Here is a 72,089-nt window from a genome sequence, read left to right on the forward strand (position 1 = left end):
TTTCACCAATTTTTTCAACAGAGTCCTTGATACTCTAGCCAGAGCAATCAGATAGATGAATGAAATTAAAGGAATACAAATAGGAGAAGAACTCAAACTATAAAATCAATACCCATAAATCAACTGTATTTCCATACATAAACACTGGATCCACTGAGGAGAAATTAGAAAAGTACCCCATTCACAGTAGCCCCCCTCTCTCTTTCCCTTTCTCTCTCTCTCTCTCTCTCTCTCTCTCTCTCTCTCTCTCTATATATATATATATATATATATATATGTATATATATATATATATATATATATATATATACATATATATATATATATAATACTTTGGAATCAATCTAGCAAAAAAGGTAAAAGGCCTCTACCATGAAAACTAGAGTAGTTATTCTAAATTCTAAAACTACTAAAGGAAGTAATTGAGGAAGATATTAGAAGGTAAAAAGGTCTCCTATACTGTTGGATAGGCAGAATTAATATAGAAAAAAATGGTCACACTACCAAAAGCGTTATACAGATTTAATGCAATTCCTCTTAAAATCCCAATTACATTCTTCATAGAAATAAAAAAGCAATCATGAAATTCATTTTGAAAAATAAGAGACCCAGAATAGCCAAAAAATCCTTAGCAAGAAGAGTGAAGCAAGAAGCATCACAATACCAGGGTTTAAGTTATCCTTCAGAGAAAGAGTAACAAAAATGACATGGTATTGGCACCAAAATAGATATGCAGACCAATGGTACAAAATAGAAGACACAGAGACAAACCCATATACATAGTCATTTCATACTAGACAAAGGTGCCAAAAACATACATTGGAGAAAAGATAGCCTCTTTAACAAATGGATCTGGGAAAACTGGAAATCCATATGTAGCAAAATGAAACTAAACCTCTATCTCTCACCCTGCACAAAAATCATCTCATACTAGATCAAAGACATAGGCTATAGAACAGAAACCCTACACCTAAAAGAAGAAAAAGTAAAGAGAAAAAGAGAGAGAAATGTGTCACAGTAGATTGGGTAGAGAGAGGTGATGGGAGCGGAGGGGAGGGGGGTATAGGAAGGGCAGCAGAATACAACACACACTACTAGTATTGCTGTACATATAAATGTGGCTGTATAACTAGTGTGATCCTGCAATCAGTACATGTGGAAAAATAAGAATTCATACCCCATTTGAATCAAATGTATGATATGTCAAGATCATTGTATTGTCTTGAGCAACTAATAAAAAAATTACATTTAAAATATATAAAAAAAAGAAAAAGTAAAAAAGAAAAAGCTGACAAGCTTAGGACCTGAATTCTTTAACAAGACGCCTAAAGTACAAGAAGTAAAATTAAAAATCAATAAATGGGATGGATTCAAACTCAGAAGTTTCTTATCAGCAAAGGAAATAGTAACATTGAGAGCCTACAGAATGGGAAAAATCTCTTTACCACATGCACCTCAGATACACTATCAATCTCTAGATTATATAAAGAACTCAAAAAAATTAACACAGAAAAATCAAATAACTCAGTCAAAAAATGGGTCAAGGTACTGAACAGCCACTTCACAAAAGAAGAAATACAATTGATCTACAAACATATGGAAAAATGTTTATCATCTCTAGCAATTGGAGAATTTCAAATCAAAATTATTCTAAGATTTCATCTCACTCCAGTCAGAATGGTAACTATCAGGAACAAGACGCCTAAAGTACAAGCAATAATAAGTGTTGGTGAGGATGTGGGGAAAAAGTATATTAATATATTGTTGGTGGGACTTCAAATTGGTGTAAACACTTTGGAAAGCTGTATGGAGTTTCCTCAGAAAACTGGTAATGAAACCACCATTTGATCTAGGTATCCCACTCTTTGGTTTATACCCAAAGTACTTAAACTTAGCATACTACAGTGATGCAGCCACATCAATGGTCATAGCAGCTCAATTCACAATAGCTAAGCTATGACCAACCTAAATGTCCTTTAACAGCTGAATGGATAAAGAAAATGTGGTTCATATACACAATGGAATATTAGTCATACTTAAAGAAGAAAGAAATCATAGCATATGCAAATAAATAGATGTAGAATTAGAGAATATTATGCCAAATGAAATAAGCCAATCCCCAAAAAGCCAAGGCTGAATGTTTACTTTGATAAGCAGATGCTGATCCATAGTGGAGGATAGGGAAGAATGAAGGAACTTTGGATTGTGCAGAGGGGAGTGAGATGAGTGAGGGTGAAGGGTAGGGCAGTGCTGATGGGAAGGAGAGTACAATATGATAGACATTATTACCATACATGCATGTATGATTACACTCCTGGTGAGACTGTGCACCATGTTCAGCCAGAGGAATGAGAAATTGTGCTCCATTTGTGTACAATGTGTCAAAATGTATTCTATTTTCATGTATAACTAATTAGAACCCCCACACACAAAAAAAAAGAAGAAGAAGAAAGAGGAGGAGAAGGAGGAGGAGGAGGAGCAGGAGGAGGAGAGAGACCAGTAGAAGAGAAGAAGGGGATCAAGGGGAGAAAGGGGAAGGAAAGGAGAGGTATTGGACAATGAAATTATTCAAATTATACAATTTTCTTATATGCAAATATGAATATATTAGAACAAATCCCACTGTTATTTATACTTATAGTGCACCAATAAACAAACAAACAAACAAACAAAAAAGAGCAAGCTGCAATAATGAATGAATTAATGAATAAATGGGGGTTATGGGAAGAATGGCAGAACTTTGAACTGGTTGAGGGGAATGAGAGAAGGGGATGGGGCACAGGGGTAGGAACGATGGTGGAAAGAGATACAGGCATCATTACCTTAGGTGCATGTATGATGGCATGAATGGTGTGACTGGAATGGTACCTGTGTGAATTATGACCCATCACATTTTTTTTTAATTATTGATGTCAGAAATAAGGACAATCTAAGAACTTTAGAATATTTGCAGGAAAATATATGTGGGTTGCCATGGTTTGGTATTTTTAGGAATTTATAAAACAATGTGATGTTAATTATGGATTAGGTTTTGTAGGTTGTTTATTTTGTAACATTTTAGTCATTTCGTTTTAGGCCATAAATGGATGTTTGTTTTTCTAAACAAATTTTTATATAACTTAAAATATTTATTTCTATAATGAGAAACAATAGGTTTAAAATTCAATATTCTGTTGAAGCTTATTTTTGTTCTCAGATTTTCTGATAGGATATGTTTTCGGCTGTCACAAAATGTGTTCCATCTTTTTCATCTTCTGAATGAAAATTGTTAAATTATTTCAAGCTGCTCAGTAATTAAAAATAATCTGTTTACCAATTTGGGCACAGTTGATTCAGCTCAGAGCTTTCTTGAAATCAAATAATATAAACCACCTAACAAGTTTTCAGCCAAAGGAGGAGAAAGGAAAATCAGACTTAAACTGTTGAAATATTCAGAAATTCTGGTTTAACTTCTGGATGCTATGAGAGTTGCTTAATAAAACAATGCCAGAATTATTTAAAAATTAAAATTAGTATTTGAGACATTAATATTTATGTGAAATATTAATATTCTGCATTAAAATATGAAAGAACATCTTCCAAGGAAATATTTGGTCCCAGACCTGCTCTCTTGAGGAAGTCTCTAAGACATTACAACATTCTGGCTTATAAGAGTGTCTTTACCTGGGGACCTTTGGCCACATAGATAGTTCATTCTAATAGTATGAATTAATTTGGGTGTGTTGGCCTGGCAGTATCAATTTAATTTTGGGCTGGAGACTGAGTAAATTAGGTTAGTTATGTAAGAAGCTATCCTTAAGTAACCAACCTCTCTCCAATAAAACCCTGGACACCAGGACTTGAGTGAGCTCTCCTGATTGTAAATACCTCATACATATTGTCATCCATCACTGCTGGTAAAAGTAAGTGCTATCTGCTTGAGTCCACTGGGAAAGAAAAGTTGAAAGCTTGCACTTGCTATCTCTTGGATTCTCTCTACATGAATCTTTTCTGCTCACAGTATATCCTTCTGCTATAATAAAACATTTTTATTGCTTCTTTTTAATTATTCATAGCAATTAAATCCTTTTTGACATAATTACAAAATCATGAAACATATCTTGTTTAACATGTTTTTGAAAACTGAATTCTTCTAGAGAATTACCAAAACTTAAGATAATATTGGGAACATCCCCAAACTGAAGATTTGAATATGTATTCTCTAGTAGTCAGCAGTCACTCTGGCTTTTACAAAGTCTGTTTTCATTTATTTTTTTTTCAAGGATCTTTTTTGTAAACAAAGATGTTCTCTGAGGATTCCATTTTGTAACCTTGGCAGATGACATAAACTGAATATTCTACAGGTATTTATTGGGAGGCTGAGGATGTAGGTATGTGTTGGAGCATCTGCTTATCAAGGTCAAGGTCATTGGTTTGATCCTCTTCACCATGAAAAAATAAAGTTTTTATGAATGAGTTGATGACAAGCTTACTCATCTTCATTCTATTGTTTCCTTTCTGTGTTAAGGAAGTAACAAATCTTCAGATGTTCAGATGTTGTCATCTTTATCATTGCTCCATGTCAGATACCTACCCACTTTTCTCCTTCCCTACAGATCAAAATTCTTCAGGAGAATTATTCTTGCATATTCTCCTAAACCAAGTTCAATCAATCTTCTTTTGTCTTTATCAATAGCCTGATTATCAGTGATCTTCACATCATTAAATCATAGTAAATTCCCAGGTAGCATATTACTTGACGTGTCAGTGGTGCCTACCAGAATTAATCATTCCCTCCTTCTTCAAAGACTTTCTTCTACTTTGCTTATTGGAAACTTGAAATCCTGGTTTTCTACCTATCTTTGGCTGATGCTTCTTACAATCTTTTGTTATTTCTTTCCCTATCTTCTTATTCTCTAAACATTGGAGTACATCAGCCTTAGTTCTTGGAACTCTTGTTCATTTAAAAATATATACATATCTACAGTGATCTCATTCTTTCTTAAAATTCTTCAGTACTAGCTGGGCACAGTGACACAGGCCTGTGATCCCAGTAGCTGGGGAGCCTGAGGCAGGAGGACTGTAAGTTCAAAGCCAGCTTCAGCAAAGGCAAGGTGCTAAGCAACTCAGTGAGACCCTGTCTCTAAATAAAATACAAAATAGGGCTGGGGATGTGGCTCAGCGGCCAAGTGTCCCTGATTTTAATCCCTAGTACAAAAAAAAAAAAAAAAAAAAAGAAAAAGAAAATCCTTTAATACTGTTCTATGCTGATTATTTAAACTTTGTATCTCCTCATATCTCTACTCTAAACTATGGACTAATATATCTAACCACTTACTTAAAAACTGCACTTGGTTATCTGATGGGAAAGTCAAGCTTAAAAGATAATTTAAATATTCAAATGTTTAGTGTATGAAACTGAGATCCTTATATATTTCCCCACTCTTCTTCTTCCAGTGACTCCTCCATCTCAATAGTAACTACAAGCTTTCTCAGGTTCAAAACCATGAAGATTCCTTCAGTCCTTTTATTCATCCTTTCCCCTTATCCAAACCATCAGGAAACCCTGTGAACTTCAGCTTCAAATATCTAGAGATGTAGCACTTCTTCCCATCCCCAAAGTCACTCTTGTAGACCTAGACTAACCAACATCTACGTGCATCATTACTATTAACCCCTCATTGCCTTCCCTTCTTCCTCTGTCCCTTCTGTATATTTCCTTGTTAACACACAATCAGAATTATATTGAGGTAAGGTAAATGGGTAATTTTTTTTCTCCTCAGAACCCTCCAAGGGGTTAATGCCTCACTCAGAATTAAAGACAAGGGATTTCCAAAGGTCTGCAAGGCCCCATGCAACCTGTCCTGTACCATCCTGCATTAGCTATTTGGTATTGCCTTCTGCTTTTTTGTCTCTCTTTTCCTTATTCTAGTCACACAGTATTTATTGTTAAACAATCCAGGGACACTTCCTCAAATCTTTTTATTTACTTCCCCCGCCCCATATTGTGGTTCCTCAAGTTATCTGAATGGCATATTCTTTTATGTCCATAGGACTTTACTCATATGTCCCCTTAGCGTGTCTCCTTGCCACTCCAACCAAACAGCTCCCTCTGTGCTTCATCAATACCTCAGTGCTCAACTGTGACATTTATCACTATCTAACACATGATGAATAATATTAACTTATAATTTCTAGTATATCCTTTCCCTCCACACTAGGATATAAGGTCTATGTGGCAGAATCTATATCTTCATTACCTAGAACAAAGTCTGGTTCATGGAGGTCATTTTGTAAGTTATTACTAAGTAATTTGTGTGTAATTTGTTTAAAAAATAAGAGTACAGTTTTTACTAATGAGTGAACTGAATAAATGTAAAGTGAAAAACACCTTAAAAATGTGAAATACACATGACTTTACAGTTCCCAATTACATTTACCAGCAGAATTAGTCACTCGAGCTTTTTAGTCTGTCAAATTATACTTCTTTACCTGAATGACTGATATAATAATACAATTTAAAAAATTTCTGTGGTGATCAAGTGACATAATTTATTTAAATAATTCTTGGTATTATGGTAGACATTCAATAATGTTGGTTCTCACTATCCTTGACTTGGAAGTATATGTGTCAGAATAGTTCACAAGGTAATGTCAACTAATGCAATGATGGCTTACACCTCAAGTTAACTTGGAATGAATATAATAGGTTTATAAAAATCAGAAAAACAACAAGACCTCTTCTGGAAACTTCATTTTCAAGGTAGAGAAAATTGAGAAGGCAAAAATTTGTGACAAATTGGATATACAATCCAAGCTTCCTAAGTCCCATGTAGGGTTCCTTGTAATCACAATAAAAATAAAAGAACAGAAACATGCATTTTGTCACCAATGTCTACATGAAAGAATGCTGTTTCCCAGAAGTCTTTAAGGTATGGAGTTGAGTCATTACTGATACCAAGGCTACTAGTGGCCATAGAGGATCTTTCAAAAACCTGAGGGAAGAAATAGTCTGAGACACAGACACTTCTGTTTTTCTCCAATTTTAAAATAAATTTGGACAGGCTGATGTGACCGTAAGGGAGAAATTCACTTGACATTCAGTCTTTGGTACTCCAGGAAGAAACTCTAGCTGAGCATTAACTCAACAGTTTTGTAGCTGAGATAATCATAAGCCCGGGAACACGCTAAGCCAGGAAGCTGAGAGCAAACCATTTCCAATTTCTGAGAGCTACATTTGTCTTATAATGACCACAGTTGTCTCAGTGTCATTTCACTTAAAATACGGTACCTTTCCTGAATGGGGAAAGGTAGAACCAGCTGTGCGGACATGCCATCATCACTGCCTTGAATTGTGCAGTCAGGTTAACTGGTCAGGCTGTTCCTTTGGATTTGGCTATTTTAAAATGGAAAGAAATAGAAGGTAACTATAGCCCTATTGCCAGCTGTCTTGGAAAAGGTACAGTCAATCTTCTCTTTTATATTTAGCAGAAACACTAACAGTGTCACCTCAAGGGTGGGAATACCTTATTGCTTAGATGTAATCAATATATTCTGAGGGTTGTGTGAAATGTAATACTTTTCTTAAGAAAATAAAAATATTCTAAAAATCTCATTTGCTTCTCCTCAATGGAAAGATTATTTCTTTTCTGTAACAGTCATATCTACCTATCACTGATGTAAATATGCATAACAATATTCCTAAGGTCCTAAACTCTTCATTCATTTAAAATACAAGTTAGAAAGATAAAAAATTATCTCCAACAAAGTGCATAGTCCAGACCTCCTCCAATACCTATCCTGTGCTGTCAAGTCCTAAATAGTACTATTATGGAAAAATTACATAAAACTGTACATAACCAGGTGAATTATTAATTTTCCAATGTGGATTCTTAGAAATTTCTTCCAATATCTATTATGAAAGAATTATACTGTTCTAAAATTTTGCATAAGGAACGGCCTTGGCCCTATGCTTTCAATTAATTAAGAGAAACCATTCACATTTATGTAGAGAATCTGAAAGTGGAAGAATATTTGCATTGCCTTCTAAACTGCAGTTTGACTTATCTCTTTTTTATTTCTTAGAATATTTTTTATCCTTTATTGCAAAGAAGAGAATGAAAGGAGATGATAATATATTGAAATGATTGTTACTTCAGCTCTTGAAATATGTTTTTCAAAAGTTTGATATGATGTCCTTGTTTTTAGTTATACCTATTCCAATGAGAAGCTTTTTCAGGTATTTAATTCCACTAGTATTTGGCAGAAACTAGTATTCATCATAAATGAGGGTATTGGATTAAAAATCATAGCAGTTTAGACAAGCGTTATTAAAAGTATATTACCATTGTATCCAGCCTGCCTCTGTTCTGCTCTCTGTGGTCATTTGATAATTCCCATGATTGTTTTGTTTTTTTTTTTTTTTTTTTTTTTAAAGTCCGTGATCATTTTTTTTTTTTAATTTTTTTTTTTATTGGTTGTTCAAAACATTACACAGCTCATGACATATCATCTTCCATACATTTGATTCAAGTGGGTTATGAACTCCCATTTTTTACCCCAAATACAAGTTGCAGAATCACATCGGTTACACATCCACATTTTTACATAATACCATATTAGTGACTGTTGTATTCTGCTACCTTTCCTATCCCCTACTATCCCCCCTCCCCTTCCCTCTCATCTTCCCTCTCTACCCCATCTGCTGTTGTTTAATTCTCTCCCTTGTTTTTTTTTTCCCCCTTTCCCCTCACAAACTCTTATATGTAATTTTGTGTAACAATGAGGGTCTCCTTCCATTTCCATAGTTTCCCTTCTCTCTCCCTTTCTCTCCCCCCACTCGTCTCTGTTTAATGTTAATCTTTTCCTCATGCTCTTCTTCCCTGTTCTGATCTTAGTTGCTCTCTTTATATCAAGGAAGACATTTGGCATTTGTTTTTTAAGGATTGGCTAGCTTCACTTAGCATAATCTGCTCTAATGCCATCCATTTCCCTGCAAAATCCATGATTTTGTCATTTTTTAGTGCTGCGTAATACTCCATTGTGTATAAATGCCACAGTTTTTTAATCCATTCATCTATTGAAGGGCATCTGGGTTGATTCCAAAGTCTAGTTATTGTGAATTGTGCTGCCATGATCACTGATGTGGCAGTATCCCTATAGTATGCTCTTTTAAGGTCCTCAGGGAATAGACCGAGAAGGGCGATAGCTGGGTCAAATGGTGGTTCCATTCCCAGCTTTCCTAGGAATCTCCATACTGCTTTCCATATTGGCAGCACCAGTTTGCAGTTCCACCAGCAACGTACAAGCGTACCCTTTTCCCCACATCCTCGCCAGCACTTATTGTTGCTTGACTTCATAATGGCTGCCAATCTTACTGGAGTGAGATGGTATCTTAGGGTGGTTTTGATTTGCATTTCTCTGACTGCTAGAGATGGTGAGCATTTTTTCATGTACTTATTGATAGATTGTATGTCCTCCTCTGAGAAGTGTCTGTTCAGGTCCTTCGCCCATTTGTTGATAGGGTTGTTTGTTATCTTGTTGTTTAATTTTTTGAGTTCTTTGTATATTCTGGATATTAGGGCTCTATCTGAAGTGTGAGGAGTAAAGATTTGTTCCCAGGATGTAGGTTCCCTATTTACCTCTCTTATTGTTTCTCTTGCTGAGAGAAAACTTTTTAGTTTGAGTAAGTCCCATTTGTTGATTCTAGTTATTAACTTTTGTGCTATGGGCGTCCTATTAAGGAATTTGGAGCCCGACCCCACAATGTGTAGATTGAAGCCAACTTTTTCTTCTATCAGGTGCAGAGTCTCTGATTTGATATCTAGGTCCTTGATCCATTTTGAATTTACTTTTGTGCATGGCGAGAGAAAGGGGTTCAGCTTCATTTTGTTGCATATGGATTTCCAGTTTTCCCAGCACCATTTGTTGAAGATGCTATCCTTTCTCCATTGCATGTTTTTAGCGCCTTTATCAAATATAAGAAAGTTGTAATTTTGTGGATTGGTCTCTGTGTCCTCTATTCTGTACCATTGATCCACCTTCCTGTTTTGGTACCAGTACCATGCTGTTTTTGTTACTATTGCTCTGTAGTACAGTTTGAAATCTGGTATCGCTATACCTCCCGATTCACACTTCCTGCTTAGAATTGCTTTTGCTATTCTGGGTCTTTTGTTTTTCCATATGAATTTCATGATAGCTTTATCTATTTCTACCAGAAATGCTGTTGGGATTTTGATTGGCATTGCATTGAACCTGTAGAGAACTTTGGGTAATATCGCCATTTTGATGATGTTGGTTCTGCCTATCCATGAACAGGGTACATTTTTCCATCTTCTAAGATCTTCTTCTATCTCTCTCTTTAGGGTTCTGTAGTTTTCATTGTATAAATCTTTCACCTCTTTTGTTAGGTTGATTCCCAAGTATTTTATTTTTTTTGAGGATATTGTGAATGGGGTGGTTTTCCTCATTTCCATTTCAGAAGTTTTGTTACTGATATACAGGAATGCCTTTGATTTATGCGTGTTGATTTTATATCCTGCCACTTTGCTGAATTCATTTATCAGTTCTAGTAGTTTCTTTGTAGACCCTTTTGGGTCTTCTAAGTATAGGATCATATCGTCCGCAAATAGTGATATTTTAAGTTCTTCTTTTCCTATTTTTATGCCTTTAATTTCTCTTGTCTGTCTAATTGCTCTGGCTAGTATTTCAAGGACTAAATTAAATAGAAGAGGTGAGAGAGGGCATCCCTGTCTTGTTCCAGATTTTAGCGGGAATGCCTTCAGTTTTTCTCCATTTAGAATGATGCTAGCCTGAGGCTTAGCATATATAGCTTTTACAATGTTGAGGTAAGTTCCTGTTATCCCCAGTTTTTCTAGTGTTTTGAACATAAAAGGATGCTGTACTTTGTCGAATGCTTTTTCTGCATCTATCGAGACGATCATATGGTTCTTATCTTTAAGTCTATTGATGTGGTGAATAATATTTATTGATTTCCGTATATTGAACCAACCTTGCATCCCAGGGATGAATCCTACTTGATCATGGTGCACAATTTTTTTGATATGCTTTTGTATTCGATTCGCCAGGATTTTATTGAGAATTTTTGCATCTATGTTCATTAGAGATATTGGTCTGTAGTTTTCTTTCTTTGAAGTGTCTTTGTCTGGTTTCGGGATCAGGGTGATGTTGGCCTCATAGAATGAATTTGGAAGAGCTCCTTCTTTTTCTATTTCTTGAAATAGCTTGAAAAGTATTGGTATTAATTCTTCTTTGAAGGTTTTGTAAAACTCCGCTGTATACCCATCTGGTCCAGGGCTTTTTTTGGTTGGTAGTCTTTTGATGGCTTCTTCTATTTCTTCCTTTGTTATTGGTCTGTTTAAATTGTGTGTGTCTTCCTGACTCAATCTGGGCAGCTCATATGACTTAAGAAATTTATCGATGTCTTCACTGTCTTCTATTTTATTAGAATATAGGGTTTCAAAATACTTTCTAATTATCTTCTGTATTTCTGTAGTGTCTGTTGTGATATTGCCTTTTTCATCCCGTATGTTAGTGATTTGAGTTTTCTCTCTTCTTCTCTTCGTTAGCATGGCTAAGGGTCTGTCGATCTTATTTATTTTTTCAAAGAACCAACTTTTAGTTTTATCAATTTTTTCAATGGTTTTTTTTGTTTCAATTTCGTTGATTTCCGCTCTGATTTTAATTATTTCTTGTCTTCTGCTATATTTGCTGTTGTTTTGCTCTTCCTTTTCTAGGGTTTTGAGATGTAGTGTGAGTTCGTTTATTTGTTGGTTTTTTCTTTTTTTGAGGAATGAACTCCAGGAAATGAATTTCCCTCTTAAAACTGCTTTCATTGTGTCCCATAGATTCCGGTATGTTGTGTCTGAATTGTCGTTTATCTCTAAGAATTTTTTGATTTCCTCCTTTATGTCTTCTGTAACCCATTGATCATTCAGTAACATATTGTTTATTTTCCATGTGATGCAGGATTTTTCCTTCCTTCTTTTTTCATTGATTTCCAGTTTCATTCCATTATGATCAGATATGGTGCATGGTATTATCTCCACTCCTTTATATTTACTAAGAGTTGCCCTATGGCATAATATATGATCTATCTTTGAGTACGATCCATGTGCTGCTGAGAAGAACGTGTATCCACTTGATGATGGTTGATATATTCTATATATGTCGGTTAAGTCTAGGTTATTGATTGTGTCATTGAGTTCTATAGTTTCTTTATTCAGCTTTTGTCTGGAGGATCTGTCTAATGGCGAGAGCGGTGTGTTGAAGTCACCCATAATTATTGTGTTGTGGTCAATTTGACTCTTGAACTTGAGGAGAGTTTGTTTTATGAATGTTGCTGCACCATTATTTGGTGCATATAAATTGATAATTGTTATGTCTTGTTGGTGAATAGTTCCTTTTAACAGGATATAGTGTCCTTCTTTATCCCTTTTGATTAACTTAGGTTTGAAGTTGAGTTTATTCGATATGAGTATGGCCACTCCTGCTTGCTTCCGAGGGCCATGTGAGTGGTATGATTTTTCCCAACCTTTCACCTTCAGCCTGTGTATGTCTTTTCCTATCATATGAGTCTCCTGAAGGCAGCATATTGTTGGATTTGTTTTTTTGATCCAGGTTACCAGCCTGTGTCTCTTGATTGGTGAGTTTAGTCCATTAACATTTAAGGTTACAATTGAAATATGATTTGTACTTCCAGTCATGTTTATTTATTTATTTATTTTAGTTTGGCTAGTTTTTACTTTTTGGTTGTTTTCCTCCGCCTTTACTGAGATACCTCCCGCTGTTGGTTTTGGGCACTGTTTTTCCATTCCTCTTCTTGTAGAATTTTGCCCAAAATGCTTTGCAGTGCTGGTTTTCTGGCTGCGAAATCTTTTAGCTTTTGTTTATCGTGAAAGATTTTAATTTCATTGTCAAATCTGAAGCTTAATTTTGCTGGATACAGTATTCTTGGTTGGAATCCATTATTTTTCAGCGTTTGAAATACATTGTTCCAGGATCTTCTCGCTTTCAAAGTCTGTGATGAAAAATCAGCCGTTAACCTAATTGGTTTACCCCTGAATGTAATCTGCCTCCTTTCCCTCGTAGCTTTTAATATTCTCTCCTTGTTCTGTATGTTGGCTATCTTCATAATTATATGTCTTGGAGTTGGCCTATTACAGTTTTGGATGTTTGGGGTCCTGTAGGCTTCCAGGATTTGGCAATCCATTCCATCTTTCATCTCTGGGAAGTTTTCTAGGATTATTTCATTCAATAGGTTGTCCATTCCTTTGGCTTGAATCTCTGTGCCTTCTTCTATCCCAATGACTCTCAAATTTGGTTTTTTGATGAAATCCCATATCTCTTGGATAGATTGCTCGTGAGATTTAAGCATCTTTTCAGTATTGACTATATTCTTTTCAAGTTGATAAACTTTGTCTTCATTATCTGATGTTCTGACTTCTACTTGATCTAGTCTATTTGTAATATTCTCGTTAGCATTTTTAATCTGGTTTATGGTTTCTTGCATTTCTAAAATCACTGTTTGGTTTTTTTTTAAGATCTCTATCTCCTGGTAAAGCTCGTTCTTTGCAGTTTGTATTTGTTTGTTTAGTTGGTTTTCAAAATATACTTTCAATTCTTGGATTTGCTGTCTCATGTCTTCTCTAAAATTCCGTTCCATCTGAGTTAGGTATGCCTTGATTTCTTTCCCTGTCCATGTTTCTGATGCTTCTAGGTCCTCCTGTAGATTTAAGTTGTCCTGCATTATCTGTACTCCTTTTTTCCCTGTTTTTTTCATGTTGTTCACGTTACTTTCCAGCTCTATTTGACTGCTTTGTAACTGCCTTCTCCTATACATTTGTTTTGGCTTTGTTTATATCTGTTGTTTCTCCTTTGTGGTGGGAGATTATGCCTATAGATGTTGGGCTTTATTGTACTTTAGAGCTGATTCATTCAATTTATAAAGGGCTTCCGGATTTTGTATGCATATAGTGATTTGTTTTTTGTTCTTAGGACTTTATGTTGGGTGCTATGAAGGTATACGGGTTAGTATGTCTTGGCTACTTTAGAAGATTGCTCTACTGAAGGGGGATGCTAACCGTCAATTGGATCAGGGTGTTGGTAGTAGCTAGGTATTTAGGAGCACTATAGACGGCCTCGAAACATTCACCTGTTTGCATTTAGACAGTTACACGAAATGGAGAACGTAATGCTTGGGATGAAAGTTGGGGGGAAGGGAAAGGAAGGTGCTCTTGAAAAGTAAGAAGGAGGGGGAGTTAGATAGCATAGAGGAGAATGGAAAGAACAATAAAACTTGGAAGGGGAGAGAAAGAGGGAAAAAGGGAGAGAAAAGATAAAATAAAATAAGAAATAAAATTAGGTCTTAGAGATCCATTTTCTTCTCTTCCCGTAGGCAAAGCTGTGCCCTCCAGGCTGAGATTTGCCCTCAATGTGTCAACAGCAATCCCTGTAAGGCGGCTCCTGGGAGTCTCTCAATCCTGTTGGTCCAGAGCCGTTTCACTTCTACGGCCCCTCCTCCCCTTCCTCCTGCCAGCCAGCCAGGTCCTGTGCACCGGAGGAGGTTCTCCAAGGATTTGGTTACACTTTCAGCACCTCTGGGTGCTCTATTTCCCTAATGACTGAGCACTCTCTCTGTCATTCATCTAAGCCCCAGTGCTGTGGAGCTGTGTTCTGGGAGTCAATAGTTTAATTTTTCCTGACCCCTTTGGTGGGCACACCTTCGGAGTCTGGCGGCTAAGACCATTGGTGTCGCCACTGGTGGTAATGGGAGTTGGGGGTCGAGGATCCCATCTGCTTCCCTCAGCCCCTACAATCACGACCACTCCGCTAGCAGTAGGAGGAGTTGGGGGTCTGGAGTGTCCTCTGTTTCCCTCCGCCCCTACTGTCACGCCCTCTCAGTTGGCGGTTGGGGGAGTTGGGGGTGGGGAGTCTTCTCTGCTTCCCTCCGCCCCTACAGTCACGCCCACGTCACTGGCAGTATTGGGAGTTGGGGGTCGGGAGTCCCTTGGCCCTTACAGTCACGCCCACGGAGAGATTTTGAAGTTTCCCGGTTGTTTGTATCTGATGCGGGTGGGAGTCACACACCTGCCAAAGTAGATTCCGCTGGGAAGGAATCTCTTTGGCCGAACTTTGGTGACTTCCCCTCTCTGCAATGGCGGGCCCCTGCCTCCTTGCTGGAGTGTCCGAAGGGAGGGGTGGAACTGGCTTGTCTCTGGTCTGACCCAATCTCTGGTTTTAGTTCCCAGTTCGCTATTTCATAAAGGCTTGGTTAGATTTCCTTCACGCCGTCTCAGGGGGGGAGCCGTTTGCCGGGTGGGTGGGGCCATTCGCAGTGGGGGCGGGGCCGTTAGCAGAGCTTGGAGGGCACAGGCCGTCTGCCGGGCAGGGACCCTTCTCGAAGCGCAGGGCCGCTGGGGGCCGACTGCAGAGCCTGGGGTGGTGGCCGCGGGCGGGGTGCCAGCAGAGCCCGGAGGGCGGGGGCCCCGTTTGCCGGGTGGGCGGGGCGTTAGCAGCGCCGGGAGGGCACAGGCCGTTTGCCAGGCCAAGCAGGGATCCTTCTCGCTGCGCGGGCCGCCAGGGCCGCCTGCAGAGCCGAGCCTGCGCTGGCCGGGGGCGGGGCCGCCAACGGAGCCGGGAGGGCTGGTGGGGGGGGGACGTTTGCCGGGTGGGCGGGGCCGTTTGCCCGGCCAGGCGGGGACACTTCTCGGCGCGCCGGCCGACGGGGGCCGCTTGTAGAACCCGGTAGGCAGTGGCCTCGTGGCTAAGAGCCGGGCGGGCGGGGTGGCCGATCACCGATCGAGCGGGGCCGCCAGGAGAGCCAGGATGGCGGGAGCCATCTCCTGGGCCAGGCGTGGACCCTTCTCACTGCCCCGGGCCGCCGGTGGCCGCTTGCAGAGCCGGTTGGGCGGTGGCTGCAGGATTGGACCTCTGCGCCCGCGGCCGGCCAAGATTCACTTGTCTGGGGCCAACTGTCACCTCTAATATAACTTACTACTTCCTGGCAGGTCTCCTTTCAGCGGAATTTTGCTAGAAGTTCCTCAGTAGGTAGAATGTAGCTGTTTTAATGGGTGTTTCTGATCCGGTTAATGTGGAGATACTGAAAGTGCTGCTTCCTTGCCGGCTGCCATGTTGGATCCCCCCATGATTGTTTTTAAGAGATACATTGAGTCTTCAGGGATTCCAGAGCTCAAAGTTTAAATTAGCATTTCTGTAAATATGCCAGGTAGTACTTTTACAAGATTTCTGAATGCTGAATGTTACAACTTTCACTCTACTCAGAATTGCCACTGGGTGGCAGAAAGCAGGCTGGGAAAGTAGAGAGATGGCTAAGTGAAATCAGAAAAAATAATGACTTGGGACTTATTTGCACAACCACTCACTGATTGCTTTCTATGTACTTCTGTGTGCAATAAAAACACCATTTTTGTTCTCTTTTCAAGGAAAATTTCAACCCAATAACCTGTCAAGCTGTCCAAGGAAAGACTCAGAGTGTATGTAAATGCCAATTCTGAACTACACTAGCCACATGACCTATTTATAGCCTGTAATTATCTGATTTCATTAAACCCGTTTCGCAACCTGAAAATGGGGATAATTAAACCCTGCAGAGAAGGTAAATAATTAGTTTAAAATATATGTAAAAGTACTTGAAATTTTTGTTTGCTTCACCTCCAACAGAGTGCAGATTATATATTTCAAAGCTCTTACCTGAAGTACCCAGAAATAGGGCCAACTGGGTAGGGAGGAAAAGAAACAGACATCATTCCATTCACTCTCATAGATTTCTTTAAGTGGAGAAAAGAACTTGGGGAATAATTTTTCTCTCTGGAACTTGAAAGGGTCTCATATGAATGATAAACAATCAAGGTAATATGCAAAAATTTTAAATCAGTTATATGACTGCGAGGCTTGGGTAAAGGAATTTACTTTGATTTGAATTAGTAACTGAAAGAAAAATCTATTTCAATTCTTCAGGTTTCTCTGGCATGGCAAGTTCTCTCATGCAGCTGCTGTTAGATTATGCTTTAGAAATCTATTCCTCTTTTAAATTGATTTGAATCAACAAATGATTTGTTAAATTATTTGAAATAACTCAAGCAAGTGCTTCCATAAAGGAGAATAGAATCTGCACTCATAAGAGGGCTGTTACTGTAATTAAGAAAGAGGCTTCATTCCACTGGAAAAATACTGGTGTTTTGTTTTGATTTTGGCTCAGTGAGAAAGAAGGAAGTGAAGGAGGCCTCTCACTTCATCTGTGGTACCTTCTCAAAAAACAAAACAACAACAACAAAAAACCCAACTCCACCTACAAGACCATCCCTACCTCTTTCTACAGCTAATTGAACTTCTTAGGCATATAAGGTACAATAAAACCCCAAACTATTTACTTTCTTTCATGTTTTTTTTTTTGTCTTTATTATTATTTAAAAGTTTAGTTTCTAGCTCATACAATAGGGTAGGAGCTTTACTCAAATGACATTCTCTGTTTTGATTTAGTTTTTAGTAAGAAACCCTACTGATTTTTCTCATGTTTCTCCAGAGCTGGAAAATAATGGATGCTAAAAGAGAATAAGGAAGAACTAAAAGAGAACAAAGAAAAGGCAAAGTTGGAAGACTTGAGTTTAGCCTAAGAATGGCTGACTCTTCTAGCCTGTTCCTTCTTAGGAAATTCTGAATGAAGGGTGCTCCGAAATACTTGCTATGAACCTCAATGATTTATGATAAATACTGTTATCTTTTTAGAAGGGGTCAATCTCTGGGCAAGGCTAATCCTGTCCTGAATTTTTAGTTTGTAAATGTGTGGTAAACAAAATTTGTAGAGTTCTATTACATGATTAATGGGTAGATATCTGAATAGAAGACAAAGGGAAAGAGGCATAAATAACACAGAGAAGAGATTCTCTTGAAACAGGAAAAATGATGTTTTTATTCCAGTTCTTCAATAGGGGAAGGAAGTAAAGGGGAAGGGATTTAAGAGGGATTTGCTAACAATAATATGTGAAGTCACAGATGACAGTGAAATTGAGGCAGTAGGCATAACTAAGAGTTACCTAGAGAAGGAATCCAAGCCAATTGTCACACCAAGGGCGGAGTCATGGACAGAAACACAGGGAACAGAGCTTTGAGCAGAACATCCCATACAACCTTTCAAGACAGGTATCTGACCACAGTAAATTTCATAAGCTATTGACAGAGGTTTATAAAAGTCCAGGACAAGATTAGGAATATTGCAGCGTGAGTCTGTACAAATTATTCTCTCTGATGTACTAGGTAAATTTTCTTACCACTTGCAGGAAGAGAGGTCTAGTGTAAGTTCTTCACATTTTACTTAGAACAGTTTTCTATGGGTCTGCTCTTGAATGTCACCAAATCTTCCAATTATTTGACATCCATTTGAACTTTAAATACAAGTAGTTACCTTCATATCTCTTGACATCTCTTGTGGAAAGTCCAGTAAAATCTTGCATGGGTCTAGGAAACACATATTGATCTAGTATTTTGCTTCAATGAATTGAAATTTTGCATTCTACAGTTATTCTCTTCTCCCTGTTCTTTATATCCCAAACACTGAAAATCACCCCTTCAGCCAATTCGCCAGACCCAATAATTTCAGTAAATATTAAAGAACATTATATGTTCTTACTCCAGTGTGCAATGTAAATATTCAAACTCACAGAAATAGAAGTATAATGGGGGTTTATAGGAGTGGAGGGGATGTGAAATGCACAGATGTCCATATATCTACAGATTTAAAGTTTGAGTTGTGTAAGATGAATGAGCTTGATGATTGACTATAATATAACATGCTGACTAGAGTTAACAATACTCTAGGACTTCAAGTTTGCTAAGAAGGTCCAAATCTTCTCACCACATGCATGCATAATGGTAATTGAGTGAGGTGCTGGATATATTGCTTATTATGTGATATTTTAAAATGTATACATCAAGTTGTACACCTTAAATATATATATATATATATATTCAATTATATTTCGATAAATTTGAAAAAAAGTAGATTATAGCACAAAATTGAACAGATCATCACTTAAAATTGAACTAGCAAGCAACTCAGATCTTTGGCGTCTTAGATATATCTGTGCCACAGGTGGTTTTTCCCACAGGTCTGTTTTTCATGGCATAGCTTGATGCCTTTTTTATTTATCTGCTGTTTATCATTCATAGCCTTCATAGGTTTGTGATGCTACTAGCGTGTCCACTAAGCAGCAGTCCTAGGTATTTTATTAAATGAACAACTATTTTTTTCCTGGTAATTCTGCTTCTCCCCTTGAATAATAATTATATTTTTAAAAGTTATTTTTACATTCTGATATAAAAGTTACACATAGAAAAGTATATATAGTTCTCAGGATACATGATGGATTTCAGATTGATTCATTCTTATTAAAGTCACAAATTGTAAGATTGATATAATTGAACTGGGTCGAGATTCTGATACTAAGAATGAAAAAAAAATCACAAGCACCTTAGAGTTTTAAGAAAAACATTTTATAAAGCTTGTGAAGTCTTAAATTTATTATTGTCATTGAGAGTTTTTTCTATGTCCTTGATAGTAAGTTTTATGCATAAAAAGTAAAATTTGTAACTTTTTAACATCTGAAATTAATATTTGCTTTATAGTCAAACTCAAAAATCTATTGATCTGTAAGCTTTTAGTTTTAACTTATAAGTTTTATCATTGTTTTAATAAATCTATCAAATTTTAACAATCATGTATAAGTCAGCCTTTATTGCAATTAAATTTTCTTAAAATCTTAAAATGCCTTTAAAAATTTAACATAATCAATGTTTCTTTTTAAGTACTTTAAATGCTTACCAAAGAAAGACATTCTTAGTGCTTAAATAAGTTTAATCAATCTAAAGGATTAAATGTATAAGTGTGATAATTGTTATATTCCAATAATATAATCAAATATAGTGACTATTTTATCTTTCACATTGAAATCAAAATAAATTAAAATAACTTAATTATAAAATAACATTAAACTATTAAATACTGTAATATATACAAATTTTCTATTAAGCAATTGAGTCTCTTCATAATTATATATTTATTATATAAGCAGTGTTTATTAATGTATATATTTGTACATATACAGATTATTCTTTTTTGATGTTTAAATACTTTTTTGTATTTTATTTATTTTTATTGGAGTTTTATAGTTATACATAGTAGTGGATTTATTCCTACAAATTCATACATTTCTGGAAATTGATTACAGTTTATGATCCCCTCCTTTTCCCTCACATGTTCCTTCTCCTCTCCTGTTCTCTTTCCTCTACTCTACTTGACTTCCTTTCACTTGTCTATTAATTTATATTTAACTGGTTTCTTATATATATTTTAAATTTCTGTTTATTTTTATTCTTTTCTCCCTTACATTTACTTTTTGTTTTAAATTTATATATGACAGCTCTATAATGCATTACAATTCTTATTACACATATAGAGCACAATTTTTCATATTTCTTGTATACAAAGTATATTCACACCAATTCCTGTCTTCATACTTTACTCAGCAATAAAAGAGAATAAAATCATGACATTTGCAGGTAAATGGATGGGGTTAGAAAAGATAATGCTAAGTGAAGTTAGCCAATCCCAAATAACCAAATGCCAAATGTTTTCTCTGATATAAGGAGGCTGATTCATAGTGGGATAGGGAGAGGGAACATGCGAGGAACAGACAAACTCTAGATAGGGCAGAGGGGTTGGAGGGGAAGGGAGGGGGCATGGGGTTACTAATGATGGTGGAATGTGATAGACATTATTATTCAAAGTAATTGGTTCCTTATATTATCCTATCCTTCCCCACATCTTTCCTTTATTTTTCTCTAGTTTTCTCATATGAGAGAAAACATTTGACCTTTGAGTTTCTGAGTTTGGCTTATTTCACTTAGCATATTCTTCATTTCCATTCATTTACCATCAAATGCCATGATTTCATTTTTTTTATGACTGAATAGAAATCCATTTGAGATATAACATCACAATTTCTTTATCCATTCATCTACTGATGAACATCTGGCTTGATTCCATAATTTAGCTATGGTGAATTGTGCTGCTTAAATATTGAGGTGACTGTATCCCTATAGAATGACAATTTTACATCTTTTGGGAAAATACCAAGGAGTGGGGTAGTTGGGACATAATGGTGTTTCCACTCCTAGTTTTTCTAGCAATCTCCATACTACTTTCCAGAATGGTTGTACTAGTTTGTAGTTTCACCAACAATGTACAGGTGCATCTTTTTTTCCCCACAGCCTTGCCACCACTTTTTGTTGCTTGTATTCTTCGTCATTGCCATTCTGATTGTAGTGAGATGAAATCTTAGTGTAGTTTTGATTTGCATCTTGCTAATTGCTAGAGATATTGAACATTTTTTTCATATATTTGTTGGTCATTTGTGTTTCTTCTTTTGAGAAGTTTTGTTTAGTTCTTTTGTCCATTTATTGATTGGGTTATTTGCTGGGGGGGGTTGTTTTTTGTTTGAGTTCTTTTTGTATTCTGGATATTAATCCCCTATCAGAGTAGGAGCTGGCCAAAATTGTCTCCAATTCTCTAGGCTCCCCACGATCTTAATTGTTTTCTTTGCTATGCAGAAGCTATTTCGTTTGATGGCATCCCAGTTGTTGATTCTTGGTTTTATTTCTTTCCCTTTGGGGTCTTGTAAAGGAAGTTGGTGCCAGCACTTACATGATGAAGTGTTGACCCTATGTTTTCTTCTTGGTAGTAAACTTTCTGATCTAACTCCTAAGTTTTCAATCCATTTCTATGAATTTGGTGCAGGGTGAGAGAGAGGGGTCTAGTTTCATTTTACTACATATAGGTATCCAGATTTCCCAGCACCATTTGTTTAAAAGGCTGTCTTTTCTTCATAATTTGTTTTTGGGGCTTTTGTCAAATATCAGATGTCTATAGGTATATGGATTTGTCTCTGTGTCTTCCATTCTGTTCTATTGGTCTTCATGTCTATTTTGATGCCAATACCATGCTGTTTTTGATACTAAAGCTCTGTAGCATAATTTTAAATCAAGTATTGCGATGCCTCCTGCTTTGCTTTTCTTACTTTGGCTATTCGGGGCCTCTTATTCTTCTAAATAAATTTAAGAATTGTTTTTTTTTCTAATTCTATGAAGAATATCATTGGTATTTTGATGGAGATTGCATTAAACCTGTATATTGCTTTTGGAAGTATGGCCATTTTCACAATATTGATCCGACCTATCCCAAATCATGGGATGTTTTTTCATCTAAGGTGTTCTTTAATTTCTTTCATCAGTGTTCTATAATTTTCATTGTAGAACTCTTTTTCCTCCTTAGATTAATACCGAAATATTTTTTTTTTAGGTTTTTGTGAATGGGATGGTTTTCCTAATATCTTCCTCAGCTGAGTCATTGTTGGAGTATAGACAAGTTATTGATATTCGGGTGTTGATCTTATATACTGCTACTTTGCTAAACTCATTTATTCATAAGCTCTAGTAGTCTTCTGGTGGACTTTTGGAGGTCTTCTAGATATAGGATCATATCATCACCAAAAAAAGATAATTTGGCTTATTCTTTACATATTTGTATCACTTTAATTTCTCTTTCTTGCCTGATCACTCTGGCTAATGTTTCGAGGACTCTATTCAATAGGATTTGGGAGAGTGGACATCCTTTTCTTGTTCTTCATTTTAGAGAAAATGCTTCTAGTTTTTCTCCATTTAGTATGATGTTGGCTTTGAGTTTGTCATAAATGGCCTTACAGTGTTGCAGTAAGTTCCTTTGATTCTTGGCCACTACTGTGTTTTTTAACATAAATGGATGTTAGATTTTTATCAACAGTCTTTTCTGCATCTATTAAGATGATCATGTGATTTTTTTCCTTAATTCTGTTTAAGTGTTAAATTACATTTATTGATTTTTGTATGTTGAACCAAACTTGCAGCCCTGGAATTAAACCCTATTGATCATGGTGTATTATCTTTTGATGTGTCTTTGAATCTTTGAATGTGGTTTTCTTTTTTTCCATTTCTCTGGTGGCAATGTCTATAATAAACATTCACCTTTTACAGGGTTTTCCTTGCAAAACCATGAAATAATGGTGCATGTTGTGGCTAAATAACAGGCACCTTGGAATTTTATGTTATTGCTTCCTTGATTAATGTGGATATGGGCCATTAACAAGGAAGACCCCTTGCTCAGAGAACACATAAATATGTAGAATGAGCCACCAAAGGGCATTATGACTTTATTTATTTTTTTATTGGTTGTTCAAAACATTACAAAGCTCTTGACATATCATATTTCATACATTAGATTCAAGTTGGTTATGAACTCCCAATTTTACCCCAAATACAGATTGCAGAATCACATTGGTTACACATCCACATTTTTACATAATGCCCTATTAGTAACTGTTGTGTTCTGCTACCTTTCCTATCCTCTACTATCCCCCCTCCCCTCCCCTCCCATCTTCTCTCTCTACCCCATCTACTGTAATTCATTCGAATGTGGTTTTCTAATATTTAATTAAGGATTTTTTGCATCTATGTTCATTAGGTATATTGATCTGCAGTTTTCTTTCCTTGATAAATCTTTGTCTGGTTTTGGTATCAGGCTTATAGTGACTTGATAAAATGTGTTTGAGTGTTCTTTCCTTTCTTCCTATTTTATGGAATAATTTGAGAAATATTGGTATTAGTTCTTCTATAAAGCACTAGTAGAAATCAGTTGAGAATCCATCGGATCTTTAGCTTTTTTTTTTTTTTTTTTGGAAGACTTGTCATAACTGTTTCAATTTCATTACTTGATATTGGACTGTGTAGGTTTTCTTATCTTCCTGATTCAATTTGGGCAGGTCATATGTATCTAGAAATCTGCCAGTATTTTCCAGTTTATTGTGGTATAAATTTTTAAAATAGGTTCTGGTAATCCTCTGTATTTCAGAAGGGTCAGTGGTGATTTTTCCTTTTTCATCTCTGTTCTTGTTAATTTGTTTCTTCTCAATATTTCTTTTGCTAAAGGATTATAATATTATTTATCTTTTCAAAGAAGCAAATCTTCATTGCATTGATCCTGTGTATTTTCTAATCAGTAATTTCATTGATTTTGGCTCTGATCTCAATATTTTTCTCATTTCTACTGGTTTTAAGGTTAGTTTGTTCTTTTTTTCTAAGGCCTTGAGGTGGATCATAAGCTTATTTACTTGGAATCTTTCTAGTTCTTTAATACAGGCACTCAGTGCTATACATTTTCTTATTTGAACTGCTTTCATACCGTCTCAGATATTTTGATATATTATATTTCTGTTCTTGTTTATTTCTAAGAATTTCTTAATTTCTATTCTCATTTCTTCTGATACATTGTTTATATGAGAGTATTGTTCAATCTCCATGTATTTATTTGCTTTTAATCATTTTTCTTGCTGTTGATTTCTAGCTTCATTCCATTATGATCATATAGAATACACACAAATATATATTGTATTTGCTAATATTTGCTTTGTGGCCTAGAATATGATCTATTTTTGAAAAAAAGTTCCATGTATAGCTGAGAAGAAGGTAAATTCAATTGTTTTGAGGTGAAGAAATCTGTAAATATCCTTTAAGTACATTAGATTCATATTGTTATTTAGGTTGGAGATATCTTTATTGATTTTATGTTTTGATGACCTGTCTATTGGTGATAAGATTGTATTGAAATTGCCTGATATTGTCATGTTGGAATCTATCTCATTACATGATTTAATGTCATGTAATTATGTAATGTGTTGACATTTGGGACAAAAATATTTACTATGGTTATATCTTCTTGTTGGATTGTTCCCTTAAGTAGGATGTAGTGGCCTTCTTGTCTCTTCTGATTAATTTTTGCTTGAAATTTGCTTTGTCAGATATATAGTTATTCTTGATTATTTTCTTGACCATATGCATGGAATATTTGGGGGGATCCTTTTATCTTCAGCCTGTGGATGTCTTTGCCAATAAGATGAGTCTCTTGTAAAAAGTATATTGTTGAGGGCTGGGATTGTGGCTCAGCGGTAGAGCACTCCCCTGCCATGGGCAGGACCCGGGTTTGATCCTCAATACCACATAAAAATAAAGGCATTGTGTTGTGTCCATCTACACCTAAAAAAAATATTTTTTTAAAAAAAGTATATTGTTGTACCTTGTTTTTTTGACCCATTCTGCTAAACTACATCATTTAATTGGGGAGTTGAGATCATTAATTTAAGTATTAGTACGGATATGTTTGTGGTTTCCTGCTATTTGTCTTTCTGTATTTTTATCCTGTCTTGATTCTGATTTAATGGATTATTCTTCTATTAAACTTCCTCAGTTTGGGAGTTTTAGGAATTTTTTTCATTCCTCTCGGTGCAGTTTATCTTTGAGTATTTTGGTTCTCCTGAGTTATTTTAGTTTATTCTTATTGTGGAAAAGTTTTATGTCTCCCTTCAAATTGAAACTGAGCTGTGCTGGGTATAGTAACCTTGAATAATAGTTGTTTCCTTTTAAGATTGAGACTATCTCATTCCAGGTCCTTCTTGATTTTAGGGTCTAAGCTGAGACCTTTAAAAAAATTAAACTAAAAAGGCTCAGAAATAAGCCTTTTTAGTTTGCATCTAAATATGCCCTGGTGTTTCTCTCTTGTGGCTTGTAATATTGTTTCCTTATTTTCTATGTTAGGGATTTTGATTATGATATGTTTTGAAGAGCTTCTTATTTGACTAGGTCTATTTGGAGTCCTGTAAGCCTTTTGTACATGGTTATCGGTCTCATTTATGATATGGAAAAAAATTAGTAAGTATTTCATTGAAAATGTTCTTTATGCCTTTAGTTTGTATCTCCATGTTCTTGTCTGTCTCAATGATTCCCAGGTTTTGTCTTTTAAGTTGTCCCAGAATTCTTGTATATTTTGGTCACGTTCTGTATTTTTTCCCTTTATTACTCTCTGTGTATTATATAGCCTGCCTTTAATGCCTGAAGTTCAGTCTTTAAGGGCCGAGGTTCTATTTTCTAATTTAATCTTTTTAGTGATGCTTTTGACTGAGTTTTCAATTTGATTGATTGTGTCTTTCATTTCTAGGAGTTTTGCTTGGTTTCTTTATACTATTTCTATTTATTTATTAAAGTGGTCTTTGATCTCCTGCAATTACTCTCTTAATTCCTTCCTTAGATCTTCTTTTAGTTCATTGAACATTTTAATAATCCATGTTTTATAATCTTTTGCTGGGCTTTCATCCACTCACTATCAGTGGGATGCTTTTTTGGGAGATTGTGTATTGGGGGGGATTTGTTTGCCTGTTTTCTTAAGTGTTGGACTTGAACATCAATTGAGGTCAATTCTTCTTCTTCTTCTTCTTCTTCTTCTTCTTCTTCTTCTTCTTCTTCTTCTTCTTCTTCTTCTTCTTCTCTCTCTCTCTCTTTTGCACAATTTTTAAAAATTGTCTTTATTTGTTCTGGGACTTTTCTCCATTGTGGATGTATGCATAGATACTAAGGGTTAATTATTTTTAAGCTTAACACAAAATATTAAAATATAGGCTCTATACTTTTAACATGTAATAAATCAATTATTTTTTTCAAAATTTAAAAGATATTTGCCCACCAAGAAGCATTCATATAATTTTAAGTAATTCAGAGTTCTTTTCTCAAAGAATTCGAGTTCATAATGTTCAATCTACCAGATGTTCCATATCAACCAAAGATTTTGGAGGATACTTGAAATCGGGATAGTTTTCTCAGCTATGTAAGACAAATGTAGTGAACACACTTACAATTTTGATATATGGTGTTCAAGTCTATACTTTCTCAATAATGTTCTTTTTCTAGGCTACATCTCCTGGATTTATGTAATAAATACTTTATAAAGATAGCTTGAGTCTCAAACCATTCTTAGTTTTTGTGCCTTAGTGCTACATTTTGTTAAGGGCACTAAACTATGGTAATAACTATAACAAATGTAAATTGTGGGTTATTATTGCTTTGTCTTAGTGAGTTATATATTGAACCAGAGATATGTGTTTACTATCTATGTGTGTGTGTGTGTGTGTATCCCAGTGTGGAACCGTGGAACCATACTATTTATAGTTCTGCATGAATTAGTACTTTTCACAAATTCTGTAGTTTCCTTGTGCATAGTTTATATTTTAACATCTATTTACCATCTATATTTTGATTATATACTCATTTAATGTAAAATTTTACTACAGTATCAGCAATATTTTTCTAGCTTTATTTTAAATTTTCATATACATTTGTTAAGCTTATGGTGTAAATTTCTAAGAGGAAAATTTATTGAGTGGTACATCCTGATAGCTAATCAGGATTTTTCCAGTCATCTTCTTGTTCTTATCTGTGTACATGTCAAATTTTCACATATTTCTGCTCTTATTACATTTTATATATGCTACATATTATATTTTGTTTTAAAGTTCCCCAAACAGGAAGTAGCCTGTGCCTCTTTGGATATCTGAAAATATCTGGGTCTTAAGCATATTTGGGAGTATGACTGGCAGCTTAAGAGATACTAGATTATATGCAATTACATTTGTTCCCTAGACACTTCTTTATGATGTATATGGTTTCAAAGCTGAAAGTTATAATAAACTGGCACAGAAATGCTAAACATTCTATTCACTTTTTAGCTTAAAATATTGCTTATGTTTGGTTATAGGTTCTATGATATAAATAATTTCTTATCTATTTTGTTTCTTTATCAGATTCAACTTTATTAAATAAGAATTCTCAGTGTATTTGGTTGTGTTTCTTTCTGTAATATATTAGAAAGGAAGGACCATGGTGATACTTAAATAGTGGTTCTCAAACGATAGCTGGATCAATCTTACTTGGATGACTTGTTAAAATATGGAATGCTAGGGCTCAATCCAGAATCTCTAATTTAGTAGTTCTAGAATGGAGCCCCCAGATTTGTATTTCTGATGGCTTTCCAAGTATTGCTGATGGATAGTACAAAGGACACATACTTAGAACTACTGTTCCCAGGAGTTGATAAGAAGGACAAAGGACACATACTTAGAACTACTGTTCCCAGGAGTTGATAAGAAAAAAATTAAGATAGAATGATTATTTATTTTCATAATTTCTATTACCCTGTCCATTTACTCTTCATATTGAAGTGGGAATTTGATGGACATTTGTATGAAGCAATCCCAAAGGAAAGTGTCCCAAAAAGGGAGCACATTAACTATAATTCAAGGAGGATTGTTTATTAACAAAGGATTGTTTATTTACAAAGGTGGGAAGTTTAGTGGAAGCCAAACTATTAACATCCTTAGTCCTAAAACAATGAAGTGAATAAGGGGATATTGGAATCTGGACACACAGAATGGTTTAGAAGTTCAATATTATGGTTTGAATTTGAGGTGTCTACCAAAAGCTCATGAGTGAGACAATACAAGAATGTTCAGATTTGAAATGACTGGGTGATTAGGGTTGCAACCCAACCAGTGATCTAATCCCTAGAGGGATTGACTGGGTAGTAAATGAAGGCAGAAAGGGTGTAGCTGAAGGAGATAGGTCACTGGGAGCATGACTTTGGGGTTTGTGTTTGGTCCATGGTTAGTGGAGCTCTTTCACTGCATCCTGGTGGCCATGTCTGGAGCTGCTTTCCTCCACCATGCCTTTCTGCCATAATGTTCTGCCTCACCTTGGGCCCAGAGCTATTGTGTCAACTATCTGTGGACTGAGAACTCTGAAATTCTGAACCCAAATAAACTTTGCCTCCTCTTGTCAGGTCTTTTGGTCACAGAGATGAAAAAGCTGACTAAAACATTCAGTGACATTCAATTAAAGAATTCAAGTAGCTTGAGGTGGCTTTATAACCTGGCAGCAAATCCCTCCTAACTACTAAGAAAGAAGTCAAACCAACCCCCAAAAGAAGTCTTTGGTTACTGTAATCCATAGATGCACTCTATGTGCTTTACCTCCTAGAAAAGAATACATTTATAAGATCAATGGCTCCATACCACTTATTGAAGATTGTATTAATTTTTTCCAAAAACTTACCACATCCAGCATAACTGGGCCAGTTTTTCCAGAGATGAGACTGGGTGTATCAAGTGGTAATATGAGGGGGACCACCACTCCTGCATCAGTTTCTTTAGGATGATACAAATCACTGTTATTACCGTGATCATGCAGATTGTTTGTGATTTACTACATTGAATAGAAGGAGCATTTTCAGATTTTCTTAGCCTCTACCACTATGATAGTTCTTATTCTACAGGTAAAGGAAGTAAAGTGAAGTTTTTACCAACTACAAGTATATATACTAAAATACTCAGCTACCAGAAAAGAAACAACAGGCTGTATTTTGCATGCTACTGATCCACTGTAGGCTAGATATGAGCCTTTATTGTCTGCTTGCATAAATCCTTACTCTTACATGAGTTTTGTGGTACTTTTTGGATCCTGGGTCCCTGTGTCTAGCAGTCCTGGAGCACTATGGGTATTCATCTTTTCTCATAGTATGGTTACTGACTAAATGGCTGTATATCCCTTTTTGGAAGGGATAGGAGAATCACTACTGTATATATTTGCATGGTGCTTTCTTCCATGTAGCCTCTTTTTCAGTCAGTGGGTTCCAAGTCATAAGAAGAAACTGGGAAAAACATCATTAATGCAATGGATGTCTACAGCTTCTGTATAATACAGCTTTGATTTATTTTTATTATAAAAATGGAGCAATATATTTTTGGCTGCCCTTCTATCTTGCCCTAAGAACCCTGTTCTATCAACAACCTCCTCAGCTCTCTTCAGGTTAGGACTCCTGACTGCCATCCAACTTTGTGCAAGTTTAACTCTCTGTAGGTTAAAAGAAAAAAAAATAACGTAACCCTTCTAAATGTCTTTCCTATGGCCTTACAAACTAAATAATTAGAAGAAAATAAGAGTGTACATGAGAGACAGGTTTTACCTTATAGTGCTTTCAATCAAAGATGCTCACAACTAAGCCTAGTAAAAGTTTCCATTAGTAATTCTCATATGGAACAAACCTTGATATGGCATTAAATCTTTGGTATGAACTTAAATGTTCATAAATCTCTCTAAGCATTTTCTGGAAATCTGTTGGCTCGATTAGATGGTGAATTAACTAAGCTGACAAAGTCCATTCTTCAAAATGAGATGTAGAAGCTAAACCCAGATCTAAAAAGAAAATGAACTATGTGCCTTCCCTATAATGTGTTTTTAAATTTTTTTCTAGATAATGAAAAATTATAGGGATAAAGCTTTTTTTCCTTAGAAATTTTCTATTTAAACAACTGATAACAATAAAAGTTATCATATAATTTTAAATTACATAGTATGCATAACCAAGTGAGAAAAATGTTGGAAATCATACTTCAAGTAGGAATTATAGCCAATTGAATTATCTCTGAATAATTCGTCTGGAATATTTTATTGCAGCTTTTCAATAAGTAAGCTCTAAGATCTTTAATATGTTCCTATTTATTCTGAGCCTGTTTCTTCATTTGAAATAGGGCAGCAAATAAAGGTATTTTCTTTTTTTTTTTTTTTTTTTTTTACTTTGTGGTGCTTTCCCCTATGTACAAGGCAATATGGCAGAGTGGGTGCTTGCTTGAATAGAAGAATTGACAGAGGAGCAAAAGCAACATAAATGAGTTGATCTGGGTTCTAACAGTGTGGTCTCTAACTTTATTTCTCTAAACCTCAATTTCCTCACCTGGTAAGTGGAAAAAACAAATATAAGTATAAAATACAATAATTTACTTGGTATTATTTCTGACACATAGAAATGATCTGTAAGAGGAAAATGCTATTCAGCATAGTATTGGAGAATGAAGACTGTGTAATCCAACTTCCAGGTTTATATCTTGATTCTTCTGTTTACCATCTGTATGACTTTAGGTATGACTTTAATGTCTGTGTAACTCACTTTCCATCCTTACTAAATAATTACAGTACACTATTTTCATCTGGTAACCACATCAAACATGAAGCAGAGTCCCTGGAGTGCAGTGGGTTTCTCAGTTGCAGGCTATTCTGGCGATGCACACGTGGCATCATAAGGAGTGTATGCATCCTGTGCTCTCAGCTCTCAGCATCACCTTGAGACTCAGCTGGCCATTATTAAGAGGCTCTCTTTCTGACCATAATATCTCTTTGTATAGGTTGCTTGCTCATCTCTTTTAAAAGTTTTTATTTTAGGAAGGGATCATCTCCAGCTTAATAAAACATCTTGGGTCCTTGCTTAGAAACACACATCAAATGATAGGAGTGTGTATAAAATATTTCTAGATGCTTTTCCATTCTTAGTGTCTTCTATTTGATATTCAAGTCCACCTATTTTTTCTTTAAGATGTCTATTAGGAACTAGAAGAGAACTTTTCTGGCTAGTATATCTCTCTGAAAAAAAATGTTTTTCATGTCTCTGCCCCACTTACTGTCTCTTCAAGAGTTGCTGTTGTTTCTGGGGGACTATGCCACAAAGGCCATGGAAGCAGGAATGCATGAACAGAAAATTTATGAAGTGGTGGGAAGTGAAGGGGGAGGTTGAAATGGGAACACTCAGGCTTTAGATTAAGGTTTTCTCAATTTTTGTGCAGCTCTTTTCCCACCACACCATAATTATTCCCTAACTCTAGAGAAGTTATCTATTCTCTGTTGCCCTTTTCTGTTTTGTGTGCCACATGGGAACAGATAGATATAACTGTTCTCTCTCGTAAATAAGCTTTGTGGAATGAATAAGTTATATGTCATGGTGTTTTATAAAAGTTAAATGTGCCATCAAGTCTATTGTGATTTTTCTTACCAGTAGATTTATTATAAGAGAATTAAAATGGAATTTTTGTAATCAGTTGAAGCAAATATTGTTATTTCCTTGTGGCAGCAGTGCAACCCCTTCCGTTGCATGAGACATATAAGTGTTTAAAACTGTCACAAAGAGGAAGTTGTTGTATTTGGCACTCAAGAAACCTGGATTTGATTCAAATTATTACTCAAAACATGCGTAACCTTTGACAGGTTTCTTAACCTCTTTAATGTCCAGTTATTCATGTATGAAATGGGGAAATTATAAAAATTTCTAAATACTATATTGAAGATTGATTATAAACATAATACTTGGTATAATACTCAAAATGGCAATGGCATTAGAATTAAAATGATAGTATCTATTAGTATCTATTCCTTGGTGTTGCAGGCAAGGTAAATGAAAACTACATGAAGTGGTGTGAACATATTTTCTATACAACTCTATATGTGTAACAAGAATTGTAATACATTCTGGTGTCATTTATTTTAAAAAAAAATCAATAAAAGGGACAACTAATTTAGATTACCTTCATTTCTATGGAAAGATACATGTATTGAATCATAGAATCTTAAATCTCATCAGTGAAAGAACTCCAAGAGACCACTTAGTTCAACCTATATTCAGGCAAAAGAGGTGTCATTATTATTTCCATTTGGTTCATCAAGCAATTGAGTCCTGAAGATGGTGTGAGTTGGTTATATGTAGATATGAAAAGGAGACTTGATCCAGACACCTGTCATTTAGTGTAATGTTTCTCTCGTTTCTTGACATCCTTTTAATTATGTAAATGAAGTGTCATTTTTCTCTTGGTAAATACTGGCATAATATAACAGTTAACTGTTTCATGATTTCTGAAATGGATTTTTAAGTGAGTATCCAGTTTCTAATGTGCCAGTTGATTATCACTTCTTCCTAGAGGTTTTGCTCTCCAAATAGAAAATCAGAAAGATGTCATTGATGATCCAGTTCTAACATTGCAAATCCTTATAGATTTCAGCTGCTGTCACATCTGCTACTCAATAAGAACTCTCTAAGTGATGCCACCAGGGGGAACTGCTTCCCTCCTCTCATTCAAGAAACATAAAGAAGTGCTAACATGGTGTCATGGATTAGGGCTTTTATTTATTTAACTTTGAAACCAGGATTTTAGCTAGAAGTGCTCAGAAAAGTTGACAGTTTTATTTAGATAAGGATTACTAATTCTTTCTGGCTCAAATTCTAGTTTGGACCATGCCATTTGTCTCATTTAACTGTACCTCTGTAATTACTTGAAGAAAATGACTTCATGCTATTGCAATTAACTATTGAATAGTCCTCATAATTTAATTTCAATAAAAGAGTATATGAAGGAATTATATTTACTTCAAGATTGATCAGGTTCTTTTCTGAGTATTTTCCTCCATAGGTGGTAATATTAATTGTAATTTTGTAATAATTCACCTACTGACAAGAACCTATGTGTGCTGTTGGTAGAGTGCATATTGTAATGCTTACTTGGACAATAATAAAGCTACCAGTTTAGCCAATAACAACATTTTGAATATTGTTTTTATTATTAAATTTTTATTATTTGGGGTTACTAGTTAACTTCTTTTATGGGAAACCTATAGCACAAAACATTAAGAAACTTTTTCTTGGCATGAAATTGTGCTAAAAATATTTCCTAATCTATTTCTGCACAGTCATATAAACTCTTTTTTTCTGCTTTCTGCACAATGAATGCATCTAGTTACTTTCTTTGTTTTGCATTGGAAACACTCCTTTTCTGCTACAAGATCCTCTGATTAACTTTAGCTTTCTTGGAAAGGTTTCACATAACAAAATATTTGTGATTATTATCACTTTTGCTTTCTTGACTTTGGACTCTGATACTATTATTCTAAACATATACTTGGTTGAATGGTTCATGTTATGTCTGTATATTTACCTTTTATAAAAAAATGGAAATGTATGATCTAGTGAGTCAAAATATTGAAAAGCGGCATCTCTTTCATTGTCACAACTTTTATCAACAAGTCACTAAATTATCCTCATAATTTTCTATAATAAATTTTCACTTTGCTTGGAGAATGTGCCTTTTCATGATTAAAATAAAAATTTGACCAAGAAAATGAAATTTGTCTTCTACAACCTAACTTCCTATTACATAACTCACTATTCTATACTCCTGAGTGTCCTTGTCTCTGATCTTGAGTGAATATTTCTTAGGTATTTATTTCCTGTTGTATATCAAGCAGCAATATAATTTTTTTTTCTTTTTTGGTACTGAAAATTTAACTCAAGGGCACTTGACCACTGAGCCACATCCCTAGCCCTATTTTGTATTTTACTTAGAGGCAGAGTCTCACTTAGTTGCTTAGCGCCTTGCCACTGAGATTACAATGTGCACCACCTCTGTGCCCAGCTCAAACATCAATTTTTATTTGAAGAAGTGCTTCCATGGTTGAAAGTATTATTGTTACAGAGCATAATGAGATAGCAAAATAACTCTACTATTTGGATTCATTTGCAAAGTACCTTTATTTACAAAATAGAGTATTAAATTAATAACAGTTTAAAACATTGAAAACAAAATATTTTATGAAAAATCAAAATACAATGCAAGACTACATATCCTACATAAAATATTTGTAATAAAATTCCATAAATAAAAAACTGTATACTAATCAACTGAAAACAATTTGAACTATAAAGTAACATGAAATTATATGAGAAGCAATTTTAAAAGATAGTCTCTTGAATCAAAGTGTGAAATATGATATATCAAGAACTATGTAATGTTTTGAACAACCAACAATAAAAAATTTAAAAAAAATTAAAAAAATAAAGGTACTTGGATCCAAAAAAAAAAAAGACAGTCTCAAGTACAAGCATATATAATTGATAGAAGTGTGACATTTATTTAAACTAGTTTTCAGCTACTGAACAATTTTCTTATTCTACTCCAGTCAGGGGATGATGAAAAGATAGTAATTAGTTAAGTCCAGATTTTTACTCTATTTAATAAGAAAACAATTTTTTTTTGTTTGATTATTTTAGGCTTTTTTTTTCTTCAGCTAGTTTTGTATTGATGATATGCTATCAATGTCTTATCCTTACTTCAGAAGGAACTCTTCTGGTTCATCTTTCTCTCCTGGAGTTTAGTCTTGGAAATGTGGAGATTTCAGAGCAGAAGTCTGTGTATCATTTTCATTATTGCCATTTTTATATTCATTTGTTCATAAAAATCTTTGAACTTGGATTAAGTCTTGTCCGTTTAGAGAAATTGTACATTGTCAATAGTGATTTTCTTTCTCCTCTGAGGATAGTGTAGGCAAAAAGAATTCTTTCCAAATGAGTGTTCCTTTGATTTACATTGCCAATGTCATGTATGCCTTCCTGGGTATAACTGAAGAGGTAAATGATTAGAGGTTCGTTTCCAAAAATAATACCAAGTCAGTTAAAGTTAAAAAATGGAATTTCAATACATATAAACAGCATGGTATGTCATAAAGAAAAAAATTTGGTTGCAAATTATTAGATGTTGTGTTCTTTCTCTCATTGTGATGTCACAGGGAGAGTGCACTTTTCCCTCTTCCCCCACTCTACCTAGTAGTGATGTAAGGATTAAAAGGCAGTTGAAACTCACATTTTGATGTTAATATTTTTATATGGTGATGGGTGAATGGTTACAGCATATGATTAATATGCTTTCATTTTTTTTTTTTTGATACCAGGGATTGAACCAGTGGCACTTAACCACTAAGTCGCATCTCTAGCTCTTTTTATTTTTTATTTTGAGACAGGGTCTAACTAAGTTGCTTAGGGCCTTGATAAGTTGCTGAGACTGGCTTTGAACTTGTGATGCTCCTATCTCAGCCTCCCAAACTTTTGGGATTACAGGTTTGTGCCACCACACACACTTGCTAGATATTTCTTATTTTCTGCCAGATTTTCAAAATTGTCTATTAACTTTCCTGTTTTCTGAGGCTAGTGTCTCAGCCTTTTGTTGATTCTTTAAGCTCTCCCAAATTTTTCAATGTATTTCCTATTTATTTAAATCAACATTGTCAGTTTTATGTAGCTTTTACATAAGAATTATAGATCATATTCTTCTATCCTTGTGACTTTTGTTAATATTTTAACACTCATGGCAATGGCCTTATTGGTTGGATTATTAGACAAGAGGAAAGGGATCAGGAGAAGGAAGAGAGGAGAATAAGGGGTAAATACAGGGGTTATAAAAGATCCAATGTGTTATATGAGTGTATGAATACGCTGTAATGAAAACCATTAATCTAATAATTAATATGATAAAAAAATAAATTTAAAAACTTCTTAAAGTGTGTCCTTCATTTTCAAATTGAATGCTGTTGATCCTTGCTCTGAATTTTCACTTATATAATTTATTCTCTTTACAACTTCTAAATATGCTTTGTTTTTAATAGATGATCAGTTTTTTACAATTTTATTTTCTTATAAGATTTGTAAATGCCATCAGAGAAATTATTTTTTTCTTTTGCTTATTTTTGCCCCATACACATATTCAAAGGCCTCTTATTTATGAGAGAAGATACAAATTATTCAGGGTTCATGTGCTCAAATATATGAAGAAGAAATTTAACAAAAAGGTTTTTAAAATACATAGTGTACTGAAAGAATGCATTCATTTCATTTTATTTTTAATATTAAGTTGTATGGTGAGTAAAAAGGTATTTATTACGTTCTAGTTAGCATTTTATATGTTTCTTACATTTACTAACACACGAAGAAAACCTACATGAAGAGTATCACTGTTAGCAAGTTTTAAAATTTTTATCTTTTGTTCATTATGGTGTGATTTTTAGGTAACTAAATTAGTTTTTTATTTTGACTGAATGTCATGTAAAAAATCACCTTTTACTATTTATTGAAAGGTCACCTCAAATCATTGGCCTGGCATAAATTCTATTCTATTGAGTAGAGCCTTCTTGTCTATAAACTATTAAACCAAACAGTATGGCATGCTCCCTAGGTTCATGGGTCTGAATTTTGTACCTTCTTATAAGAAAGTTAAAAAGTCTGAGGCCATGTTTTAGACTACATTTTAAATGTAAACATTCTCATAGAATTTGAGTTACTTAAAAAAATTCTTTTTGGACCCATTTCAGATATTTTCTATCATGCTTTTTGGTTTAATAAAAGTGGTAAATTAAATCTACTGGCAATTAAAGAAATGCAAAATAAAAAAGGAAAAAGTTGAAATTGCAGCCTACTTGTGAGCTTAACATTACAGTGCTAATTAGAGATATTTATTGTGTGCATGGGAAAATTTGTTTTCAATAAACACAACATTCTCTTATCAAACCCTGCCTCATCACTGGAATGAACTTCTGATGATGTTTAAATTATTTATGTTGTGTTTGCAAAGAATTTAATATCTTTAATTATGCCCCCCTTAGGGATATCTTGCACATATCCGCTGCCCAAGACATTCTGAATTCAGCCCCAAAAAAATTAGTAACTGAAATAAGTTTGCATGATTTCACAAGTAATAGCTGTATCTTACTACAACATCTGGCAGGGATATAATGGGAATTGGGCACCCAGAAATTTAGTGGGATAATAGTAGTCCCAAATGAGGTTACCATCCTATATTTTCTTTGTTTTCATTTTCTAGCTTGATAAAAATTCTTGTGATTTTTATATGGTATCACACAAATATTACTGAGATGTTTGTTTTAGGCATTATGTACCAGATTTCATGGACTACTGTAAGTTTAATCAGGTTTCCAAAATACCTCCTTCATCAAGGCAGAAGCATTACATAGCCACCTGCATCCTAATGCTTGTTAAAACTTTTTTTCTTTATTTCTTGAAGGACAAATGACTCTCCATGTTCTACAAGTCCAAGATTTATTTATAATAAATGACACCTTTGAATAATGGCAATGTCATTTATTTGTTAACCAGACCAGAAAGGCAATATTATATACACTGAAATTACCCACATAGATTTTTATTTCAGATTTATTGAGGGAAAATTGACAATTAAAAATTGTCATAAAACATAAAATTTTGTATATATATAAATTTTGTTATTTTTATATTTTTATATATATACACACATATATATTCAACATATATAGAATAATGGTGTGACATTAATATGCATTGTGAAATGATTTCTGTAATCAAGTTAGTTTTCTCATTCATCACCTCACATAGTTACCATTTTTTCTGTGTGGTGAGAATATTTGAAATCTACTCTTTTTCTAGTGAATAGCAATGCATTGATGTAATTTATTTTGAATTCAGAAGTATATATGTATTTATAATGCACAGAATGTTATGTTGAAATATGTATACATTGTGGAATGGCCAAATCAGGCTATTTAACATTGTATTACACACATATTTATTTATTTGTTTGTTTTGTGGTAAAGGCACTTAAAATGTTCTCTTATAGCAACTTTCAAGTATACAATATATTTTTATCAAGTATGGTCACTATGATGTTCAACAGATCCCCTGAATTTATTACTCCTAATAGAAATTTTGTACTTTTGCTAACATCTCAACTCCCTGCTACCCCAACCTTCTCGTAACCTTTTTACCTTACTTGTATAATTTTTTTTTTCATATATAAGTGAGATCATACCATGTTGTGTTTCTGTGCTTGGTTTATTTCACTTAATATAATGTCTTTCAGGTGCATGATTTCTTTTCTAAGGCTGGATAGTATTCTGTGTATATATACCATATATTTTTCAATCCATTCATCTGTTGGTGGCCACTTGATTGATTCTATACTTTGGCTATTATAAACAGTGCTGCAATATAAACACAGGGATGTGGATATATCTTTGACATACTAATTTTATATCCATTATGTAAAAACCCAGTAGTAAGATTGTTGAATCATATGTAATCCTGTTATTAATTATAATTTATTTATTTAATTGTATCAGTGCATTATAATTATACATAATACTGGGATTTGTTGCACTATATTTGTACATGCTCTATTTTTTATACATGCTTTATTATTAATTTTTGAATTCTATTTTCCACAGTGACTGCTGCCAATGTATAGGCATGGGAAATGGTGCAGCCAAGATTAAGACCCATAAGTCTGACTGGAGAACTTACTGTTTTTTAAAATTTTCTGATACTTTTTATTCGTTCTTTTTAAATATACATGACAGTGGAGTATAAAACAGATATCAAATGTATTGCAAACTTTTGAACTAAGAAGAAACTAATCTGACTTGGCTTTATGTAGATCATTTCATTATGGTTTTTGTGAGAATAGACTCCAAAGAGGCAAATAAGCTAGGGGTGCAATTTGGGAGACTATGATATGATACTCCAGGAAGCAGTCAAAGTGGCAGCATTGGTGGAGGTGGGGAGAAATAGTCTGATTATGGATATAGTCCAGAGGGTAAAACAATATATCTAGCTGATGGATTGAATCATGATGGTGAGAAGAAGAAGAAGAATTAAGTATTGCTCCAAGGTTTTTGTTCTGAAAAACTGGAAGAATGAGGATTCTACTTACTAAGAAGAGGTAGATGGAAGAAGAAGGAGCAGATTTGTAGGAGTTAAAAGACGGGTTTTGGAAATGTTATATGGAAATATCCAAAAAGGTTTAAGAGATTAGGGCTTAAGATATGAATTTAGGAGCAACTATCCTTCACTTCCTAGGGAGCGAGTAAAGGTCTTCAAAATTTAGACATAAGGAGGAAGAAAGGAACTTGTGTTTATGAAGTAGGAGAATCAAAGAGGAATGTAGTTTGGAGGCTGTAGAGACAAACTGTTCTAAGAATAGAGTATCAGTGGAGGTCTTCAGTGACTTACCAAGAGCAGTGTCCTGGGAGTATTGGTGACACAGACTGAGTTGACAGAGTAGTAAGAGAGCATGGCAAAAGAGAGAGAAAAACAGCAAGAATAAGTAATTGTTTTAAGAAACTTTGTAAAGGTAATTTTTGGAGGTTAATGTGGTGGTAAAAAAGGAATTTAAAATAAATTTAAGAAGATATATGTTACTGGAGCTAATAAACCGATGAAAATTATTTAGTTCTGATGAGTTAAAAGAAAGAAAAATATTACCATGTCTTTGGATATGGGAGAAGATATGTAAGCCAATGCATAAGCAGGAGGGCTGACTTATGCTGTACTAAGAACCACAAATTCCATGCAATCATGCAGTTAAACAAATAAATAGCATAGGTGTGTGATCATTGCATGGATCTGATAGTAGGAACATGAGGAATTTCCCTTTTGATTACTTCGATTTTCTATGTAAAATGAGAAGCAAGGTTATCAGCTGAAAGACAGATGAAGGAAAGGGTGATATTGGTTAAAATATTTAAAATGAAGCATATGGAAATGTTCAGGAAAGTTAGGATGTGATCTGAATAGAAATAGGGTAGTATTTTCACAAAGGACTTGTGGTCCTATCTGAAAAGAAACTGTGAACTGGGCAAACTCAGGTCAGGTGTGTCAGATTAAAGGAACATTCCAGAGAGTCAGGCCCCAGGCAGGTCAAGGGGAAAGAGAGGAAGTTCAGTCTTACACAACACAATAAAAGAAATAAAGTGCTTGATAGGGAAAAAAACAAAAAACAAAACAAACAAACAAACAAAAAAAAAAACGGAATGCTCTGGAGACATAGAAAGGCATGAAACCCATTCTAGTAATCTGAGATAAAAATGACTGCTTAAGAACATAGAAGGGATGTTTTAATTAAACTGTAAGAAACAAGTAGGAACAAAGACAAAGAGGAGAGCAAAACACCTTCTAGGCAAAAGACGAAAATTAAAGCACATATTAACAGCAATACTTAATTACTGTTTTGTAATACTTAATCTATTTTTAGTGAATTAGGAAATGTTTATTTGTTATCCTTTATGTCTAGCCTTGAACTGTAGTAAAGAAGATAGCCAAAAATTGCCTTCATTACATTCTGGAAATAATAAAAATAAACACATATACTATTCTAGTGCTGATATGTAGCAAGGTAGAAGCAAGGTCATTTTCACTAGAGGACTGAAAGAAGCCTGCTCTAAAGGATGACACTGAGTCTTACCCTCAAATAACTAAATGAGGTGCACTTAGGCAGAGGACTTGGTGAGTGCAGAGACAGGAAGAGCACAAGTTCAGACAAGAGAGAGATAAACAGAGATCAACGTGGCTGGAGTGCTGCTTAAGGTTGGCAAGAAGTTTATGATTTCCTCTAAGAGCAATGAAAAGTCATCCAATGTTTATAAGGAGGCTGTTGCTCTTTTGGAAGCAGTAGCATGTGTAACCTCATTTCTCAACTTTTGCCCCCAGCAATCGTGGTAAAGGATGTTCCAGGCATCATCTTGAAGCCCTGATTGAGGTTCTCCTCACTCCTGCCACTTCATTCTCACTGGATTCCTGAATGATTTATTTATTTATAGCCATATTTATATTTACTTCCAATGATGTAAAACTATTCTCAGAATCCTACATGTGACAATTTACTAAACTTATAACTTGCTTACGAGATTAGGATATAGGACAAAGACAAGAGCAATTAAGTTATATGAAATATTTAATATTTTTACTAAAAGATAGTGTAGAGAATATATATATATATATATATATATATATATATATATAATAGAGAATATATATAACTATATAATGTAGAGGACATATTATATATATATATATATATATATATATATATATATATATATATATACTTTCTCTCTCTCTCTCTCTCTCTCTCTCTCTCTCTCTCTCTATATATATATATATATATATATATATATATATATATATATTTCCTCTCTCTCTCATTTCCTGGCATATTACACATTATCTACTTGTGTTATTTCTTCTTCCAAAATACATAAAATGCAGTCTATTCTTTTCTTCTTTTCTACTACTCTGACCCAAGGTGCAAATAACTTTCACATGAATTACTGCAACAGACTCCAGAGTTCTGTCAGCTTTCATCCTTGACTCACCCGAGGAGATTCCTTAGCAACTCAATTTTTAAAAACGCTGTGCAAATCTAGAGTACAGTTAATATATGGTTTAATGTTGCCCTCTATCCAGAAGACTTCGCTCTCATCTGTTTTCAACAATTGAATTCAGATATTCATTCTTGAAGTCTTTGAACACTAGGTTTTTCTCCTTTCTCATTAGATTGTTGGTGCCCTGCAGTATTCTCAAAGCACTCTATACTGCCCTCCATGGAATTCCTTCATTTCCTTTAACATATTTTGTGTTGATTTGTCCACATATTTGTTTTGCTCAATAGACTGCAAGTTTCTTGAGGACAAAGTCTAGACCTTTCATTTATATGTGTGCTCCACTACATGCTAAGTAATTAGTGCTCAGCAAATGGTACTCATTCATGTAATTGATGAATGAATGAATGAATGAATGAATGAATATGGATTGAGATCATTAGAAAAGATACATGAAGAAAGCAATACTAAAGTTTTAATTTAAATGATGAGCTATAAAAAAATGTTAACAAGAATGCTTTTTACTAGAAAAATTTGGGTAACAGACTTAAGTTTAGAGAAAAACCTTTATCCAAGTCACAGTCTGTAATAGTTTGCATGAATCAAGAGAATGCTTTAACTGGCTACATTTGCACTCCTCTAGCTTCACCATTTTCCTGAATTAGTTTGGATCATGACCTGACCAAATTGTTCTGCTATGAAATTTTAACATCTTAAAAATAATCACACTCATTATGTATTCTGAGAGCCTAGAATACTATTCAGAACAGCAACCAATGCACAGGAATGCCTCTGGATGGGTAATTGTTCAGCTTCTTTCATGAGCAAGTGTGCATTTTAAGACCTAATGGTTAATGAGAAAATAATTTAGCTTCATAAAGCTAAATACATCACCCAAGCCTTGAGTCATATATCAACTTTATGTCTCAATAAAGAATATATTTTGTCCTACCATAAGTACTTACAATCCCTAGAGTCAGCTTAGTCTTTACAGAGAAATACTATCAATGATTTTGAAAAAGGATTGCATAACTAGAAAACACACAGATCTTGATTAAAAGACAAGATTAGCTGTCTGAATGTAGGTGCCTATGAGTTTTATAAACTCACTCAAAGTAAAAAAATAATATATATATATGTGTATATATATATATATATATACACACATAAATATGAAATATATGAATGTGTATATACACACATACATATATTGACATATATGCATGTTTTCTTGTATGTATTTAGATGTGCATATAAATGTATATATAGATACCTGTAAATATATACATATGTAGTGTATACAAGTTTTATATTTTTGATGTTTTTATTTTGTATTACAATATATTTATTCCTCGCTTAATATTTTCAAGTGCTATAACCGGATATATGAATTTAAAAAGCTTTCTACATTTACCTACACTGTGTTGCCCTAGTTTTTAGAGGTGCACACTACTGTATCTTTTAATATTATTATTTTATGGGTAATGACTATAAACCTAAAAGTTATTACATCTTTATTTTTTGACTTATCAGAATCATTTCATCAGACAATATATCTTGGCATATTACTATTGTAGTTGAAATGCAGTACAAGTATACTACCTAATAGCTTTATGTTCCTCTTCTTTCTCTGCCACATTTTTTCCTTTTGTATGTTTTGTCCTTTTATTAGTTATGTTTTTAACAATAAAATTATAAATGTCCCTATTTTTAGCACATAACTATTAAACAGTATCTACTAACTAACTCATGCATACTCTTTTTCTCCTGACTTCCATTTTTTGAGGTTCCAAGATCCTAGGACTTATGTTCAGTAATTAAAATGAATTCTTAAATGCTTAGTTGAGTATTCATTCTAAAGCCAGAAAATGAATAAAAATCATATTTTGATAAGGTAAAATGTAGCTTTGAATATACAACAATGATTTGCCCAAAGAAAGAAAATTTAAAGTTTTGTCCAATTTGTGCCACTCAATGATTTTCTATATGCCTAGGTCAAATGAATTATTTCCTCTTGTATTCAAGAATTATCTCAAAAGTATGCCGTATTTTCATTTATTTTATATTAGAAACATGCTTTTCTTGTATTTTTAAGATTTAAAAAAATTAAAGCTTTCCTTTTGTTTGATTTTTGTTGATAAAGTAGATTAGCAAATGTCTTTTCTAATCAGTCTGTTGGTAAAACCCACTTTTATTTTTGAAGATGAGCTATGATATGAGCAGCCCTTTCTTCTAGTTCGAATCTACAGCTTTCTAGATTTCCTGCATAGTTGTTATGATTTGGATATGAAGTGCCCCCCAAAAGCTCACGTGTGAGACAATGCAAGAAGGTTTGGAGGATGATTGGGCTATAACCTTAACCTAATCAGTTAATGAATCCCAGATGGGATTAACTAAGTGGTAACTGGAGGCAGGTAGAGTGTGGCTGGAGGAAGTGGTTCACTGGGGGCATGGCTTTGGATATGTCTGGCAAGTGGTGTCTCTAGCTCTCTGCTGCTGGTCATGCGCAAGTTGCTTTCCTTTGACACACTCTTCTGTCACCTGTCCTGCCTCACCTTGTGCCCTGAGGAATGGAGCCAGCCACATATGGACTGAATCCTCTGATACCGTAAGCTCATAAAAAAAAACTTTCCTCTTTTATGGTTGTTCTGGGTGGGTCCTTTTACAAACAGCAGCAAAAAGCTGACTAAAACAGTTGTACTTTTTATTTTTTTTTCTGTTTTCTCTCGAGTTAGTCCCACCTATCTGGGATCCATTATATTTTTAATCTTTGATATACTGACTTTTTTGTTTGAGTGTATTTTGGGGAAGTCTTTCTTCAAGAAAGCATGTGTATGAGACAGAAAATATCTGAATCTCTGGGATTTCCTTTCTTAATTGATGGTTGGATTGCGTTTGGAATTATAAATTCAACGTCATTTGCCCTAGAACTTTGAATGCATTGCCCTGTTATCATCAAACACTTGATGTTAGTTGCAGGCAGTATGAGGCCAGTGTGAACTCTGGTTCCTCCACAGTTAACTTGCTAATTGTTTTCTGTTTTTAAGAGCCTGTATAATTTTTTTTTAAATTCGAAATGTTTGCCAAGGTATTTTTAGATTTAAGTTCTTCTTCCCATCCTATTTGATGCTTAGTGAATTACTTAAATATAAAAATTATTTAAAATGTTTGAAATTATAGTCTACTATAATTTACTGTCTTTTCTCCCAAATTTTCTGTTTTTAAATTCATTAATGTCTATTAAATGGAATTTGGAATGCCTGTCAAATCCTTTGTTTTCCTTAATTTCTCTCATTTCCTGTCTTTAAATTCTAAGAGAGTTCATACTTATTTTATTCAAGATGAACTGTTTGATTTAAACCAGTGATTTCTATTAATGAGCCATTCTCTGGGATTTTTTCTTTTTCTTTGTTTCCTTTTTTTCAACTTTAGAAGTCTTAATTGAAATTTCCAAGAAACTTCATTTTTTTGTAAGTGTAATTTCAGTTTCTTTTGCAAGCTTTATTTTTTTTTAATTAGACACACATGATGATCTTGACATGTACAATGATCTTGACATATCATACATTTGAATCAGATGGGGTATAATTTCTCATTTTTCTGAGTGTATAGGTTGCAGAATCACATTGGAAATGCAGTAACATATATATACATATTTTTAGTTGATGAAATATCTTGTGTTTATTCTTTAAATTGTTTCTAGTGTCTTTCTGCATCAGTTGTTTCATTGTTCATTGTTATTTTCCTCTTGCAATCTGTAAAATTTCTTCAAATATCTGATTTTTGAATGTCTGTTCATATTTATGAACAAGGAACTTGGTTGGTAAACACAAAGAGCTCACCTGCCTTCCTCTGAGGTCTTTTTTTCTCTGAGGTCCTCTCCTCTGTGTGGGAATGTTGGCTTGTTGAATAAATGTGGCACATCAGATGGCAGACATTTGTTTAGGGGAACCTAGGGTAGTGGTTCAGGACATGGAACTAGAACTAGATCAAATTTAAATTTCAGCTCTAATACTTAACTAGCGGTGTGAACTTATGTTACTTAATATTTATGTGTACCAGTTGCTTCATCTCTTAATAGTACATGGGGCTATTGTGAGGATTAAATGAATTAATTTATGTATGTAATTCAAGTGTAGAACATTATTTGGAGGCATGGAATACCAAGAGTAGTCGGATAAGCTGGAAGACTCTTGCAAATGTGAAAATAAGAAGGACCATATCATGTCAACATATTTTTCTTATGTAACCTGCATTGCCTTTTATCTCCCATTGCCTCCCATTATATGGTTTATGGATGTTTAGATTCTTGATCTCTTTTACTTCTCTCTTAGGCTAAAGACTTACAGGCTAAAGATGCCCCATCTCTAGAAAGCAGTCATGAATTCATCCCTGGTGACAAACACTTGCTGTCTCATTCTCTATTTGGGGATGACTATAGGAGAGGGGCCACTGATTACCCTGATTATTGGCAGTATTTCACTATTCTCTGTAGTTGCAGAGTCTAAACTTCCCAAGCTTCAAGACAAGTATGAGAGAAAAGTTCCCATCTCTATCTGGTTATACTCCAGGCCTCAATCTCCACCGCTATGTTTCACAGACAATATGATCTCATCCTACTACAGGTGGCTCTGAAAACTCAATTTCTTGAATGTGAAAATGAGAGTGGTTTCCATTTCCAGAGTTGTTTATGTTAATGTGAACTTACACATTCTTACTATTATTGCATGGCTGAGGGGAGGAGGAAAAAATAGAAATAAGTTCAGTTTTCCAATTTTAAATCAAACTCATGCAAAGATATGACCTGAGACAAAATCAAAGTACCTTCCAAGACAAAGTGTAACATATTTAATATTTATTACTTTTTTACAGTTTATAACAACACCCTCCCCAAAATGAAATATATTTGTTGACTCTTCATAATTTCCTTTTCACCATAGAAACACTTATTGAAGACTTACCTTTCTGAAGTCATTGGAATAAAGTATAGGATACTTTGATGCCATTGTGAAACAACTTTAATTCTAAAAAGTGATATCTTAATTAAAGAAAAAATATTTGAATGTTGTGATTGACTTGTGACTTGTAATACATTTCATCCTCTAAAGAAAATACTGTGGAAAGCTTATAAAAGAAGATACTATGAGAAAATTTTTAAATCTTAGATTTCAACCCCATAGGACAGGAAACATGACTCCTATATTAGATAAAATAAATACATAAATAATAATAATACTATTATAAATAAAAAATGAATTGGCCACTGAAAATGAAGATACAGAAGGTAGAGAGCAAGACATGTATTAGCAAAGTGAACTTTGCATTTTTTGTTCCACATGTTTGGTCAGCAAATATTGTTACAGCTGAATCTTAATAGTAAGTCAGTGGTATTAGGATATGACTGCCTTCCCACTCTGCATTATGATAAAAATAAGTCAAAGTGATCCAATTTAAGTTCTCATTTTTGAAATCAAAGGCATTCCAGACACACTGAAAATTATTAAATGTTACAGAAGCATATAACAGCATATATTTATGTATATGTGTATGCATATAACACACACCATCTGTCACATCAATTTTGCTGTAGTGAACAATTATATGGGCATTAATTTGACATATTACAAAGAAGGAACTATGCAATATTTAGGATATGTATTCTTTCATGTAACCCTCCCTGTAGCACATACACATTGCTATTTAAAAACAAAATTACTGTTCCTGTGAAGTATTCAAATGAGATTAATTAATTTTTTAATGATGAGTTAATTGACCATTCCTGGTTGCAGAGAATTAATGGTGCTGGCCAAGCATAATATTCACCCAGTCATCTGGAGAAGTTTTTTCCAACAGCCCTGCTATCATAGAGACTGAGCAAATGAAGAGACTGAGCAAAAGAAGCCTTCCCCTGCGCCCCGCCCCCAACTACTTCCCTGAGTGTTGACCTTTAGAAACAAAGACTAAATAGGGGGATTTGTAAGTAAGGGGAGTTCGGGATGAATACAGAAAAAACATGCCCAATCGTATCAGGAGGTAGAATTTTATTGTACATATTGTATAAATGTGGACAAGCAGTTTAAGTGAAGTTTATGAAAATAATTAAACAAAACATCAATATCCCCACATTATCTAAATTGGGGGAAGAACCTCAGATGTTAATTTTGGCAGATATTGTGAAATATTAAGACATATATGAGTTTTAGAAGCAAAATGTTTCAAGTAAATAAGCATATTAAATGGACAAAGATCTTCATATGGTGAATTCAATTAGATTTTTAAAAACCCTATATTTGGTATGCCTAGAATCCATAATGGAACTGTGTTATTTTTGATAGAGGTGCTTTCTCACCACCCAGGGAAATTTAGGTATCTTAGTGGTATCATTGTGTTTAAATAAGTTACATTTCTCATATATTGAGTCATTTGACAGAACTAAGCCTCAATGAGAATGAGAAATGGAGATGAAGAAGTAAAAGAAATTTTTGACAATTTACTAAGGTATGGATAAGGTACCTGACTTTACAATATCTCTTTCCCCTTTTCTCTCTCTCTTTCTCTCTCTCTCACACTCTCACTCTTTCTCTCTCACACACATACCAAACAAGAGCAGAAAATATTCAATTGTCTCTTTCTTCGCCTTTCCCTCCACCCTTCCTCCAACTAATATAAGATGACAATTCCTGACAAAAACTTTTATTTAGATTGACTAATCCTTTGTATACTAGAGTAGGAACCCTACAGTGAAGCTAGGGGAAGCTAATTTTTTAAAATGAACAGCTCTATGAAGAATGTCATTTTGTGTGTAGGTGTTTAAGGAGCCTCTTCATGAGTAAGTATAGATTGCATGAAGAGGAAAGCAAGTACTGCATCTTCCTGCTTTGACAAAAAGTGGCAAATCTTAAGAAAACAATTGTTCCAAATGTCTGAGAAATCTAAATGAGATTGGCATTTAACTCTAACAAAATAGGATGTGGATTATTTTTCTTATTATTGTCAGCATGTCTTGGAGGGATCCACTTAATAAGGGATTCAGGTTTTTAATTGCTTGAAATAGAGTATCTGTGGTTATCTATCATATTTTATTATATATGTCATTATCAACACATGGAAGAATTATACCTAATAAAGGTTTATTTGTGGACAGACAGTGGCAAAGTCATCATCCCACATTTTGAAATAATGTTTTCTTGGAGGTCATTAAATCTACATATGCAAGAGGTGCATTCTAAAAATTGTACTGCAGTTGTCACAGAGCTCTGCCAATAATTTTTTAAAAATAGCAAAAATAACAGATTCTTTTTACTGAGAGCACACTTTGTTTCCAGTGCTGTATAAAGTGTTTTAAATGCATCATCTCATTTAGTCTTCAAATTCACTCCTTTGAGGCAGGCATTATATTTGCCCCTCCTCTTGATGAATTAGATCTAAAGAAGTTAGTAATTTGCCTAACTTTAGGCAGTCAGAAACAGGCAGGGTCAGGATTCAAATCTATTAACCTGTCCCTTCAGTGCCTAGAGTCTGAATTATGACATAATAGAATTTCTCAGTAAGTTTCAGACAGGTTATTTTACATGTTTTTCTAAAAGACATCGTGTTTTTATAGTTTATTATGGGTGAGTTCTCTGCTCTGTGAATTTTGCTGTGTCAGTAAATCCCAAAGCCATATTGAGTCATCAATACAGAGGGAATATCTAAGAAGTTTCAGTTAAGTGATGGATTTTGAAGAGTTATCTGAAAAGAGGCAGGATGACTATGCTTTCATAACAGGAGGCAACGCTGTTCTTTTTGAGTGAAGATTATAGAGAATAAAATCAAAGATCTTATATATAAAGAGAATGAAGAATATTTAAAGAAAAACTATAGACAAGAATTTAATAAAGTGCAATCTTTTGAAATTGCAACAAAAACAATGTTCCTTGTATCAAAATATCTTAGTATATTTTATGGTATCTCAACTTTCTAAGTTTATATAAAGTCAAATGCATATTCTGGTTACTATAGATTTGTAAGCATGTTTACGTGTTTGTATAGTTAATATGCTTTGTATATAGTGCTTATATTTGTATATTATGTGTATGGTACACATTGCTATATAGATCAATCTGATGTAGGATGAGTGTTGGTGTAATGTGAGTAGGCAGAATTCCTTTTTTTTTTTAGCTATACATGGCATATATTTTTTCCAGATCCTGATCTTTTTGGAAATAAAATCAACAGAAGTGTTGTTACAATCATTCATATATGTATACAGTGTTAATATATTTATGATTGTGTATCTCTTATTCCAAGACTGTGTTGACAATTGAATCTTTTTTCTGGCTCCTAGTCCTTTTACACTGCATGTGTTTGCATGCAGAATCTTTCAACCTTCAACAAAGCTACTAAATTATAATGCTAACCAGATCTTAGTGTCTCTGACAGTGTCTCCTTTTGCAGACACAGAGCTCAGAATAGCAGTAATTTGCTAACTCCCTGTGACTGACTCACAGAATATTTGGCAGGGATGAAGAAAAGTGAGCAGGAGTAAGTGCTGTTGTAGAGAAAGCCCAGAGGGAAGAGCCCTTCCTCCATTACAGGAGGCATCATGCAAGAAAGTAGTTACTGAACTGTGTGCACACTGCATATTTAGGCAGCACTATTCATCTTTGAAAGAGAACCACCTTCTCTCTTTTGTTTAAGTGTTGGTTCACAGCTAATCTGTGTAAAGTCCTATAGCAAAAAAAAAAAAAAAAAAAAAATGCTGGGCATATGACTGCATTCTATCATGTCACTAGAAGAGACACCAGTAGTGCCATCTGAGGAACGTGTACTTTAATGGAAATAAATTAAAATAGGAAAGTCTAATGTTTTAAGATGTGAATCAAAAGAATTACTTAACTCTTTGGAGTCAAAAATTACTATTTGGGTATTTGACACTACAAAGTAGTAATGAGACTCTGTCCTTCCTACTATTATTTATAAACATTTAAGTCCCTATCAAATCTTTATTATTATTGTATGTTATTTAATACTATTCTGATCTCTTAGAATAATCCTGAGATTTAGTTGTATTTCCACCATTTTATAGATAAGTTCACTGAGACTAAGAGTGATTAAGTAATTTTTTTTTTTAAATCAGAGTTTTCAAAGCAATGGAGATAGAATCTGTACTCAAATGTGTCAATGCCCAGAACTGGCCACCTTTTATTATATCATTATTTCATTGCTAGAAAGAAACATGGCCAATTTTAATTTTGACTTGTTGCTTGATTTTCCTGTGAGAATCTCCCCTGTGCATTTCTTCTACCTGATATGACTACACTTTGGATAAATGTGTTGCATTTCTGAGTAAACATTTGCCACACTTTTAATTTAATAATCTGATATTGTGTACTAATATATATAATTAATGGGAATCCCAACCCTCCTAGTTTGAACCATACAAGACGTCAACTAACTTTGCTTCTAATATTTCAAAATTTAAAACTTTAGGGAAATATCAGTGTTTTTTTTTTAAATGATATAACACCAAAATTGAAATAAATAATATTTCATAAGTATGATTTATATTCCAGCATATGGATGTTAATATACTTGAGCATCCCTTGAATAATGTACTTACTTGTCAACCCTAAGAGAAAAGGTACAAGTGACAGGAAGGGAAGGAGAAAAGAGGAGAGGAGGAAAAGGGAGGAGAGGAGAGAGGAGAGAAGACAGGGAAAAGGAAATTCAACACTGGGACTATGTGATCAAAAGAAACATTGAACATCAATTCACACATGAAACATTTTCAAATGTTATCCTGATGGTGAAATTAGCCTCAAGTGGGATTTATTAGATAGTATTCTCTGTTTTCCAAATTTGACTTTTTAACCTCTCTCGTTTTTTTTTTTTTGTTGTTCTTGTTGTTGTTGTTTATTAAGACTCAGTTTCAGTGGGAATTGAGGCAAACTGCTTTGCTAACACGCTGCTCTTCTTGAGACAGGTAGCCTATCACACAGATCTCTGTGATCTTCAAAAGAAGAAAATAAAAAACAAGAGAGAGAATACAAGGAAAGCATTTAGGGACTGCTAGAGTTTCATTAACTAGGCAAATTATTACTGAGAAATCATCCCAGTCAAAAGCTCAGGGTTATTCTTGTCAGAGGTATGCCTCAGTTTTTGAAATGTTCATTTCTAATCCTGTGAATTTCATAATAATAAAAGAAGTAGAAACGTATCTTTCAATGTGACAAGAATTTTGGAAACATTACCCCTTGATAATTCTAAGCAAAATTATTAATAGTAAAATAAAACTTTTTCAGAATTTAAGTCCATGCTGTTTTTTCTTTAGTTAAATGCCATCCCAAATCCCCTTCTAAATCCATCTTATCTTGCAGCAGCCTGCTATGCTACAACCTTCTGCATGAAGCTTTTCTGATTTCTATGCTATCCTTGCCACTAGTCTGCTTTCACAAGACAGAATTAATTACAACTTCTCACTTCCTCCATGCAGTATGTAATTAGTTCTTTGGTTTAGTACTATTTAACTCTGCCTTGCATTATAGACAGTTGTGTCTGTAGTCTGTCAAAATCTATAGTCTTTGAAAGAATTTTTTATTAAACAAATTTTTAGCTATTAAATAAAAATATGGAAATTGTACATGCTTATGGGTACTATATGATGTTTCCATAAATGTATACATTGTGTAGCATTATTTCTTTTTTTAATTTTATAACGTTTATTTCCAACTACTAAATAAATATCAAATAAACATAAAATAAACATTAATGAGTTATCATGATGTCTCTGTATATATGTGTATATATATGTAATGTGTAGTGTTTACATTATGTTAAACACATCTTCTCAAACATTTATCATTTCTTAATGGTAAAAATTTTCAAAATTCTTTCTTCTAGCTTTTTGAAATATACTGTATTTCATTATTATATATAATATATACTGTATTTCATTACATTATTTTTATCTATAGTTACCTTACTGTACAATAACACATCAGAAGATTTGGTCCAAACTAACTGTGTCTTAGCATCCATTGGTCTTTTACCTGTTTCTCCTGCACTTCCACTTCTCCCAGCCTCTGGTAACAATTATTTTGTGCTAGACTTCTGTGAGATGGATGTTTTGGATTCCACATGTGAACAAGATGATGTTAACTTTTTTTTTTTTTTTTTTTGGTACTGGGGATTGAACTCAGGGGCACTCAACCCCTGAGCCACATCCCCAGCCTTTTTTTTATTTGTATTTTATTTAGAGACAGTGTCTCATTGAGTTGGATAGTGCCTCACTCTTGCTGAGGCTGGCTTTGAACTCACAATCTTCCTGCTTCAGTCTCCTGAGCCACTGGGATTATGGGTGTGTGCCACTGTGCCCATCATGCGTACTTATTTTTTGTGCCTGGCTGTTTTCACTTAACATTATGATCTGCAGTTCCATCTATGTTGTCTCAAATGACAACATGGGATCGTTGTATCATGTAGAGGCTTTAATTTTAACTTTTGAGTTCTCCCACACTTTTTTCTGTAATCACTATCCTAATTTATATTTCCACTCATAGTTTGCAAGCATTCCCTCTTCTCCAGGCCCTTATCAGAGCTTGTTTTATCTTTTGTCTTTTTGATAACATTCATTCTTACTGGGGTGAGGTGATGTTTCCAGGTTTTTTTCTGCATTTCCATGATGATTTGTGATGTTTAATGTTGTTTCTTGTTGGTCATTTGTTCTTATTCTTTTGAAATATATCTAGTTAGCCTATTGCCTACCTTTTAATCAAGCTTTATGCTCTTGAGCTTTTGGAGTTTCTTGTCTATTCTGGATCTAACCCTTGTCAGATGGATAGTTTGTAAACAGGAAAAATCCTGTTCTGTGTGTTGTCTTTTCACTGTCAATTATTTCCTTTGCTGTTCTGTGCTTTTTTTTTTTCTTTCTGCTTATTGGTTAATGGCATACAGCAACACTATTGATTTTTTGTCTATTGATTTCATATACTGTACCTTTGCTATATTTTACTTAGATTTGGATAGTTTTAGGTGAAATCTTTGTTTTCTGTGTACATAAGATCATGTCATCTGCAGTAACAATTTGACATCCTCTTTTCAAATTCAGATGTCTTTTCTTTCTTGATTTCTCTATCAAGCACTTCTACTGTTAAATTGAACAACAGTGGCAAAAATTGGGCATATTTGTCTTGCTGCAGATCTTAGAAAGCTCTCTGCTTTTCCCCATTTAATTTGATATCAGCTGTTTGTTACATATGCCCTCTGTTGAGGTACACTTCTTCTATATGTCATTTGTTCAGTGTTCTTATCATGAAGAGATATTGAATTTTATCAAGTTTTATTTTATCAGATATAACTAGACTACTTCTACTTTCCTTTGGACTCCATTTGCATGGAATGTTTTATTCCATCCCTTTGCTTTTAGTCTATATACGTCTTTAGAGGTGAGATAAAATTCCCGCATATGATTTTTGTCCATTCTATTTATGGGATGTAGCATGTTTTCTGATTTGTGCATGTTGAGCCATCCTTGACTCCTCACAGTAAATCCTGCTTGATCGTGGTGAATAATTTCTTTCATGTTTTGTAGGACATGGTTTCCTGGAATTTTGTTGAGGATTTTGCATCTATGTTCTTCAAAGAAACTGGATTATAGTCCCCTGCCTCTGTCTGGCTGTGGTATCAGGAATACTCGCCTTGTGGAATAAGTTTGAAGATATCCCTCTTCATTATTTTATCATTACTTAAGGAGAATTAGTCTTATTCTTTCATGTTGTTGTGAGATGTTTTATTATCAATTCAATCTCAGTAATTGTATATTGGTCTATTTAAGTTGGCTCTTTCTTTGTGATTAGATCTTTTTAATTTTAATTTTTTTATTAGAGAGAGAGATAATTTTTAAATATTTATTTTTTAGTTTTCAGTGGACACAACATCTTTATTTTATTTTTATGTGGTGCTGAGTATCGAACCCAGCGCCCCACGCACGCCAGGAGAGTGCATTACCGCTTGAGCCACATCCCCAGCCCTGTGATTAGATCTTGATAAGGTGTGTGGGTCCAGGAATTTGTCCACTTCTTCAGACTATTTGTTGCCATATAGTTCTAGGTAATCATCTCTAATGATTCTTTGCATTTCTTTGGTTTTAGTTTCAATGTCTCACTTTTCATCTTTAATTTATTTGAAACCTTTATTTTGTTCTACTCTAAGGGTTTGTCAATTTTATCTTTCCAAGAACAAACTCTTCATTTCATTGATCTTTTGTTTTTATATTTTTTGTCTCTGTTTCATTTATTTCTACTCTGATCTGTATTATTTCTTCCTGTCTACTACATTTGGTTTTGTTCATTTTCTTAACTCCTTGAGCTAGGGTGCTTATCTGAGATCTTTCTGGTTTTTTGATGTAGCCATGATTGCTGTACATTTCCTTCTTTGTACTGATTTTATCACATCCAATAGTTTTTGGTATGTTGCAGCTCCATTTTCATTTGTTTCAAGAAAATTTTAAAATTCCTTCCTGATTTCTTACTTGATCAATTAGTCATTCAAGAATAACTTGTTTAATTTTCATGTATTTGTATAATACTTTCTAAAGTTTCATTTTTTTTTTTTGTTTTGTTTTTGGTCATTGTTATTGATTTCTACTTTTAGTGCACTATGGTCAGAAAAAATAATCAATATAATTTCAATTTTTTATAACTTTATTAAGACTTGTTTGTGGCTAGCATATTATCTATTCCAGAGAATGTCCCATGTGCTACTGAGACTAACATGCAGGCAACAGTTGTTGAATGGAGTGTTCTGTAGCAATTATGTCTATTGGTCTAGGATTCAGTTTAGCTCCAGTTTCTTTGTTGATTTTCTGTCTGGATGATCTATTCTTAACTGAAAGTGGGATGTTAAAGTCTCCACCTATTATTGGATTGGAGTCTATCTCTTCCTTTTTGTCTATTAATACTTCTGTTACATGTTTAGGTGCTCTGATATTGGGTGAACGTACCTTTAGAATTGATATTTGTTTTTCTAACTGACTGGACTCCTTTATTATTACATCTTCATCTTTCCTGTCTCTCTTGAATTATATTTTATCGGATATAGCTAGACTACTTCCACTTTCATTTGGACTCCATTTGCATGGAATGTTTTATTCCATCCCTTTGTTTTTAGTCTCCCGTTTAAAGATCATGAACTTGTTGAAGTCTATATACACCCTTATGGACACACTTTCCATCCTTAATCACCATTGTCTTGAATACTACTGGGTATGTGGTGAAACTTCATACATGTTTGAATCTCATTAAAGATGCATTACAATGTATTACATGCACATGGTTAGCAAGATAGTTGACCTATAAGTGCTAATGGGTGATACCATAATAGTAATTAGCACTAAATTTGCATCAAACAAGTGAAAATTAGTAATAATAGCATGAATTAAAAAATAGTTTGGTAATTTTTTGTACCCAGTTTTTATGAAATAATTTATTTTCTCTAATTTATTTCTTCAACTCTTTTTATTAATCAACCAATAAGACATATATATGCATTTATATCTTAAGTTCTCAATTTACACAAAATCCATCAATTTAGAAAAATGAGTCTAAGTTTAAATGTTTTAATTGGCATTTTATAAATATTTTTTAAATGAATGACTGGATAAATTATTATTATGAAACTGTTTTGTGACAAATCAGATGGTTAAAAGAGAAAATATTTTTGAAAATTTTAAGCTTTTAAATTTTCTTTCTTTTGTTTTGTCTGTACTGGGAATAAAACCCAGGGCTTCATGTATGCTAGGCAATCACTCTATCACTGAACCTCATCCTCAGCTGTAAAATTTGTTTTGGTTTAAATTTTGCTGGGAATGTTTTGCAAAAATGTGATCTAAGAAGGTTTATGATAGCAATCCAACTTGGTTTGGACATTTCAAAGGGGGAAAATACTTATAGCATAGCTCATTAAAAGTAATGAAATGGATTATGCAGATTACTTTATGGTATTAGAAAATTCTCAAAATAATAAAACTTCAAATATTTTATAGTCAATGACAAGAACTTTGTTTGTATAAAGGTATAATTTACAATGCTAAGCGAAGAAAGAACAAAACTGTAGGCATTGTCCTACCTAATCTCAAAATGCACTACAAATTTATAGTAATCAGAAAATCATGGTACTGGCATAAAACTAGATGGTTTAGACTGCCTAGAAATTAATCCATTTAACATTATTCCCTCAAAACAGGCAACAAAAGCTGAATTAAATAAGTAGGACTCCTTAAAAATAGAAAATTTCTTAATAGGTGTCGTGGCATGCACTTGTAATACCAGATACTTGGCTCTCAAATTTGAGGCCTTCCTGGGTGACTTAGCAAGAAAATTATTGGAGCTAAGGATGTAATTCGGGTAGAATGCTTCTGGGTTCAATTCCTAATTGCAGAAGAACAAAACTAGAAGGCTTCTGCATAGCAAAGTAATCAATCAATGAGGTAGAGTCAAACACAAAATTCTTAAGGATAAATTGAAGTCTTTCACAAATGCTTCTCATAAATTTTTGTGGAACACAATATATCTAAAAATATCAAGCCCTATCATGATATGCAGATATTCAATTTGAGGTATATCAGCTACAATGTAGAAGGCTAAAATTCTGAAAACTCTGGAAGAAATCATGTGATATTTTGGAGAAGGCAAATAGTCTTAAACAGGACAAAAAAAAATCAAAGTATCATAAAATTAGTAAACTAGATGACCCAAATTAAAAATAAGATCATAAAACAAATTTGTTTAAAAATGGATAGGTAAATGACAGATTGAAGGAAAATATTCTCAACATATATAAAAATAGTTCAAAGTTGAAAATTTGCATATAAACCTGTGTATCAACTAAAAACTATACTCGATAAAAAATAATAAATACTTGATCAGATACTTGATAAAGTATTAATAAAAAAGAGTATTTATTAGTAATCATAAGAATGCAAATTAAGATCTGTGTGATATTGTTGAGAGCCACAGCCGAAGGGGCCCCAGCAAACTTCCAGCTGCCAGCAATCCAGCTGCCGGCTGATGATTGGCTCACAGCGGCCCCTGCAACATCTAGCTGATTGGCTCCTCGGCCCCAGCAACATCTAGCTGATTGGCTCCTCTGCGGTGATGCTCATTGGACTGTTTCCCTGCCCTTTCAGACCACGGAGCTGCTCATTGGGGGACTTTTTTGGCTCTGCCCACGTGACCCAGCCAATCGGCCTCAAGAGCAGGAGGATTGTGGGAGGTGGGGAGAAGCTTGTGGGGGGAGAGACAGGCTTGTGGAAAGCCGGTGGTGGCAGTTGAGGCTCTGAGGGGTTTTTCCTGAGAGGCTGTTTGTTTGGCGTGTTTGGTTCTAAAAATAAAGTTAGTTTCTTTTGACAAGTGGCTCCTGATTGTGCCCAGCCAGACTGCGGCATTTGGTGGCTCGCACGGGGAGCGACTGAGGGTAAGTGAAACTGCTCGCCCCTGAGGGCAGGGCGAGAGGATGGGTAGCCATTTTAAGATTCTTCTTTTGTTATTTTGTTTCACTTTTGTTTTAAGTTGCCTGTCCCTGGAGATGAGTGAGACGGAAGAAAAACCGCTCACATCTGAGGAAAAACTATTTACGTCTGAGGAACAGATAGGGAGAAAGGACGGATGCACATGTCAGGAGGATAGAAAGGCTATAATGACTTTTTGTTGTTCCCTTTTTATCTCATTCTGTCTCGGTTTTGTTTGGCGTCATCTTGTTGGGTTGTATTATAGTAGAAATACGGGATCAGAAATTAGTAAAAAACAAACTGAAAGAGTGTTAAGTAAATTGTTAGAAGAAGGAGGCATCTCAGTAAAATCAAGAACAGTCAGGGCATACGTTGATACAATACAAAAATGTAGCCCATGGCTTTTTAAGGAGGAGTTGTTAAATATATCACAATGGAACCATCATGGTGAAGATTTAAAAAGAATAGAAAAGAAAAGCCCAGGGACTCTGCCAGTTGGCACATTGCCATTGTGGACGTTCGTATCTTGTTTGCTTAGTCCAAAGCCTTCAGTTCAGACAATGGTAGAGGAAGGAGAAGACATAATGATTCAAGTAAAAGAGAAGGTCTCTCAAGTTAGTCAGACAGAGGAAAAGATTCAAGTAAAAAAGAAGGTCTCTCAAGTTAGTCAGACAGAGGAAAAGATTCAAGTAAAAGAGAAGGCCTCTCAAGTTAGTCAGACAGAGAAAGAAAGTGTAAAACAGAAAAAGCCATCAGGGGGAAAGTTACAACAGGAGATTGCTACTAACACCTTTCTATCACCAGAGGGTGTAAGTGTCCAACCAACAGCACCACCTCTACAGGAGACTGCTACTAACACCTTTCTATCACCAGAGGACGTAAGTGTCCAACTAACAAGGCCACCTCCATATGCTGGGAGGTCCCCAACCCCCGCAGTTGATAGTTGGGATCCTGAGACAAGATCTCAAATATTAACATGCCCTGTATTTGAGGCAGGAGGGCAGCGATTTTACCAAGTTTTAAATTTCAAAACAGTGAAGCAGCTAAAAGAGGCTGTAACAACATATGGTCCTCAAGCACCCTTCACTGTAAGCTTGGTCGAATCCATTAACAACTTGAACATGACGCCAGCAGATTGGGCTAATATGTGTAAAGCTGTGCTAAATGGAGGACAATACCTGTTATGGAAGGTTGCCAATGAGGAATTTTGCAAGGAGACGGCTAGGCGAAATGCAGCAGCTGGTTATCCTCAGAGAAATCTAGATATGTTGTTAGGAAAGGGACCTTATGAGGATCAGCAGCAACAAATTGCATATGATCCTGGCGTATACGCACAAATTGCTGCAGATGCAATTAAGGCATGGAAGACTTTACAAGGACATGGAGGTTTACAAGGTCAATTATCTAAGGTAATACAAGGAGCTAATGAACCTTATGCTGAATTTGTAGATAGGCTTATTCAAACAGCTACCAGAGTTTTTGGGAATACAGAACAAGCAATGCCATTACTAAAACACCTGGCTTATGAGCAAGCGAATCGTTGGTGCAGAGATATCATTAGACCATGGAAACATGAAGATTTAAACACATATATTAAATTATGTAGAGACATTAATGAACAAGAGCAAGTCGTGGCAGCTGCAGTAAAACAGGCTTTAGATGCCAGAGACATTAATGAACAAGGGCAAATTGTGGCAGCTGCAGTAAAACAGGCTTTAGATGCCAGGCCAAGAACATGCTACAATTGTGAACAAACAGGACATTTTAAAAGGAATTGCCCCATTGGAGGAGGGTTTAACAAAACTAGGTATCAAAGGAGTAGAATACCAGGTATTTGCCCACGATGCCGTAGAGGGAGACATTGGGCTAATGAATGCCGCAGTCTGGCTGGGCACAATCAGGAGCCACTTGTCAAAAGAAACTAACTTTATTTTTAGAACCAAACACGCCAAACAAACAGCCTCTCAGGAAAAACCCCTCAGAGCCTCAACTGCCACCACCGGCTTTCCACAAGCCTGTCTCTCCCCCCACAAGCTTCTCCCCACCTCCCACAATCCTCCTGCTCTTGAGGCCGATTGGCTGGGTCACGTGGGCAGAGCCAAAAAAGTCCCCCAATGAGCAGCTCCGTGGTCTGAAAGGGCAGGGAAACAGTCCAATGAGCATCACCGCAGAGGAGCCAATCAGCTAGATGTTGCTGGGGCCGAGGAGCCAATCAGCTAGATGTTGCTGGGGCCGCTGTGAGCCAATCATCAGCCAGCAGCTGGATTGCTGGCAGCTGGAAGTTTGCTGGGGCCCCTTCGGCTGTGGCTCTCAACATCTCAGTTGGTTAGAGCTTGGTGCTGATAACGCCAAGGTCGCGGGTTCATTCCCCGTACGGGCCACCAAATGCCGCAGTCTGGCTGGGCACAATCAGGAGCCACTTGTCAAAAGAAACTAACTTTATTTTTAGAACCAAACACGCCAAACAAACAGCCTCTCAGGAAAAACCCCTCAGAGCCTCAACTGCCACCACCGGCTTTCCACAAGCCTGTCTCTCCCCCCACAAGCTTCTCCCCACCTCCCACAATCCTCCTGCTCTTGAGGCCAATTGGCTGGGTCACGTGGGCAGGTTTATATATTTGCATATAAACCTGTGTATCAACTAAAAACTATACTCGATAAAAAATAATAAATACTTGATCAGATACTTGATAAAGTATTAATAAAAAAGAGTATTTATTAGTAATCATAAGAATGCAAATTAAGATCTGTGTGATATCATACAATATCTGAGCGATATATCTTCCAGGAAGGCACACTTTAAAGAAATGAAGATACAACACAAAATAAAATTAAACCCTGATGTCACCAAATGTTGGTTCATTATTTTGTGATATGAATACATGTGATAAAACTGGGATCATTATATATTGGTGGGTGAGAGTGGAGGCTAAATGGTATATCGATTTGGAAAAGTATTGATTGTTTCTTATAAAGTTGCACATACCTAACAATCCAACAATTCCTATTGTGTGAATTTTCTCTTGATAAGTGAAAATATATGTCACAAAAAAACACATAGCCACAAATTTTCATAGCAACTTTATTCAAATTAGCAAGAAAGAAGAAAATACACCAAATGCCAATCGATAAGGTAATAAAACAATATCAAGATGCATATGCATAAGAGAATAGTATCAGCAAAGAAAAGGGATGGACCACTAATACACACGGCAACATGGATGTATTCATGTCTCAAACAATGATGAGCAAGGTAACTCATATACAAAAGAATACATAAGTGGTGAATTTAGCCTTTTTAAATTCTAGAATAAGTAACACTAATCTATGGTAATAAGTATCCAATGATGTCTGTTTCTGGAGGGGACAGTAATTGGGCAGAGGAGTGAGGGAACTCCCTTCTGATATAAATGCTCTGTATCTTGAATAGTTGTGTGCATTTTCTAACTTACCAAGCTTTCTTTATAATCTATTCATTTTGATGCATACAGATTATACTTAAGGAAAACATGAAATTCTACAGATATTACATATTTTTCTTATGTTTAAAAACACTTGGATTTAAAAATCTTTATTATGAACAGAAGCCTACTTATCATACATATGGATCTCTTCATCTACATTAATTTAGCTACATCAGTAAGTCTGATTTTTCACGTAATTTTGTGCTTCTTAATTAGAGACCAAAAGTTATTGAAAGTGTAAAAAAAATCATTAGAAGATTGATTAGAAAGTCTGTAATTCTGGCATGTGTCACCTCAAGAAGAATCTTTTCTTTCAAATTAACTTGAAATGTAATGCCTAAAGTTCTTGAATATCTGTTTTGCTGCTGTTGCTTTTCAACTTATTTTTTAATCAAAATAATATGTACATATTTTTAAAGAAATTACTTAATTCTAAAGAATTCTATGAAAAGTATCAATCTCTTGGCCATGGCTTCTGTCCTCCAAAATATATGTGCATTGCTACTTGAACTCTCTACTCCCGATATTATTGTCTAGCATCTTCTTCCTATGGAAGTTGAGTGACTCCTTCATGAATACATACTGTCCTAACTTCTGCTTTTCCCCTCCTATCAGTATTTTTCTCATAACTTTTTATTTAATGAAGCAATTGCCAGAACTTAGGATGTTATAAATATCCAAATATTTTTCACCAATGAATAATTTCATTATCTAATTATTTTGGCTTATTCTTCAGTGTATTTTATTTTTATTGGCTTAGTTTTTTGCACTGTGGCTTGAATTCCACACAGTACACTTCAAAATGTATTTGAATAACTGGGAATATGTTCTTTATAATGTCTGAAAATATGTGTTAATATTTTAATATTATATGTAAATGTTTTAACTTCCATTCTCTCACCCTTTTCACCCTTCCCCTTTTTCTCATAGCTCCCTGTCTTGCAGCAGAAAATCAGGGAAGATTGCTCTTGATGTGTGGAGCACCACTTTTGTCCTGGGAGATCCTTTCCATTCTCCTTTGTTGGCTTCTATGTCATGACCTCATATTTTTTTTCTCATCCTCTTTCACCATTCTTCTATTCTCTTTGTCCTTAAATTAAACTATTTCTTTCCTTTGATTTCACTTAGATCTGAGAGATGGCAGAATAATAAGCACTTGTGTTCATTATGCCATGTTTAAACAAACTTTCTGAGCATATACTTTTTATTGTTTTCTTTCATTGTTCTTTTGATAAGACACCATTTCTATGAAGAAATGGACAAATAACTTTGTTTTAGGGACACATAACCCCACATTCACATGTGAAAAATGCCAATCAATTAAATTATTGAGTCAAAGGAAACAGAAATTCCCTTCATCTCCAATAAGCCGTATGCTGTACTGAATTCACTTTACTTGTGCTCAATATCACACTGTTAGTACTTATCTTAAAGGCAATTACTGTTAACTAAAGTTTCCAAAAAAGATGACCTATCTGGATTACAAAGAAATACCTATGATTAAAAGTATTTAGACATTTGCCAGCTACATAAACATGAGCATATTCTCAACTTATGATATTTAAAATGGGACTAAAAATGACTATTATATTATTTTGAAGAGATGAAATTTTGCATTAAAATGATTTTGAATTATGAAGTGTTACTCTAAGATGGAGGTTTTTGATGTATAACATCTGAACAAAAGGAATTAATCATGAGATGGAATGATATGCAGCAAATGCAATGGAAAAACTAGTTTTTTCCTTTTTTTTTTCTTTTTTGGCAAAAAGAGATGTGTAAGGACCCAAAGCTTGGACAGTAGATAGGGTTCATTTGCTGTATGCATAGGGTACAAGTAATGATTTTGGTAGTTTGATAATCAAAAAGGAAATAAGTAGGCATCAGTTCCAGGACTTAAGGGAAGTTTTAAGGGTACTGGTATCAACTTCTTGGCTGTGTGTCATGACTGACAACTAATATAACTGCAGTGAGAAAAGTGAAATGTATTTTATTTATTTGCATTACATTAAATGATGGTAACCAACAGTAATTTTGAAATATGTGATGTTTCAATATGGATATATTATCATCAATCTCTTTTTTATAAATGAATATAGAGTCTTGTGGTACTTAGCAATTAAATAGTTAAATAATAAAATCTACAAATGAAATTGAATCATAGAATACTCAATGATAGTACAAAGGAAGGGTTGTAACATCCATATATTTTTATATTGTAGGAAAAATATTTTTGAGCTTAGATCATTGTAAAGAAGCAGTAGATATAACATCATTCCCCATTCTCAAAATTAAAGCAGAGATGCAGAAGGGGAAGCAGTTGCTCAGAGCATAAATAGTGGTTTAATGCTCAATGACAGGAAGGCCACTTGGAGGGACATAGAATGAGTAGTATCAAAACTTTGCAAAGTTCAAATATATCTGATAAAGGCTCTAAATTAAAAGTAAAAGTACAAGCAATTGCAAATGTTTCAGGCATTATACACAAATAATGGTAAGCACCATGATGCATGGAGACATGCATATCAGAGATTTTTAAAGCCATCATTGCAAGAAAAAATACATAAAACAAGGCCAACAAAATGTGGGCAGTATAAAGAGGAGGTAAAGTGGAACCAAATAAATATTGACATATTCTCTTATTCTAAGTCTCATGAATTCCTTGGAGGAAGAAAAGTATAGGTATTTAAAAATTCCCTCATACCCTATTTTTAATTATTCTATATAATTTTATATAATTCAGTTGTATGAAATATGGTACAATTATCTCTTCTTGGAGGTTAAATATTCTTAACTCATTCTCATGTCTTTTTTCATATATTTCTGAGATAGTGTTCAATTGAGATGTCTGTACTATATTGGTAATATGTCTACTTGCCTACATAGACTCTGATACCCAAGTGGGAAAAATAGGTGAGTCTCCTCTATAACAAAATCCTACTGTGATGATTTACTTCTAACTGGATGTGCTTGAGCTTGCACATACATAATTTATGTTTGATTTTTAGAGCTAGAGTTAACCTCAAATTTAGAGATCTATCTAACATGATGGTCAGAAATCTCAGATTGGAGAATCTCACACAGGTGATGCTTATTTGCTACTTATTGATAGAAATGTTAGTGATTATAAGATTAGTCTGAATTTCTGTGCTAAAAATCTGCAATGAATTCACAGCTGAAACAGAATTGTTGTTAAGAGTCAGAGGTATGGACAGAACCAGAATATAGTGACAGAAGTATTGCAAGGTCCGAAGAAAGTTAAGTAAAATTTGTATCTGGAATAGCTAGAAATGATTTCTGAAATGATTTCATAGAATCAAAAGGCTGGAGATAGACCTATGTAAAATTAGGGCAGGAAAAAATGACACAGTGAACCTGTCCCAAGTGTTGGCTGGCATCCACATTTTTCTTAAGTCAGATAGCAAATATGTGTTATAAGGTATTTCAGACTCATTGTAAGATACATCACTTACCACCCAGAAAGTTGTCTATTTAAAAATAAATAAATAAATAAATGTTGACCAGGATGTGGAGAAATCTGTGCTCATGTGGATGCTGATGGAAATGTAAAATGGAATCATTGTTGTGGTAAATGTTACAATGATTCCTCAGAAAATTAAATATAAAATTATCATATGAACCAGGAGCTACACTTCTGGGAATATATCAAACAGAAAGAAAGCAGAGGCTCAGAGATATTTGTATAATCATGTTCATAGCAGCATTATTTATAATAGTCAAAAGGTGTAAGCAACCCAAACGTTCATCATTGGATAAATAGATTAACAAAATGTATTATATAGATAAAATACAATGTAATTTATCTCCAAAAGGAAGGAAAATTCAGACATATGCTACAATATGTGAATGAACCTCAACGACATCATGCTAAATGAAATAAGCTGGTAACAATAAGTTATAAAATTATACTATCAAGATAAACATTTTTATGAGTCCATCTATATGAAATAACTAGATAGCTCAAATTCATAGAGACATAAAGTAAAGTGATGGCTTTCAGGAACTAGGGGCAGGAAAGCACTGGGATTTCATGTTTAATGGATATATAGCTTCAGTTTGGGAAGATGAAAAAGTTCTGGAGATGAAGAGTAAGTATGGTTGCACAGCTCATAAATAACTTTAATGCAAGAGAACTGTACACAAAAATGATTAAACTAGTAAATTTTATGTTCTGTATATTTTACCATAAGAAAAAAAGAAGTAAAACATTATCAACATTCTCTCCAAAACAAAGAAACAAACAAACAAAAAGTTGATGTAAGTGTGTAAACATGATTTACAATACATATTTTTATATTTTAAATCATGGAACAGCATTATGATTTTATGTACTGAAGAATATATCTATGCTATAATGAGTGTATACTTATAAGTAGAAGAAACTATAGGGGTGCATATATAAAAGTAAATAAATTTTATTAATCTTACTATAAATATCCAAAAAATAGACAATAATGATTTAAAAATGAGAATTAAAATAATATTAATGGCAGAGAGTATGGAAAATTCGTTTTTACATGGAAGTCCTTTCCCTCACATATGCTTGTGCTGCAATTACTTAGTACCAGGCACTGTCCAGTTTCAGCAGGAAGCAAACCTCCATGTTTGGGGCAACTCCACCAGCCAATTTATATAATTATGGAGAAATGTCTGGTTATAATAAAAGTATGAAGGGAAGCCTTATTCATAGTATACACTTGATGGGAAGTGTTGGTAAGTATAAGAACCCAAGGGAAGATAGTAAGGAACAAGCAATGGCAATACCAACACTGCTGATCTACGGCATCTCTGATGTGTTAATGTCTTAGCTTACAAGGAGCTACTTTACTTTGCTTTTTTTTTTAAAAAATATTTATTTATTTATTTATTTTAGTTTTCGGCGGACACAATATCTTTGTTTGTATGTGGTGCTGAGGATCGAACCCGGGCCGCACGCATGCCAGGCAAGCGCGCCACCGCTCGAGCCACATCCCCAGCCCTTACTTTGCTTTTAAGAAGCCAGTATTGGTCATTGCCTGACCATTTAAGTGGCCCTGAGAAAAATACAAAATGTCTCTAGTTCAACATTCTCACCTGCCTGGTAATCTAACCTCTCCCAAATCACCATATACATGCTTTCCGTTTAAAAACAACTTTGTTCTTAGTAGTAATAAGCTATTATGCTAAGTGTGTACAGTGGGAGGAATATCCTAAAGAAGTTTGAAAACACACACACATACACACACACACAAAATCTGGTCTACAGTAAGCATTCTGGTAACACTACAGTAAGATGTGCCTAACTCTGCGTTCTGGAGTTTGTGCTCCTGCGATTGGCAATCTCATCAGTACCCAGAGGAAAAACATTTACAGAAGTAATTTCATTAGTACCCAGAGGAAAAACATTTGCAGGACTGATATTCATTACAGAATAGCTTAACCTAGATGCCGACAGAGTGCAGTTCTCATGCCTAAGATTGTGAACAAATATAAAGCAGATACCAAGATGAATGCACTGGTCAGAGAAAAGACCCAGGACTGGGGTCAGTATAGCTGCATGGAGAAATTAAGGTAAAGTTATAAGCATTATTTAATATATTCATTTATTCTTTACATTCATTTATTAAGTGGTTTATCTTTGGCAACAAAGATGTGAATAGGATGAACAAGTTCCCTGTAGTCAAGGAGCTCACTGTACCGTGTCTTGGATCATCTCCAGTGGATATAACCAGGCATTTTGGTCTTATCCCTTTTTTATAGATAAAGGGTTGAGGTAGCAAAAGAGATCTGTAGATTGTCAAACTATGTGTTTTGTCCCTTCTTCTTGGCATTAAAGTGATATGGAAGAAGAGAGTAAGGAAGAGAGGACATTTTTGTAAGTCCTCTTTTTTTTTTAAGTTTGATGTAGAGCTTTGATTTTTTTATTTATATATGACAGCAGAAAGCATTATAATTCTTACTACATATATATACCACGATTTTTCATATCTCTGGTTGTACACAAAGTATATTCACACCAATTTTTGTCTTCATACATGTGCTTTGGATATTAATGATCATCACATTCCACCATCATTTATAGTCCCATGTAAGTCCTCTTATCCTTATTGTGTAGGATCTTTCCTTGGTACCTCCCTTGCTAGTTAGTATAGTCAGTATGACCACATCAACAAATGGGGCAGAGTCAGAAGCACAGTCCCCACTTACATCCATCCTGAATACTGAGAAATCTGCTTAAACAGATCCTTCTCAGGCATAGGGGTGAAGTCATGAAGGCAAAGAACAAAACATACAAAAATGGCCCATAAACTCATACAGCTTTTATCCTAAAATTAAATTCATTTTCTTTTTCTAAGAGTTGAATGTCTTCAAAAAATTGAATCTTGTGACTATAAATCTCTAAAATATTTTAGAAAGCTATTTAATTTATTTCCTTCACATGATAAAACAAATATTACCAACTTCTCCATTCTATCTTCTGTCAAAAGTCTCTCGATTTCTGAGTTTCTCAGTACTAACTAAAATTGTAGTGGTCCCCTTAGCCACAGGACATAGTTCTAATACCCTCAGTGGAAGCTTGAAATCACAAAAAGTATCAAATCATATACACATTTTTTTATGCACGTACATATATATAACAAAGTATAATTCATTATTAATATTGCTGTACCTAATTTATAACCAATAATACAATGAAACAATTTTTATATACTTAATAAAAATAGATGAATGTGGTCTTTCTCCATTTTTCAAAATATCCTACTGTATTTTATTCACCCTTCTTGTTGGTCAAAGAAAGTAAAACTGTGGGCAAGGAGGTGAGTACCAAAATCCTAATGGAATCCAGTCTTCTCTGCCTAGAAGCCCTTCTTGTCCCTCTATAGCTGCCTCCCCCATGACCACCAGTGACCTTCCTTCATTGTACAATGCCTCCCTCTACTGATTGCCTCTGTTCCTACTTCACCATGACATCAGGTACACTGATCCTTTTGTTTTCCCACAGAAGGCATGAAAACATATTTTGCTTTGTGAAAAGATTTACTCATGGCTTAGAAATAATAGGAATATAACTAAAAAAAACTCACATACAACTGCTATTCAAAAGCCCATGAGCTTAAGCCTGAGCTCAGAGTCCTGCATGAGGCTGGCTTCTTCTCCAGCCTCTGGAAAATCTTTCATTGAAGGGATCAAGTCATTTTCACGAATGCTCTTGCACCTCCACCAATTAACTTTAGGCCCATCTATTTTATTTTAATTAACTGATGAATTATTTTTGTGGTGCTAGAAACCAAACCCAGGGCTTTGTGCATGCTAGGCAAGTGTTTTACCACTGAGCTACATCCTTAGCCCTCAGCCCCCAGGACCACAGAGACCTAAAGGAGAGGGCATACCTTTCTTCCCCTCAGTTTAAGAGCCAGCTCTCTTATGATGTAGAATTCACAACTTTCTGGAAAGAAAATGGTGAAGTCTTAAAAGAAGGATACAACACTCTTCCTGGCAAGTGTGGCTTCACAAGCTCCAGAGGAAAGAGATGAGAGTGTAATAGTGTATTTATCACTCTAAAACTTCAATCACAAAGCACCAAGATTTTGACCTTACAGTATATATTTCATAATGCCAAGACCCATCTTGAGGGGTAACATTGAGTAAGGCTAAAGGAATTGGTAGTTAAAATGCTCATTTGAATCCTTGTTTTAAGCTAACTAGTTCACATATATGATCCTAGAAACAAATAATTTTCAGTTATAAGAAAATTTAAATCCATAGTTTTGAAAATAAAAAAAATTAAATGTGTAGACATATAATACACCTAATATACTCAAATTACCTTTTAAAATTGCACATTTGTAACTGGTGGCAGTGGGTGATTACACAGGTTTACATATTTTCTTTGCCAACAATAAGAAAATATGTGTCTTATATCTTAAGAATTAGGAGGCTGAGAATTCAATACCTTTTAGTATCAAGAAAGTCACTGTCTCAGAATAAATTTCATTCTTCCATCTAAAAACTTTTTTGCAACCACTTCAACAGGAACATCCTCATCCCCAAGCATTAGCACTCTCTCTAGCCTGCTTTGAATGACTTGATCATATAGTATTCCCACACACCCACAACAATTACACAGTTTTCCTACCCCACTACCATCTCTGTTATGCTCCTTCCTGGAAACAGAAAGCTTCTGAACTTATATTTACTCATAGGAAATTAAAGCAAGTGATGGTTGAAATAAATGGTTCAAGGTTTCACAACCAGAAAGTAATAGCATCATTATCTGATGTCTGCTGATTTCAAATTTAGTGATTTTTATCCACTTGAATTTCCTTTTAAAGGCTTGGATTCATATCTCAATTATAACTCAAATTTTCATTATCTCAGTTCCATACATGTAAATACAGACACTATTAAAGGTTAAATGACTTGCCAAAATTCATATGGATGGCAATAATTCAAATGAAGTGCATGTACTTGCAAACATATTCTCTTAAAAAACCATGAATATTTTTGAAAGTTAGCCTGATTAGGAGAAAATCATTGGATCTTAGGATAGATTTACTCCTCCCAGCCAGTACTTGGGTAAGACCCATGGTTTTGACCGCATGAGTGCAGCACTCAAAGCAAATGACATGATCAATTCAGTTTTGCATTGATCGTGACTGGTGTGAAGCTGATATCAATTTATATTGAGCCAAAATCAGTCACAGAGATTGCTTATTAGTAGGGTGACCTTATGATATATCATCCAAATTGGGACGATTTTGAAAGTGAAGTGTTGCTATTAATAACAATGCTGGAACGACAGAATTAACTGGAACTGTCCTGAGCAAACATGAATGCATGGTTAACCCTCAAGTAGCCTATGAATAATGGCTATTGGCTTATGCTTAATGACACTGCTTTCTGTAAGGAAAATATATGGTCCTGCAGGGTCCAAAAAATGAAACAGCACTCACATTATGGAAGCAGACATTCCCTAGAATGTTTCATCAAATAAACTTTGTTTACAGAAAGGGCAGGATTCATATTTTAATCATAAATACCTTTATTCATTCTTAATCCCTTGAAGAACAGAAAGCTCCTGAAATGTGTTTTAATAATACATATTTTCATGTAACTTCAGTCTCCTTACTGCCCCATTTATCTGGTCAATGAAATCATAATGCTTGCCTTGTTGAACTGTGAATAGATTCTTCTAGCCTGTCTACAGTTCTTTGCTTACTAATTTCTCTTTGCCAGTGGCCTGCAGAGCACAGCCCTGATTTCAAATGCTATCTCCAAACAGAATGGCAGTGGGAGGCCAATGGAATCTACCAAGGAAAGCATATTGGAAGGATGTTTAAAAAAATTATAATGGCCTGTCTTGATTTTGATGCTAATCTCATATTAAGTCCTACAGCGTTTCTTGAAAATAATGGCATGGAAATGACTTAAAGGAATTTTGCTCTCCCTAGGACTGCCTCTTCTTTGTTAATATATTTATTAATACTGTGCATTTAAGATTTATTAAACTGTTTTAAAATATTAAGCTGAAAATATTGGTCTGTCAATTAATGGAAAACTTGAACAGCAGGCAACTTTTATTCCAATGTTTATATCACTGTTTCTTTTATTCAAGTTAGCCTCAGGCAAAATAGTGGAGTCAGCAAGACTTCTCTTTTACACACAGCTTACATCTTTCAGTGCCTGTCTCTACCATTTTGTATCTTCCAGGGCTCATTACTATTACCTATTACTCCAAGGTCTTGGTCTCTCTGCACCATCTAGTGATAATTTTATTAGTTGTAGCTGAGAGAAGCCTAATACACTCCTCTTTCTAAGGTCTTCACATTTTTATTGCAGATGTAAAGTTACCCCTCTAATACACAATGTTTAAGCAGAGTGAAATGAATCTGAATAGTGAAATTTTAGAAACTATAATATATAATCCCAACACACAGTATAAAACCCTTTTAGAAGCTGTTATACAATGGAAACAATCTTTTCCCATTAGAAAGAAATGTGTTAACTTGTGAGTATTGATGATGTTGATGTCAGAGGGAAATCACAGGGGGAACTGAGATGGCTTTGCACTGAGGGATGAATACACACATATACATACCCCGTATTCATCAAAAGCAAATTTAAGAAACACAACCTATAGATTAGCCATTTTTATTGTGAGTCCCTAAAGGGCAGAGGGTATGTTTTCTGTTTTCTTTCTAGCTTTGCCTCTGGTCCAACTGGTAAATATAATTGACTCAGATATTTTTTTTTTCTTTGCTTGCTTTTTGTTTGTTATTTTGGTAGAATCTGTATTTGGGGTAAAATTGGGAGGTCATAACCAACTTGAATCTAATGTATGAAATATGATATGTCAAGAGCTTTGT

This window comes from Marmota flaviventris, chromosome 9 (genome assembly GCF_047511675.1).
Source record: "Marmota flaviventris isolate mMarFla1 chromosome 9, mMarFla1.hap1, whole genome shotgun sequence".
In the NCBI taxonomy this organism is placed as follows: domain Eukaryota; kingdom Metazoa; phylum Chordata; class Mammalia; order Rodentia; family Sciuridae; genus Marmota; species Marmota flaviventris.